Consider the following 72,089-nt stretch of genomic DNA (forward strand, 5'->3'; position numbering starts at 1 on the left):
CACAGCAAGCCTTCCAGGTCCTGAAGCAGCAAAACAACCCCAGACCATCACACTACCACCACCATATTTTACTGTTGGTATGATGTTCTTTTTCTGAAATGCTGTGTTCCTTTTACGCCAGATGTAACGGGACATTTGCCTTCCAAAAAGTTCAACTTTTGTCTCATCAGTCCACAAGGTATTTTCCCAAAAGTCTTGGCAATCATTGAGATGTTTCTTAGCAAAATTGAGACGAGCCCTAATGTTCTTTTTGCTTAACAGTGGTTTGCGTCTTGGAAATCTGCCATGCAGGCCGTTTTTGCCCAGTCTCTTTCTTATGGTGGAGTCGTGAACACTGACCTTAATTGAGGCAAGTGAGGCCTGCAGTTCTTTAGACGTTGTCCTGGGGTCTTTTGTGACCTCTCGGATGAGTCGTCTCTGCGCTCTTGGGGTAATTTTGGTCGGCCGGCCCCTCCTGGGACGGTTCACCACTGTTCCATGTTTTTGCCATTTGTGGATAATGGCTCTCACTGTGGTTTGCTGGAGTCCCAAAGCTTTAGAAATGGCTTTATAACCTTTACCAGACTGATAGATCTCAATTACTTCTGTTCTCATTTGTTCCTGAATTTCTTTGGATCTTGGCATGATGTCTAGCTTTTGAGGTGCTTTTGGTCTACTTCTCTGTGTCAGGCAGCTCCTATTTAAGTGATTTCTTGATTGAAACAGGTGTGGCAGTAATCAGGCCTGGGGGTGGCTACGGAAATTGAACTCAGGTGTGATACACCAGAGTTAGGTTATTTTTTAACAAGGGGGCAATTACTTTTTCACACAGGGCCATGTAGGTTTGGATTTTTTTTCTCCCTAAATAATAAAAACCATCATTTAAAAACTGCATTTTGTGTTTACTTGTGTTATATTTGACTAATGGTTAAATGTGTTTGATGATCAGAAACATTTTGTGTGACAAACATGCAAAAGAATAAGAAATCAGGAAGGGGGCAAATAGTTTTTCACACCACTGTATGCCCTGAACTAATTTTCTGTCATAACTGAATTCAGCTCCATGCTGCTCTGATGCCTGCAGCACGCGTTGTCGAAGATCCATTATCCTATATACAAAATGTTCGGGTGTTTCCCTATCTTGCTGCTTTGTATTGCTCAGTTCCTGAAACAGTTCTGTGCTGCTTTTATCCCTAATGTGTAACCTAAGAAATCGTTTGAGCTCATCTAATGTGAGATCATCTCTACTCATAAGAAACTTTTTGAAGATACCAGGTTTACCTACTTTTAGTACAGACATAACAACTTCAAACTCAGTAAATCCCTCATGTAACCCTACATCTATTTGTTTGCAAAGGTTACTGTATGACATTTTAGAACCCCCATCATAGATTTGGCCACCATGGACTTTGAACTCCCTGCGAAGCAGAAAAGCAGCAACCTCAGTAAGTCTTACTACTTGATCTGAAGTGATATAAGAGAGGCATCCTTTCCCCAAGTCCTCAGAGTTCCTCCTATTTTCAAAGTTTATGCCAAGATGTTTAGCTTGGCTCAAATGAGTATCCTGATCCTGTCCTGTGGTGATGACACCAATACAATCCTTACTCTTAGCAGGGGTGAAATCCTTTCCGGTTAGGAGTTGTGAAATCATATCCTGGAGGTGAAGTAGGTGTGACATGCCTTCGTCCTCCAAATTTCTTAACTTATCACCCTTAACATAATCAAAAATTAAATAATAAAGTTCTTGTTCACCTAGTTGTGAGAGTTCTACAGTTTCATTCCCTTCTTCATCTTCTATAATTGCAGCCAGAATGCTGAGTTGATTGTGATCCAGTAGTATTAATTTCCTGTGGATATCCCAGATCAGCATCTTGCGTGGTCCGGATGTTGCCATCTCCCTTCTCTACCTGAAGCTGGGCTCTCTGGATGACACACTGAAAAGAGTCTCTCTGAAGCTTCACAACAGGAATTCCCAGGTGTATTGATGACTGTCTCCACGGCAGGGTGCTGATCCCGGACAAGCCCCCAATTGTTACCGACCTCAGGCCTAGGGGAACCTGGGCCAGGTACAAGTCACTGTTGCTACAGGGTGTAACCACAGCAATATGGTGTAAAGCATAAAAGAAACAGACAGCAGTCCCAAGTCTCAGACCATACTTCTCTGTTCTCTTCTTCCTTTATTCTCCTTTTCCCAGAAATATATATATACTTCAATTTCTGCATAGATGAACATGGTAATCAGTGAAAACAATGGTGCAAGCCAATTTACTCTGTATAACAAATAGTGTAAACACATTTACTTTGAGTACTTGATTAGAAACCAATGTCCCCAGAACTCGTTAATTTTCAAAGGAAGCAGGCAGTTCTGTATCCCCACATTGTGTGTAGATAAGATACTAAATCAAAGCAGTCTGACTATTCAAAGCAGGTGACTCTTTAGCAAGACAAGTAAATATTTATGTCCTGAAGATAGCCATCAACAATAACCTGTAGCAGAATTTTCCAGAAATTCTGCCTTTTCTTTAAAACACTGGTTTATAGCCCATGCCACTAAGCAACACACCAAAATGTCATTTTTTTTAGAATACTGAATTTTAGCCCATTACACAAACATACAAACTATAAAAACCTGGACACAAATAGATGAACATACACAGGCTTGGTCTGCAATAGAAATAAAATCCTGCAGTACTTCTTTATATTCCTCGCTTTTTGCCCCAACAAATGAAAGTTATCGCCAATATACTAATAACCCAATTGTGCTTTACTCACTCAGAATATGAAACCAATGTAGAAAGCATTTTAAGATAGAGAAGCTTTTATCTGTGGCACCTCTGCACGAGAACCACCTTTTTCAACCCTCAAAAACATATGCAGTTTTTAATATCTGGAAAACATTTGGGATTAAATCACTTAAGAGATCTGTACATAGACAACGTCTTTGCATCCTACGAACAATTACATTCCAAATTTAACTTTCCAGCTACACATTTCTTTCACTATCTTCAAATTAGAAACGTTGTTAAACAGAACCTCAGGGTTCCCACGCGTCCTGGAAAACCTGAAAATTTTGAGGATTATTTTCCAGTCATTGAAATGACCTGGAAACTGATCGAAATGGCCAAATGTCCTGGAAATAATCTTTCTTGTCCTGGAATTTTATTTCTGTTTTCGCTTTTTAATTTTTCTGTTTGAAACAGCTTGCTGTTCGTAAGTCTAGATATGATGACAGCTGAACTAGGTCGTGGCCTCTGCTGCGCAATGTCTCCACCTACTGAGACATGTATAGGCAATTATATTTATAAATGATTCTTTGACTGGTGGCTCATTTGATGGAGTATTGCCAAAGCCCCTCTTGCAGCATTGCAGAAATGCCAGGATGCGATATGTCCAATACCTTGATGATGAAAAAAAGAAGAAAAAGGAAACTGAAAATGACAAGCAAAGAGAAGAGCTCCGCTCTGAAATCACAAAAGTGGCAGCAAAGAGACAGAAAATAATCACTAGCATTGAGGCAATGCAAGAAGAAGCAGATGCAATGGCAGAGAAGGCCTTAGAGAAAACAGGACTTTACACTGCTCACAAAATCTAATGCCTATCGTAAAAGTGTTGCTGAAAAAAAGAAAGAGGTCATCGGTCTGGATGCAGTTTTATCAGACCTCAAAGAGCAACACCAGCATTGTTTCTAAACCTAGGCCTACACCAGATGCCTTTTTCATAGGTTACACTACAGTGACTTATAGATTGTTTTTTTTTTCCAGTATACTGGAGTTCAGGCTCTTATCCTTTGTTCCTAGTATTCTTTCTAGTTTAACCAAGTTTTCAACTCAGGAATTGATGGCAAGGCTATCATGATTTAAAATGGATGTATTTTGCTTCTTTTCCCACAAAGATAAGTTCTTTATTATAATCTTTGTCGTTGACTTATGCAAATTCTACAGCTGCTGTATTCCCAGTAAAGCTACCAGTTGAAAGTTAACTCTGACTTTGTTTTGTCGCGTGCCAATTGTTGCATATATTAGTGTTATAGGTATCATACACATGATATAGGCAATAAATTGGCTTTATGCAGTTTTGTTTAATACAAACATTGTACATAAATTTATTTGATACAAACAATGACATAATATGTAATATGCAAGTAACTTTTACTGAAATTAGGTCACTATGGTAGCCTATTTCATGGTGTGATCAACAGCTCTATACTGAACATTATGGAATTGCTCAGTATACAGTATGTCAGTGTTTGGATAGTTTTCCACAATCCAAGAGGCATTTATTTCTTTAAAAGAGTTTTGCAGTTTAAAACAGTGTGTAACAAAAAGAGGTCAAACAACTCCATTATACATCAATGCATTAATTGGTGTTGCCTTTATGTAATTTAGCATATCGGTGACACTAAGTCCCTGCATAATCAAAGAGAAATTAAAATGCCGTTAAGCCTGCGACTAAAGTGTATGACTGTATGACCAGATCCTGTCATGAATTTCCGGAAAAAAGCTCCTGGAAATGTCCTGGAAAATGATTCCTTAAAAAGAGTGGGAACCCTGATTACCTGCCCGATTTTCTTCATCTCCCACCTCCCTCTATGCTGGAAAAAATATTATTCAGTTTTAAGGACTTAGACAGCATCTCTGCAATATATAAAACCATTTTGCAGTCCGTCCCTTTCAAAGATCCAAGAGGACAGTTGTAAAAGAATCTCTCACTCAGCATATCAGAAAAGGAGTGGAAGGTAGCAATGCAGAGAATTCACTCGAGCTCCATATGTACAAAACATACAATTACTCAACTCAAAATTATATATTGAGCACATCTGTCTCATTTAAAATTGTCCAAAATGTTTCCAGGGCAAGATCCAACCAGCGAACGCTGCAATCAAGTTCCAGCCTCGCTGGGTCACATGTTTTGGGCCTGCACCAAATTAACATCATTCTGGACAAAAATCTTTAAATGCCTTTCAGACAGTCTTGGTGTCCCAATCCCTCCTAACCCACTAACAGCTGTGTTTGGTGTTCTTCCAGAGGGGCTTAAAGTGGAGAAGGACAAACAAACTGTGATGGCCTTCACTACACTATTGGAACGCAGACTTATTTTGCTCAACTGGAAGAATCCTAACTCTCCTCTTTGAAGTCAGTGGGTAACTGATGTTTTATATTATTTGAAATTGGAAAAAATCAAATTCTCAATTAGAGGATCTGTGCAGAACTTTTTCAAAACCTGGCAGGATCTAATCAATATTTTAGAATGAGCTGGTAAAGCACAGAGGAAGCAGATTCTTTCCCCATTTTTTTTCTACTCCATTTATCTTTATTTACTTATTAACTAATCTATTTACTTATTTTTACTAGCTTTAAGTTTTACTTTGCTGGCCATGCTCTCTTTCTCAGGGGTGGGGGTTGATTTGTTTTCAATCCTATTTTTGTAAAAATTGATCTATTTGTATGGAATGTTGTGTGATTACAATAAAATTAAAACAAAATTGGTTTACTATGTTCCATAAAGTAATTAAAAGTTAAGTTTTAATTGTGTTTAATCAAATTTTGTTTGTTATTAGTTAGCTGGGTTAAAATGAAATGAAATGAATGCAGGACTTTGTGGGCGCTCATGATCATCGTTGTGCCAGTTGTGAGACTGCACTGGGCACAGCCTTGTGCTAACAGTTGAATTTTATCCAAACTAATGATTGTCTCCTGGAGCTCTGAATGATTGTGTTTCATTGCACAGTACTGATTACCCACAATAACAGCCAGAAGGAAGATGGAGCTAAACGAGTTACTGATGTTGTACCTGCGATACGAAAGGTCAAGAGCAGAGATGATGACATAATCAAATTAAGGTGAAGGTGGAAGGTGTCCACGTATGCTTGTTGATAAATGGAACTGAGTGATGTCCTCAGGGCGACAGCATGAAAGTAATCAAATTATTCTCAGGATTCAGAACTCTGCTGCTTTCGTTCGTCTTTTTGTTGGCATTGCAGTAGTCTCATCAAGTCTCGTCGTATGATTTAGATTACATTAGTTTAGAAAGAATAGGTGGGCTTCTCTACAAGATCTAATCAAAGATACAAAAATTATAAGGGGTCTGAAAATGTTCAAGTCAGTGTGAAAATTGACCAAATGCCAAATTGGTTTTCCAGAGCAGATTCGGATTAGCCATACTTTTTTTCCCGCAGTCCATATGTAATGCTTGAACAAAACCTAAAACAATTAAAAAAAAAAAAAAATACTGTTTTTCAAATTTCATGTCTTGTGTGGAGTCTTTCCTTCATTATAAACCAGGTTTGGATGCTCTGAAGCACTTCGCGTGACTTTAAGTGGTTGGCTGCCATGACATCACCTATTGTGCAGTGTATCAGTATCATCACTGTTCTGAAAATAAGGAGGACATTCTAATAAATGTAATGTGAAGAGTGTCAGGAGTGATTTGTGACAGACGGGTGTCAGCAAGAGTGAAAGGGAAGGTCTACAGGACGGTAGTGAGACCAGCTATGTTATATGGGCTGGAGACGGTGGCACTGACCAGAAAACAGGAAACATAGCTGGAGGTAGCAGAGTTAAAGATGTTAAGATTTGCATTGGGTGTGATGAGGATGGATAGGATTAGAAATGAGTACATTAGAGGGTCAGCTCTAGAGAGGTGAGATTGTGTTGGTTTGGACATGTGCAGAGGAGAAATGCTGGGTATATTGGGAGAAGGATGCTAAGGATAGAGCTGCCAGGTAAGGGGAAAAGAGGAAGGTTTATGGATGTAGTGAGAGAGGACATGCAGGTGATGGGTGTAACAGAACAAGATGCAGAGGACAGAGAGATATGGAAGAAGACGATCCGCTGTGGCAACCCCTAACGGGAGCAACCAAAAGAAGAAGAAGAAAGAATAAATATATTATGAAATGTGACAATTGCTAGTTTCTTCATTTTGTTTAGTGACACTGCACTCTCATTTTCACCCATTAAAGCTGAGAGGTGGGCTCTAGCAGGTACTGTGTTTTCATTGGTGACTTGTCAACAGAGTGGCAGTAAACCTCCGGCCATCAAGGGTTAGCGTTATTTTCATCAGACACTTTCAATGCAGACTCCTGAGGATGAATTCAGGGCTTCTGGAATTTAAGTAGCCACCTTTTTCTTGCACTCATGTCCACCGTGGAGTCACAATTCTGAGCTGCGCTTTCCTTGCCTTGGGAATCCTGAGGCTCCACGAGAGGCGGGTCTCTCAAAATGACTCAACCAATCACTGAGCCCTCGTGCGTCAATGGGTGAAAATGACAGTTGTCATTTCAAGGCGTATTTCATGTTGCGCATGGCGTCAATGAAATAAGTAAACGAAGAAATAATTACACAAGTCAGTCAGTCAGTCATTTTCTAACCCACTTAGTCCAGATCAGGGTTGCAGTACATAAAGAAAAAAATATTCTATTAGACATTTAAAGGGCAAGTTTGATGTTTTTCAAGTTAAAGTCATTTCTTTATAATCATATATATTAATTTGTCACATACAATTGCATTCCAAAGTGAAGCATTTTTTTTTATAAATTTAAAAAATTATTTGTCTGTTCTTGCAGCCTATAACATGGCTAATGGGGACGGGTCCATACGTTAATGAAAAAGCGTTAAAACTTACCAACTATGTCCAGTTTGAAGCAGAATAGATTACACTTTAAGAAACACTTATGAACTCTTGTGAAAATGAAAGGAAACTAGAAATAATGATTTTATCACAAATACTTGGAACTAGTTTTCTTGAGGGAAGAATATGAGTACAGATCACTTGTTTACCCACAGTTTCCATCGTGGGCACAGTTATGACTACCTGACATAAGCCATATTCTGCTTATAATCTATAATCTATAATTTATAATCTATAATTGATGGGCGCTGAGCAGGCTCCTGTCAATCATGGAGAATCCACTGCATCCACTAAACAGTATCATCTCCAGACAGAGGAGCAACTTCAGCGACAGACTGCTGTCAATGTCCTGCTCCACTGACAGACTGAGGAGATTGTTACTCCCCCACACTATGTGACTGTTCAATTCCACCTGGGGGAGTAAACGTTAACACTATACAAAGTTATTGTCTGTTATAACTGCATTGTTATCACTCTTTAATATTGTTTTTTATCAGTATGCTGCTGCTGGAATATGTGAATTTCCCCTTGGGATTAATAAAGTATCTATCTATCTATCTATCTATCTATCTATCTATCTATCTATCTATCTATCTATCTATCTATCTATCTATCTATCTATCTATCTATCTATCTATCTATCTATCTATCTAAGTAAGCCGGACCTTGGCCATTTAATGCTTTATATGTTAAAAGGAGGATTTTGAAATCTGCCCTAAATTTAACCAGGAGCCAGTGTAAGGATTTGAGAATTGGAGTTATGTGATCGTATTTTCTTGTTCTTGTAATAATTCTTGCAGCAGTCTGTACCATAGTGACATAGAGTCCGCTTTTCAGCATGTTGCTATTCACAGGAGTTTGCATGTTCTCCCCGTGTCTGCGTGAGTTTCTTCCGGGTGCTCCGGTTTCCTCCCACAGTCCAAAGACATGCAGGTTAGGTGTATTGGCGATTCTAAATTGTCCCTGGTGTGTGCCCTGCAGTGGGCTGGCGTCCTGCCCGGGGTTTGTTTCCTGCCTTGCGCCCTGTGTTGGCTGGGATTGGCTCCGGCAGACCCCCGTGACCCAGTAGTTAGGATATAGTGGGTTGGATAATGGATGGATATATTTGCTATTTTTTTAAAGAGAGAAAAAGTGGGACCAATAGGATAAGAAAAGTGCCACATTAAAAAGAGAATAAAGTCCACATCCCATCAGAAACCCCCCCCCCCCCCCCCACCCCTTTCAGAGATGGCTTTAAAAAAATTAGTAGCCGATCCTGATTAAAACAAAATAAGCAATTTTTAATAAGTACAACTCCTTTTTTTAACGATATTGCGGATGAAGAAGAGAAGTTAATACAAGCATCTGAAAGATCTAAAAGAAGTACATTATAAAACAAGTTCCTCCGAGTATGTATTAGACATTGGTCTTGCTTTTTCTCAGTGCAAAGCCAGGAAGATCTTAGCAGCTAAAGAACTCACTAAAATAAATTTATCATTAGAGGATAAAAACCGGGAGTGGTCTCCCCAAGACTTTCACGTATACTCAGATATGGGGATGGATATTTGAGGAGTGAACCGCAAGACAATGATTATATTTTTATATTATGTACATTAAAGAACCATCAACAACAAATCAAATCAAATTAATAATATATTTAACAATTATTATAAAAGTAAAGTTGAATAAATCGGACTCTGCAGCTGCATGAATAAAAGGTAAAGTACCACTTCTGGCTAACAGAAATAGCTAAAAAGTTGATAGAAATCTACGTTTTGTACCTAACACTTGTATGCAAAATTTGGTTGACCTAAGTGAAAGTGCACTCAAGTTATTGTGCTTACATGCACACACACACGCACACAACACACACACACAGACATAATTCCAAAAATGGTATTTTTGGACTCAGGGAGGTTTAAAACGTTGAGATTCATCAAAATCTCAAAATGGAATTTTTAGAGGATTCCAAAACTTCGTATATGAGAAAGTCAGTAAGATCTAAAACATTGAGATTCATCAGAATCTGGACTTCAAATTTTTGGACGATTACAATACTTTCCTTTGTATCCGAGAAAGTAAGAAGGAGTACAATGAAAAATCAAGAAGAAGATTAAAAGCTATGGAGAATAATAAAAACATCCAAAACGAGCGAAAGAGAGGTGGATATGGAGGCCCACAAAGATGGAGTAGAAGGGCAGGACCAGAACAGTGACAAAAAGGAGCAAGGCGCTTTGAAAGAGCACAAATTACAAACTTGGGTCGGTGGCTAAACCCATTAAACATCATTTTAAAGGACTTATATAAATCCTATGAACAATTTCACACTAAATAAAGTAGTGATTCGATTTTTTTTGAGTGGTTTTTGGCCTCTGTAAAGGCCAAGTGAAGGCTTTTTGCTGGCATCCTGGAGATGCGTGTACAGCCCAGAGGCAGGTTTTAATTGAAAACTTGTGGCTGGAACAAAAGTGATAAAAGAATGAGCTAAGATGGTCTGAGGTGATAGAAATATGCAGCATATCGTAAAGGCCAACCTGAGCTGCAGGTAAAAGAAAAAAGTGCAGGAAAGAGGTGAGAAAAGATCATGGAATAAATGAAACCAGACTCCTCAAGGAGATCACTGAGTGTATGAATACCCAGAGCAGACCAGCGCGGATATGAGATGGGACACCTACCAATATTAAGAGTTTTATTATCAAAGATAGGAGTCTAAAAACACCATTTCTTCACAAACACAATCGTGTCTTGTCTTTCTTAAATATCCAAAGTGCATACAGTCATATGAAAAAGTTTGAGAACCCCTCTTAATTCTTTGGATTTTTGTTTATCATTGGCTGAACTTTCAAAGTAGCAACTTCCTTTTAATATATGACATGCCTTATGGAAACAGTAGTATTTCAGCAGTGACAGTAAGTTTATTGGACTAACAGAAAATATGCAATATGCATCATAACAAAATTAGACAGGTGCATAAATTTGGGCACCCCAACAGAGATATTACATCAATACTTAGTTGAGCCTCCTTTTGCAAATATAACAGCCTCTAGACGTCTCCTATAGCCTTTGATGAGTGTCTGGATTCTAGATGGAGGTATTTTTGATCATTCTTCCATGCAAAATCTCTCCATTTCAGTTAAATTTGATGGCTGCCAAGCATGGACAGCCCACTTCAAATCATCCCATAGACTTTCAATGATATTCAAGTCAGGGGACTGTGACGGCCATTCCAGAAAATTGTACTTCTCCCTCTGCATGAATGCCTTTGTAGATTTCAAACTGCATTTTGGGTCATTGTCTTGTTGGAATATCCAACCCCTGCGTAACTTCAACTTTGTGACTGATGCTTGAACATTATCCTGAAGAATTTGTTGATATTGGGTTGAATTCATCCGACCCTCAACTTTAACAAGGGCCCCAGTCCCTGAACTAGCCACACAGCCCACAGCATGATGGAACCTCCACCAAATTTGACAGTAGGTAGCAGATGTTTTTCTTGGAATGCGGTGTTCTTCTTCCACCATGCAAAGCACTTTTTGTTATGACCAAATAACTCGTCTCATCAATCCAAAGCACTTTGTTCCAAAATGAATCTGACTGTCTAAATGAACATTTGCACACAACAAGCGACTCTGTTTGTGCCGTGAGTGCAGAAAGGGCTTCTTTCTCATCACCCTGCCATACAGATGTTCTTTGTGCAAATTGTGCTGAATTGTAGAACAACATACAGATACACCATCTGCAGCAAGATGTTCTTGCAGGTCTTTGAAGGTGATGTGTGGGTTCTTTGTAACCATTCTCACAATCCTGCGCATATGCTGCCCCTGTATTTTTCTTGGCCTGCCAGACCTGCTGGGTTTAACAGCAATTGTGCCTGTGGCCTTCCATTTCCTGATTCCATTCCTTACAGTTGAAACTGACAGTTTAAACCTCTGAGATAGCTTTTTGTATCCTTCCCCTAAACCATGATACTGAACAGTCTTTGTTTTCAGATCTTTTGACAGTTGCTTTGAGGATCCCATGCTGTCACTCTTCAGAGGAGAGTCAAAGGGAAGCACAACTTGCAGTTGACCACCTTAAATACCTTTTCTCATGATTGTACACACCTGTATATGAAGTTCAAGGCTTAAAGAGCTCATCCAACCAATTTGGTGTTGCAAGTAATCAGTATTGAGCAGTTACATGCATTCAAATCAGCAAAATTACAAGGGGACCCACATTTTTGCACAGCCAGTTTTTCACATTTGAATTTTTTTCATACAACTAAATACTGCTTCACTAAAAATCTTTGTCTGAAAACACCCCAGTACTTAGTTGTTCCTAGGAAATGATAGACATACCACTGTTATCTTTTTTGTTGAAAGTAAATTATTATGGAGGCTGAGGGGGATTCCCAAACTTTTTTCATATGACTGTATGAAATAATAAAACTTCATTTGTCAGAGCTTGGTGCCATTTGGTTCCAACTAAAAGAAGAGGGAGATAAATAAACTAATGAGATGAGGGACGCAAAACGAATATCCAACGGTAAAGCTCGAAGTTGGGAAGGGAGACACCTCGGTCAGCCCTGTCAGAGGTGCGTAATTCTGTTTGAATAGAGTAATGGCTGGAAGATATTGAGAGCAGCAATCAATAATAATAATAATAATAATAATAATAATATTGGGCAGCAAAGTGGTGCAGTGATAGCGCTGCTTTCTCGCAGTGACAGAGACTGGGATTCACGTGAGCTTGGAGTTTGCATGTTCTCCCCAGATGCTTTGTTTTACTTCCAAAGTCCAAACTCATGCAGGTTAGCTCAACTGGCTTTGCTGTACTGACCCGTGAATGTGTGTGTTCACCTTGCAATGGACTGGCATCCCGTCCAGGGAGTGTTCCTGCCTTACGCCCTGTGCCTGCCAGGTCAGGCTCCAGCTGCCCTGTGATGCTGCCCTGGATAAGCTGGCTAGGAAGATGAATGAACGGATTTATTCATGACGTGCCTGCTCAATATTCTCTGTTAATGAAGCACAAGTGTGTACTATAAGTCTTGTGGCAGTAGGCAATCTTTAGCGACATAAAGAAGATAACCTTCCATATAGTGGAAAGACAAAAGCAATCTTTAGTGTGCCTATTTCACGTATTACTACCTACCAAGATGGCAATTCACCTCTGTGTATCACCATTCAATAATTCAATAACAGTCGCTTGGCGATGGCTTTCTGATGTGAATCCGTGCGGAGGAAGACAAATGGCATAGTTGGCAGCGTGAACTGCACAGCTGCTCACCTTTTAAAATTGTTGAATCTCACTGCAATGGCTTGCTTGTTGCTTTTTTACCTCGGCTTTGTAATATATGTGTAATCTGAAAATGCGGATCAATACTCAAAAACATATTTGGCTTGAAAAATAAACGTACTTGGTAAGTTTTAAGATTTTTTCTACCACCTATGGACTTGTCTACCTTTTAGTCCCATTGTAAGCTGCTAGAAAACACAAGGTCATTTTAAAATTTATAAAAAAAAATGCTTCACTTTAGAACACGATTTTATTTGGCAAAAGTAATATATACTATGATTGTGAAGAAATAACTTTACCTTGAAAAATACCAGACTCATCCTTTAATTATGTTCACATTTAATTTTTTTTTATTATTTATTTATTGTCACATTTCACAATACATTTATTCATTGTGTATGTATTTAGTTTTGACTGGAATATTCCTCCATAAGAAAAGTAAAAAATAAAAAATGACAAAACCAAATTATTATTATGATAAAAATATGATTTCAGAAGTTTTAGATGTTGTTGATCCCATATTGCACTTCTTTTAAACTTATTTGTCCGTTTAACTCTTATGTTTATTTCTCTGTGCACTGCCAATGTATAAAGGGAGGAAATCTAACGTCATATGTTAATTTGATGTCGAGTATAACGGCACAGCTAACGTCTCACTTCACGTATTTCAAGTCCACTTGTGTCATTTTAATTTGTGAATTTCAGCTGTGTATGTGGATGGTTGGGAACACAAAATCAGAGCAGAACGGTCTGGCTGATGTCTACCAAAGATAGTCAAATAATAATTAATGGAATGTCTGTGTAGAATGTCAGCAATGCTCACATTTATTACTACAATATAACCGATGGGCTCATTTCTTCCCTGACAAAAAAGAAAAAAACAACCAAGCCACAGTATAAGGTAAGATAATGTAAGATGATTAAATTGGCAGGTCCTGGCATTGCAGTGCCACACCCACTGTCACCTTTAATAGGGTGAAAACAGTCAAACAGTGTGAAAATTCAAATGTCATCCCATTGGTTTTGAGTGGAAAATTCTGGAATAGTTTACAGATAGAAATTCACCAGGCTAACACGGTGGAGCACTTTAAAAAAACTGCTAAAAACTCATTATTTTAACATGGCTTTCTCATAGCTTCATTTTAATTTAACTCTTATATCCTGTATATGCATTTAATTATTTTTTTATTTCCTGGCTCCAAAATCCGTACTAACCCCTGCTTTCTCTGCTGTTCTTTTTCCGGTTTTCTGTGGTGGCGTTCTGTGCCACCACCACCTGATCAAAGCGCCATGATGTCCTTACACTGATGGATTGAAGGCCAGAGGTCCACATGACCATCATCATTTAATTCTTCCACGTGAAGCCTGAAAACCACGAGGACTGATTGAGATCATTTATGTTTGCTAGAATGCCTAGTGGGGGCTGGGTGGTCTTGTGGCCTCGAACCCCTGCAGATTTTGTTATTTTTTAATTTTTTTTTCTTCAGCCCTCTGGACTTATTTTTTTTCTGACCTTACTTTATTATTTAGTATTGCCTAATGTTTCTTTTATATTTTATAAACTTTTCTTTCTTCATCTTGTAAAGCACTTTGAGCTACATCATTTGTATGAAACTTTGCTATATAATTAAATGTTGTTGTTGGCCGAAATCAACTGGACCAAAACATCCTTACTTTGCTCTAAGATGGACAATGCTGTGAATGAGTTTGCATTAAAGTGTCAGTGGATGAAACATGAAATGTTAGAAGTTCCTCTCCTGAACACCGTAGTCTCAAGAGTGACCATGGCTGACCTGTGACAAACACTAGGCCAGAGGAGACTCTGTAATGAAGGTGACAACTTGACCTACAACAAAGAGAGACTTGACTAATTTAAAATCAAAGCTTTGTGTAATATGAAGGTGCTCATATTTTGGCTGTTGTGTTTTCTGTTTGTATTTTGAACATTTACAAAAACGTGTTATAATATTGATTCCCAACCTGACCACTGACATTGTGGAGTTTGCATGTTCTCTCCATGCATGTCTGCCATTTTTTCTTGTCTTCCATCTAAAGGCACAAGTGTTGGGTGTTTAATGTTATGGTCATGGTGTCTGTCGGTGTGCGTGACTAAGTCCTGTGATGGACAGGCCACCCTGTCCTGGGTGTGTTCTCTTATGTGGCCGGTACTTCCAGGATCACCAGATGGCCAGCACTCGTAACACTGCTGGCCATCAATGTAAGGTCTCCATCGCCACAGTGGCATTGCCGGTGCTCACCTCACATCTTTCATGGCACCTTCTTGAATGTCCTCAACTGCAAAGCGGCTCATTTCCCATCAAAAGCTGCTCTTTCTGCGTTGGCATCATATCAACAACTGGGTACACCACCACATGCGTTTAAAACAACTGGTGCCGCACCGCTTATTAGTCAGCCTCCTGGTCACCGCCGTCCTCACTGGGGTACGTGGACTCCTCCACCTCGGGTAGACACTCTGCTCCCACAGGGGGTTGTGACCTCAGATAAAGACCACGGCACTAACAAAGTAGGGGACAATGTTCATTTTCATTGTAACAACACAATCACAGAAGTAACGGATAAGAGACTCAGGAGGAAGGAATCTGAACTTTCCCAAAGACACGAACAGATGGACTTAAGTTTAGTAACAGGGAACTAGTGACCTTTAAATATCTAAACTGTTTGTGAGTGTAGCCAGGAAAAAAAACAGAGTGAACCCCAAAGGTTATAAAATGCTGAACTATTTTAATGTCATGTTTGGAATAAAAAACACAAGGAGGAAGCTAAGATGTGACCTGATAATGTCTGAGACTTGTCTCTTCTGGGACAAAACAACTGACAGTCAATTTGTTTTTTTATGGTACAAATGAGGAATGACACGAACTCCCATTAACTTCCATCCTTGCAGCTTAAGTTCCTTTCTTTTTTGTCATGACGTTGGCCACATAGACTTCTATTCACTCGATTCACTAAAACGAGCGAGAAAACTTCATTTATTCTGCAAAATTTCTATAAATCGATAAACCTTTTGTGTTGATGCAGAAAAATGTTTTGAAGGACTGAGAATATCAAACGCTCGGAAAATACAGTATGCGAGTTATCAACAGAAGAACGAGAACTGCTCTTTAAGTCTGTTCGTTAGCACAGACCTTATGAGGAAAAAAACAATTATACGCCCCCCATTATAAGGAAACGCCGAACAAATCATTCATGATCACAAAATGCATTGCAGTCTTGAAAGTAAAACGCCTTTTCAGATTGACTGCACGACGCCACCTTTTCAATGATCGCACCCCTGGTACATTAGCGAGATGGCCGCGCTTGTTCCCGACTACAGTTTCTTAATTCCCAAAGTGACGGATGATCGGCACACTCTAAATAGGTGATGGCGAACCTTTTGGGCTCGGCGTGTCAAACCTTCTGAAAATGCCTAATCTCACTCTGCTGGCGTGTCGCCCCCGCTAAACAAAAGAAAAACATTTTTAATTTATTTTGTATAACCCAGTCATGTGTGGTGCTATGCATTAGAAAAGTAAAAGAAAAATCAGTGATTTACAATAGACAATATTATATGTGCACTGATAATTGGGCTTAAAATACTGCACTAAAAATGACCCTACTTTTAATAATAATTTTGAATTGAACTGAAAAAATATGCAACACTTTGCATTTGATGTGGCATCAATTAATGGCCTTTTTGTTGCCGAGTTTTAATGGAGAAGTCTGAAATTGAAGGTAGGTACTTTGTGCACTTCAAACCCAAGCAAGCAGCACTAACTTCATCTGCCAGTCGCTTTCTTTTGGTTTTAATGTTGTTTAACGCCGAGAATAAGGTCTCGCAAAATTATAACACGAAAAATGAGTCCGTTTTAGGAGGGATTAAGAGGGAAAATTGAGAGAAATGTAAAAACTGCACACGCTCAGAAATGCAGACTCTATGGAGACACAAGAATGAAATATTATTTGAGGTTAATATCTTTCTTACCGGCACGGTGGCGCAGTGGGTAGCGCTGCTGCCTCGCAGTTGGGAGATCTGGGGACCTGGGTTCGATTCCCGGGTCCTCCCTGTGTGGAGTTTGCATGTTCTCCCCGTGTCTGCATGGGTTTCCTCCGGGCGCTCCGGTTTCCTCCCACAGTCCAAAGACATGCAGGTTAGGTGGATTGGTGATTCTAAATTGGCCCTAGTGTGTGCTTGGTGTGTGGGTGTGTTTGTGTGTGTCCTGCGGTGGGTTGGCACCCTGCCCAGGATTGTTTCCTGCCTTGTGCCCTGTGTTGGCTGGGACTGGCTCCAGCAGACCCCCGTGACCCTGTGTTCGGATTCAGCGGGTTGGAAAATGGATGGATGGATGGATCTTTCTTACCTCTGCAGCAGTGTTGTTTAGGAAGCTCTGAACCGCAAAATTGAAAAAATGGGATAACCCTTATCTCGTACGTATCCTGTATGTACACGAACGTAGTGCGTATATGATATTTTAACTTACATACGGGGTACGTACGAGATAAGGGTTATCCCTCTTTTCATTGTGCAGTTCAGAGATTGTGTAGTTGTTAAACTGGCTCCTGGCACAAAATAATTCAATGCACTTCAGAGGAGCAACGAATGTAAAAATACATTTCACACAGATGCTAATAGTGCGCTCATTTTGGAGATTGCAGTTGCAGATATCGCACTTGTGCCATGAAAATCAGCTTCCAGTGCACCGGTTAAAAGTCAACTGCCGTGATGACAAATGATGTGCTGATGCGGATGGTGAGAATCCATTTAAACTCTGGGTGGTGCAGGGTCTTATATATTTTGATTATTTCTTATATCTTTGTTCGTTCTTTCTTTGGTAACTCGGGATTTAGTGAAAACCCCAAACGCCATAGGTTCGCCGTCACTGCTCTAAGATCTTCTTCCCCTTGCAAACGTGCCCCTTGTACTTTGTCTTGATATCAATCAGTGCTGAGAAATGGGACTTGCAAAGCCAAACTCAATATAATTTTAGCAAAAGTTAGTTTATTTTCACATCACGATGATGACACTTCCACTTTTTAAAAAAAAAAGTTTTTTTTTTCTCCAGTGCAGCTAGATAACTTCACAGGGACTGTGATACGAGGCTTCACAATCACTTTTATTGGCTCATAGCGTTGTGGGAGTGACTGGCATAAACGTAACATTTGCGTGCTTATGCTTTGTGATTGGTGCAGGAGGCCTTGGCATGAGTTAAAGAGGTCACGCTTCTTATTTACTGTATTCCCCTTTAAAAGCTGACGCGCAGGGCGGTATCTTGTCGGGTTTTGATTGGCTCGTCTGAGAACGGGAATTGTGGGTTATGTTGACGCTGCCCGCCGCTACATGCACGCGTGGTCACGCTATCCGAATGTTTATAATACGCTGTTCTAGCGTTTCTTTAGTAAAGGGCATCGTTTTTGTACTGTAGTCGGATGCCTCGTGGAGATTGTTTAGAATAAGTGAAACGGAGAAGAAAGGAGAAGAGACTAACTAGACCGGCAGTACACTAAATATGTATGAATTACTTAGCAAATGTTTGTAGTTCTTTTGCGGACCCCCTTGCAATGTATCACGGACCACACTTCGAAAAACACTGCATTAGCGTGTTTTCCAATTATAAACTATTAATAAATGTTTGCATCTAAAATGTTTACATAAACTTTTCCAACCAATCTTATGCATTATAGCAGCTAGCTGTCCCATTGAGTCAAACGGCAACGGACAACATTCACACCAGTTTCATTCAACATTATTTATAAGATGAATAATCAGACCAAGGAACAAATCTGTTTCATGTCCCAGATTATGTTTTGTTCTGTGTTGCAATTTAACGTATTCGCTTTTTATTCAACAAAATGCTGTTATTATTCGTGCTGGACTTTTAATGTGTGAATGAAGAGCACAGGCAGACGGGAGGTTCCCAGCCCGTAAGGGAACACGCATTGTGATTCAGAGGTAAGCTGCCTCACGGCAAATGCAATAGATGAAGCGTCGAATGTCCCTTTGGTGGCTCGTCAGTTTTTCAGTCCTTGCTTTCCTTATTAAGTGGATTAAAACAGACAATACAAAGGACAGTGTCACGTAAATCACTTTAGAAAGTGTAAGCACTGGCAGTTCAATGGCTCGTAAAGTCAGTCCTAGGAGGTTCAATGTGGCCGCCGCTCCACCCGATTTCTTTGTGGTCTGCCGATTATCCCCGTCTTTAATTAATGCAGTTGAGTAGTATCTTTCCTTATTTTTTTACTATATGAAGGCAGAAATAGGGTACAGATAACTGGGAAAAGTAGAGGTTAGAAACCTGACTAATGGGCATCACATCATTCATTACACACAGTATTAAGTTTTATTTCAGGTATTTTCTTTCTTAAGGGAGCTGTGATCGTGGCCATTGATGCTGTTTGTGTGGTCCCCATTTTCATGGGCTTTCTCCAGGTATGCTTGTTTTTTGTTACATAGGACTGTGAGTATGCAATATGGCAGTGTTTCCCAACCTCGGTCCTGGGGGCCCACTGTGGCTGCAGGTTTTTGTTCCAACCAGATTCCTAATCAGTGATAACACTGATCTCATTTAATTAGCTGGGATTATTTTTCTTTTATCCTACATTCAGAAAAGCACAGCAGCATGATTTTTACATTTATAAGACATTTAGAAATATTTCTGCTTTTGCTATAGATTTAAATGCTTGATTCTCTTTTTTTGATTTCATCATATTTTGCCCTTTCTCTGTGCAGTTTACCCTTTGTTGTAACTTATTAATGAGAATTAAAAATTAGCAGAGCAGACACCCCGGCAAATAACACTTTATAAGCAAAGGCCGCAACTACTTTAGCATCAGTTTCACTAATTAGTAAATAATGGATTGGTTCATTTTAATATATATATTTAACCAAACTTAGTTTTCTAATTTCTATATTGTTCCCAAAACACAGAACTTGGGGGGTGGGGCATATATCAGAGGCATAGCTAGGGTTTTCAGCACAACGGGGACAACTGTACATTTCGTATCCCCTCCTGTTTGCCTAAATGCAATGGGGAAGGGAAAGAAATTTTTTAAAAATGTATTTAAAATAATAGTATATTAAGAAAAAAATTTCATATTTTTTATTTTAAATAGTTTTACATTTTTAAATATTTAAATTTTTTAAATCACTTTTATGCGAATATTTTCAGGGTTTCGCTAAATTTATACAGATAGAACGAAGTAAAATAATTAAGACAACAATGGTAGTTCGAAAATATAATTATTCTAAAATATTATTCTAATATTGCAAAAACTTAAACATTACATTGGATATAATAATATAATAACCTGAAAATGAAGTTGGTATAAAGTAAAAAAAAATAGTTTGATATATAATGCTTTAAATGTAATTATTAACTTCAAAGAGAAATTTTCCTAGCCTTTGCTGATGCAAATTTATCGATTTCTGCATTTAAAAATGATTTTAAAGAAAGTATATAGCAAATTATAAAGCAAAATAATTATATATTTATAAAAACTGCATTACTTACAATTTATTCGTACGAAAATATGATGGGTAAACGTCTAGACTTTTGCAGCCATCTACTAGAATACTTCACCACAGCCCAATCAATTTTCTATCAAACACATAAACACAAATCACTTGGCACACAGAAATGGCGTTTGCAACAACTTAGACAATGATACACTAATGCCTCATGTCAGTCGCACAACCTGTTTAATAACGTCAAAAATGTTTCTGGGTGGGAGTCAAGCATGTTAGAGTAGTGGAGGGGATAAATTTTTGTCTTTTGTTAAGATTTTTATTTACTTTTTAGTGCATTTAAGAATGGAAAACATTTCATTCTAAAATTTCGTAACATCAGTTTGGCGCCCCCTGCATGCTGCGCCCGGGGACAGATGTCCCCCTCTTGCCCAAGCTATGCCACTTGGGTATATTTTAGTGATTGGTCATTTAAATACACAGGGTCCCTTTAATAGGTTTTCTACTCCTTCAAGTCTTGATCCCAGTGTGCTTAGGTGGCCTCAATGTTAATCTGGATTGGCAGATGAATGTGTTAAATGGTGGTGCTTTGAAGGAGCTGGAGGAAGTGGTCCGAGTGGTTTGGGAGAACCGAGATGTCAGGTGGAATTGGCTGGCAATAAGGAGGTGCAGTTCCAAATACCACTCCAAGTGGAAAGAGTGAAACTTGCCTTTATATCTTTCAGCAAAGTGAGTCCAGGTCAGAAAATTGGCATAACACTCTGACGTATCAGTAGAATGAAACTGTTCACTTGTTCTCAGGACTCTTAATGTCACAGCTATCTTACTTGAAACATTTACGCCACTTTCAACAATTTATCACTGCTTTTAGACTGCATTTGATCAATGGAATAAGGACTAATTATTGTGTTCAGTGCTGTTAGTTGATTTAAATATATGTAGAGGGGGAAATAACGTGGATAAACTTTTTTAAGTGGAGGTTGGAGTACGCGAGTGGGGTAAATATGTGTATGATTGCATTTTTTGTCTTTCATTCTTTAACATATGTTTACTGATGTATGCATTATCTAATTTAACTAAGAGTGTTGTTTTGTGGGTGAAATTTGAAAGTTTTAAGGCTTGACTTTGGCTTTCTGAACCTGATTTAAATAAAAAAGTCTGAATTAGCATAAACCACCCAAGTTCAGAGTGTTCATAAGAAATGTAATAATTTACTTAATGAGGTACAAGTATATAATTAAGTGTCAAATGTTTGAAGTATTAAAGTCTAAATATTCTGAACTTTTAAGAGTCGGTTGATGTGACATGCCCAATGTCAAGTCTTTCTGGTTATTTTTGCTGAAGACGCCTATTGTTTTACTCTTAATCATAAGGGTGTAATTTCCTGCACAAAATATGGTCCAAAATGGCCTAATAATTAGGGTTTTTTTTTTGGGTCTTGAGGGCAAAAAGTAAGGGGAACTCCAAAAAGGTCATTGTTTTACAGAAAACGATTTGATTAAAACTGACGAACAGTACTCCTGGGTATTAATGACATTCTACACAAGAGCTTCTAGTTCAGTCATATTCTCATCTGTGAGCTCATTGTCAAGTGGCAACTGTAATACACATTTTCAAAGAAAATCCTTATGAAATTCTCTAAGTGAAGCAAACTTTAATTGAATACTGCTTTATCAACACATTATGTGTAAAAAGAAGAGCAATATTTCCAGTTATATAAGTGCCCAATTACAGAAAGAAATTAATAAAATGCTTAGAACCAAAAGCACTTGTTAAGAGTGTCCCCCCTGCAGCAAGCCTGGAAATCTGATTTTTGTAATGTAATGGCTCATAATAACATAGTCAATAAAGGGTTGCTAACATGCCTCTCTTGATAAACACGGTTTATATTTCAGTCATCTAAAGCAAAACAAATCCATCGTCATTCAAAGGTGAAAACTCACACGGTGACTGCTGTATATCTTTGTCACTGCTGCTGTTCTTTAGGCATAAAAAATTACCTCTTTCAGAGTCAGTGGTTGGACTTTGGTTTTCCAAACATGGGGGAATATAAAAAGACTGTGGTGGTTCTTTAATGTTATGTTTGTCAGATTTAGTACAGCATTCTAGTGAATCGCCATCCTGGTACAGATTCCTTTTGATAGGTTCATTTTTGACACAGCTACTGCATTCCTTGACATGGCAGATGATATTTGAAGAAACTCTGCACATGACTGATCGTGTCAGTTTCTTGGGTGAATTAGAATGGCTTACGCCAACTAAAGTTGAGTCTTTTAAGGGTCTGCTTCGATGGCAGTCATGAGGTACGCATTCAGGCGGCAGTGTCTCCTCAATGGGATATTTCATGGTTTCTCCTCCTTGATCTTCAATTTTCATTTGGGAAAACAAATGTGGAAGGACCTCATCATAGTTTGTGTGGCCTTGTACTGGGTCCTTCTCCACATGTGACACTGAACCGACCAGTGGAAGTGTAGCAGTCAGCACTTCTGGATCCTTTGGATTTTTCAAATCAGTAGGGGTGGTCACAATTTTTCTTTCTTCTTGAGGTCGTACGTCACTAATATGATTGGGATAGGTAAATGAAAACTCAGAGAACACTGCATTTGTGTTCGGTTCAGTTGATTCAGGCAGACTACATCGTTCACCTGGTGCAGCAGACACATCGGACCATATGACAGTGTTCTTCACTTTTTTAACTTCTCCGAAAATTGGCTTCTGGTGAATAGCAAGGTCAGGATATTCACTATATATATCAGCAATTGATTTGTCTTCACTCATTGAACATGGATTTAGGTTACTCAGCTCTGAGTTAGACATTTTTCCAGAGTTCAGATTCTCACTGGATCTTGGCATGAGTTTGTCATTCTGTTCTAAAACATCAGGTTCTAGAAAGGCACGATCTGTCGTGTGTGCCTCTGTAAATGACGATGAGGTTTCTTTAGGACGTTCACATGTAAAAGACTGCTGATAATCTTCATAGCCAAGAGAATTAGAAGCCCTTGTTTGAAGAAGTTGTAAGCATTCTGCATCTTTCATTTGATCCATAGCTTCCACCAAACATTCACATTCTTGCCTAGCCAGGAATAATTCAAATCCAATCTTCTTTATTTTTTCATTATCAATATCCCGACACAGTTGGAATTCAGTGTCTGTGTGGGTTTTGTAGCCCATACTGTCCAAAATACCATGGATGACATTTCTTGGAAGCACTGGCTGAATGAAATACACAAAGGGCCCAGTAAAGGTCTGAAGAGAAAAAAAAGAATTTAGAATTAGCTTCCAATGAAAGTTTATAGTTATTACTTGAGATATATAAATGGCTTACAGTAAACCCTGCATTATCACAGTTTAAAAAATGTAGCAATAAAAATGCTGGATAAAAGGTGGTGAAGAATTTGTGAATGACTAGAGCTATGCAGATGGTTGAACCCAGTCACTGATCTAGCCAGGACAACCTCTTCACTTAGCAGCTCAGTGCTCATAGTCAACATTCAGCCTCTCCAGTCTTTTTTCTCTCTTTTTGCTCCCTCAAACCCCTTTGTACAAAACTTCCACCAGTCTGTCAGAACTCAGTCTTCCTCTGGGATGTGGCAGGATCAGCTCTCTCTTTGCGGAAATACTGCTTGTTTATACATCTCAATTGCCCGTCATTCAGCACAAATGACAAAATTGGGTTGGCTGTAGTTGTAGATAGATATTGGAAAATGAAAAATATGCAGTGGATTCAAAAAGTACTGAAACCAATACACTTTCGGCACACTTTATTGTGTTGTAGATTTAATTTTAAATGGATACATTTGCCATCTTTGCCCAAAAGTCTACAAATCAGTAACTCATATGACAAAGTGAAAACATACTTTCAGAGTGATTTGCAAATTTATCAAAAACTGAAATCTGTCAATCATGGAAATTCTCAGACCCTTGCATCAGTACTTCATAGTAGCCTCATTGGCAGTAATTAAAGTTTCTAATCTTCTTACGCAAGTCTCTACAACCTTTGCACACCTGCACTTGGGCAATTTATCTCATTCTTCCTAACAGATCCTTTCAGGCTCCGTTAGACCGGATGGGAAGTTTCTTTAAACTGCCTTCATCAGGTCTCCGCACAGATGTTCTGTGAGTTTTAAGTCTGGCTTTGGCTGGGCCACTCCAGAGACTTGTTCTGAAGGCATTCCAACGATGTCTTGGCTGTATGCTTCAAGTCCTTGTCGTGCTGAAAGGTGAACTGTTGCCCTAGTCTGAAGTTGCATGCACTCTGGAGCAGGGTTTCCTCAATAACCTCTCTGTCTTTGGCTGCATTCAACCTTTCCTTAATTCCACACACAATTCCAAACTTCCTTTCCATGCCACTGAGAAGCACCCCATACTATAATGCTGCCACCATCATGCATCACCCTAGGGATGGTATTAGGCAGGTGATGAGCAATGCCTAGTACTTAGAGTTCTGCCCAGAGAGTTCAATTTTAGTCTTATCAGACCACAACATCTTTCTCTTCATGCTCTCAAAGTCATTTAAATGCCATTTGTCAAAGTCTAAGAAGGCTGTCACATGCCTTTTACTCAAGATTGGCTTCTGTCTAGCCACTCAGTGGTAAATGCTACTGAGATAGTGGTCCTTTCCAACAGGTTTTTCCATCTCAGCAGAGGACATCTGAAGGTCTGCTAGAGTGACTGTTGGTTTCTTGGTCACCTCCCTGTGACAAAGGCCCTTTTTTCCCTGTTACTCAGTTTGACAGGACAGTAAACTCTATGAAGAGACCTGGTGGTTCCAAACCTCTTCCTTTTCACAATTATTAAATTGTCTGTGCTCTTGAAAACACTGAAAGCTTTAAAAATCCTTTTATACTCCTGTCCTCTTCTGTGCCTCACCACAATTTCCTCGGGGAAGTCCACAGAGAGTTTATTAAACTAAGCTTGGTTTTTGTTCTGACATACAAGTGTGGGGTGTTCGACCTTATATGAACAGGTGTGTGTGTCCTTCTGAATGATGTCCAACCAAATCAGTCTGCCACAGGTTATCCCCAATCTATACACCTCTCAAGAATAACTAAAACAAATAGGATGCACCTGACCAGAATTTGGAGTGTCACAGCAAAGGGACTAAATGCTTGTATGAATGAGAGATTTCAGTTTTTGATTTTTAATATATTCTAAAAATGTTTTCAAGTTGTCATTATGGGTTATCAATGTATCTATTTAAAATTAAATCTACAACACCATATACAGAAAGTGAAGGGGTATAAATAATTTCTGAATCCACTGTAGATAAATCTTGCATTTCCATTCCAACTACATGTGTGGCTTCACTCAATGCTCTACAGTCTCAGGATAAAGTGTTTTTTTTTTTGTATTTAGAATATACAACTAGGAAAATCCCTTCTGGAGAATGTTCTGGGTTTTTTTTTTTTACATTGTAGTTAAATTCTAGTTTTTTTTTTCAGGTTTTGCTTGTAATTTGCTGATATGAATCATGACTCTGCAATATATACCGATGCCTCCTGTATCCTCCCAATGGCAGCAAGAAATGCTTTTTTATTATCAACATACGCCATTACTCAATAATCTTAATTCCACTTTAGAAACATAGTTAGAAAAATCCCTTCCTATGGGGCTGTTCATTCAAAGAAGGTAACAGTTTGTGATATGGAAAGAAACAGCCCAGAAGAGATCCCAAAGGGCTAAGCTGCCTTACTTGTATGTGAAGCCTGACCTTTTCAAAACAAGATACAGGCCCCTCCTTTTCCAAGATTTGGGATAGCATGAGCGAAACATACACTTTAAATTTATGTTATTAATAATTGACATGAAAAAATATGCATGAGCCAAATGTTAAATATCTCTTTTGATATCTGGCTATCTCTGTGAGCATATGAATTAATGTTTCAGAATAAATCCACTTCTTTTACAGCATCCCGTCATAAGTGCTATGATAGTTTGCTTTTAGGCGTTTTATTTATTGGTCAGGTGTTTCTTGCTGCGCTAATTGTGCACACATTAAAATGTTCTGAATTTGTACTGTTAGACTGAGGTCACTCTTTCTTGTTATGTTAGACTCATTATTTTGGTGTCTGTCGTAGGAGTGAGTTGCTCTGAAACAACATCAGAATTAAAGACCCATGCAGAGAGGAAATTTAAACAGAGCCATGGGACAGAAACTAAACATAAAAAAAATCAACATGAAACATCTTGGGGGGTAAAAAATGAAACTACCACTGTATTTAAAAACCAACACCCAGGTCAGCAAAGAAACCAAGTGCAACTACTGACTGAACAGTGATCTAAAAGAACATAATATACTATATTTCATTAAATCAAACATAAACATCTTTGGGAGGTGGGAGGAAGATTGTAGTATCCAAGGGAAAAACTCAGGCAGATGTGGTTAAAATGATCAAATTCCACAGTGTCAACATCTGGGCACAGTGTTCAAACTCAGGATGCTTTGTCCATAAAGCAGCAGTGCTGATCACTGTGCCAGCATACTTGCCTCTCTAAAACAATTGCTGCTAAAATCACTACCACCCTACACAGCACACAAGTAAATTTTTGACAATGTACCTTTCTCCTAAAACAGCAGAATTGTAAAGGCCACTGCACAAGATACAGTACAAACCAAAATTAGAAAGGTGAGATGACAAAAACATTATGGACCAATGGAGTAAAGATAAACCACTAGGAAAGTGAGGAAGTGAAAAAAGGAATGAACTAAAAATACTCCAAGCCGCAGCACTTTATCATTCAAGCATAGTGGATGGAGTGTCATGGCTTGCCCATGCATGGATGCTTCTAAAACAGACAAATCTTTATTGATGACCACTAATCAATGACTGATTTCATAAGTGTGCACTGGTATCATGTCACCTTATGTACAATTGGACAGCTTTATCACGCAGCAATACAATGACCCAAAACATGCAAGTAACACAACCAAGTAGTGTATGAGGAGAAAAAAGCTGAATATCTTAGACTGGTCAAACCACTCTCCTGATGGAAATTCAGCCGGGCAACAACTTATTTTACTTACAAACCCCTAAATTAAACATTATCAAAAATATTAACAGTAAAGGCCTAGTAAAGTATCTTAAAAAAGTAAACCAAAGTTTGGTGTTGTCAGCGCTTTGCTTAATGTCGTTATTTTGTGAAAAGGATTTACAACCAAAGTTGTCTGCTACTTTGACTTGATTTGTCTCAGTGCATATGCTTGCTTGAAATACAGTAGTGGTGTTTTCTTTGGGTTTATGTCACTGAACTCTGGGAAGTGTCATGAGTTCACTGTCAAAAAGCTTGTCCAAATTGATGTACACAAATATAATAATTGTCATGAGGGAGTTATGCCAGTCAATTAAACTGTGATTATTCTACCTCACAGGCAGTATTGGTTCTTTATTTTTGGTTTTGCAGCAGCTAATGAAACAAAAAAAAGGAAGCGGAGGTTCTGCTTTCAAAGTGAACACTCACTGGTATTTCTAAAGAGTTTCTGACATGCAAATTAGTTTCTACCTACTGAGCTATATATAGCTTTTCAAAACCATTTAGTACTGATGACTTATTCTGTATCTAACATGAAGTATAATGCATCTTCACATACAGTTACAAATTACTGTAATTGTCAAAAAATGTAATCATACTAAGATATGAATATATGTAATGTTACTTCAGACATTCAAATAAATATATATTGCATATATTCCTGGATTTTCCTCAGTCTGGATGTTGCATAGAGTGTTTTTTTTCTAAACACATTAAATTATTTTTAACCATCAAGTCTAAAGTCTTTATACTACAACAGGTTCAAAATTGCTCACACTGTTCGGAGTATTTTGTGCTAATCATTGTTTTAACTTGAACTTAGAGGGTGTAGAGGCATTTTTTTTTTTTTTGTTCTTTATTTCGCCTTATACAATTTCTTGTATTAGGTGGGTTGGCACCCTGCCCAGGCTTGGTTCCCTGCCTTGTGCCCTGTGTTGGCTGGGATTGGCTCCAGCAGACCCCTGTGACCCTGTGTTCGGATTCAGCGGGTTGGAAAATGGATGGATGGATTAGGAATTTGTTAGTTTTCGCATATCCCATGGGGTCAGAGCGCAGGGTCAGCCATTGTACAGCGCCCCTGGAGCAATTGAAGGTTAAGGGCCTTGCTCAAGGGCCCAGCAGAGTAGGATCTCTTTTGGCAGTGACGGGGATTTGAACCGGCAACCTTCGGGATACCAGCGCAGATCCTTAGCCTCAGAGCCACCACTCAACAGGAACATTCCTTGCATGAAGTTTTTATGATTCTCTAAAATGTTTAGGAGAAAAAATTTGTAGCTGATTTTTGTGGTGCATCGTATAATTGTTTTCTTCTGTTGAAACACTGGCATGTTAAATTATAGTATCCATATTACTAACCGAGAATGGTAAACCGGATATGGACGCAGGTACATGGCATGCCCATGGACGCAGGAGACATAGTGCGCAGATGCCGACAGCGGGCGAAGTCAGACCCACCGAGAACGAAGGAGTCACAGCTCAAAAACGAAGGAGCTCAACTAACGTAAATAAGAAATGAGGCAACGCGCCCATAGGTAACGACACAACCACACAAAAAATGAGGATTCCGCGCTGCACCCCAGAGTCAAACAGAAGAGGCTACGGAGGCCCCACAGGTCCACAAAGATAGTACGGAAGGCGCGTGAAAGTACGAAAGGCGCATGCGCCTACAACGCGCTTCTGAACTAAACGGCCACACTACACAGCATGGTCCACGCGCTTCTAACACACCTACGGAGGCCCCACAGGTCCACAAAGATGCGAGCCCGCATGGATAAAAACAATAGACGTGGGCGCCTACAACGCGCGTCTGAAAACGCGGAAGCAAAACTGTCTCGGCTCCAAAACCAAACAGCTCGACTAATGGAGCTACAAAAACGAGCCCGCATGGACAAATACAATGTACACAGGCGCCTACAACGCGCGTCTGAAACTGCGGAAGCAAAGCAGGCACGGGTTCAAAACGAACGATCACAACTGACGGAGATACATACAATTAATGAACGTAGGCGCCTACAACGCGCCTCTCAAACAGCAGAGTGAATAGATAAACGGCAAAGAAAGGAACGACAGACGGCCGATAAACAATTCCGCCAATTAGCTGACAACGCATTCTTTAATGAGTCCACTATTAGTGGACATTCATTAGGATTAATGAATATACTTCCTTTGTTCGTCATCTACACCTTTACACTCCAATATATCTCATACATTCATCAATGTATTTCGGGTTACCCAACACCGGGGGTAGGCGAGCGAAGCGAGCAGGGGGCAGAGCCCCCTTGTACGTTTAGGATCAGAAAGGCAGTGGAAGACAGCAGACCAACATCCTGCTAGCTTACAGTGAAACAGGCCACATTAGCCCAAACTATTTCTGTCCATTCATTATTTTCTTTCTTTTTCTGCACCCACTAATTCTAGTCCTGTGTTGCGGGATTCTAGCTCCACATCATTAAGTGCAAGGCTGGAACCAGCACTAAATAGGGGTCCAGTTGATCACATATAGGCCATCACCAAAACTCATCAGTGTGACCGACACATCTTAAGATGTGAAAAGAAACCAAAATACAGATGTTCGACAGGTTCAGGCATAACTCTACAATTAATAGTCTGGGAGCTAAACTTGGTGATTTCTGATTAACAGCTAACAAAATGTAGAATATTTAAAATGCATGTTGGACTGACAGATCTGGGGCCTCATGTATAAACGGTGCGTACGCACAGAAATGTTGCGTACGAACCTATCCACGCTCAAATCGCGATGTATAAAACCTAAACTTGGCGTAAAGCCACGCACATTTCCACGGTAACTCATTCCTTGGCGTACGCAATTTATCCGCCCGGTTTTGCAGACTGGCGGCACCCAGCGTCAAAGCAGTGCTACTGTTCCTGTGTGGTCGCCCTTTCTTAGATCCACATCCACGGCGGCGGCTTTATCAAATACACTGAAATTAACCGCATATCGTTCATAAATTTAATGCATCTGATTGTAATTAACCTGTAACAATATAATGGTCCACAGAATGGTCAAACTACTGTTCCTGTGTGCTCATCCTTTCTTTCTTAGCTCCACATTCCTGACGCGGCTTTATAAATACACTGAAATTAACTGCATATTGTTTATTAGTGTAATGCATCTGATTGTAATTAACCTGCTGCAATATAATGGGCCAGGGAATAGCCATAGTATTCCAAATACCAGAACTGCTTTAGCGTTGTTACGCTCACTGCATCTTGTTCTTCTTTTTGCTGTTCCCGTTAAGGGTTGCCACTGCGGATCATCTTTTTCCATATTACTCTCACTGCACCACTCGGAGTATTTATATCACTGTATCTGAGTGTGAATCACAGCAGCAGATGATCGGAAAGAGAATTATCGGTATACAGTTTCAAGTACACACTACCTCAACCACGGCAAAAAGCGTCAAACCCTTTCCTGTACGGACCTCGCGTTTCAGAAACAGTTTCATCCCAAGAACTATAAACGCACTCAATCACCTCACTGTAAACTTGCACTACAGTTATAATATTGCACAACCTGCGCTACTTTATAAAGCACGTATGATGACAATATCATTTTTAAGATGAAATGCAGCAAAATATGTTGCTTATAGTATACAGATAAAACTTTAACTTCATTTAAATAATCTGCATTGTTAATAATTAAACATGTGAGGACACGGTGCCACAGCGTATAGCTAGTTCACGGATAGCTCCTGCCTTGTGCTGTATTATTGCTGGTGCTGACGCGACACTGGAAGGATAGACGAATAGAATAATTAAACATGTACTACGAAGATATTTCAATGTTCCTTAAAAGTTTTGAAGAATCGGCGTTCTAAGCTTACAAATGGCTTAACGTCTATTACAGAGCTGATTGTGTGGCGATTGGAGAAAGAAAAGTATGGACAGGAATTGGAGGTTAGTACGTTTGAAAGAGACAGTACTTCAGTAATAAATTATTTCATCGAAGGTCACACATGGTGCAGCAAGCCTCTTGCGTAAGATATGAACAATCACTGCGCCACCGTGTTCCCATGTTTAATAACATGCTTTCATTCCTATCATCATGAAAATGATATCACGTATACATCTCAGTATTTTAATTATTCAGAGAGCTGTAATATCTCGAATGTAATGCATTCTGTGTCCTGTCGGAGAAAGAGAAAGAACGGAAGCACGTAGTGATTCACACACATAGAGCACATAGAAGATCAAACACAGAAAAAAGCATTTAACATGCTACTTGAGAAACTAGTAAAATAAACGATTTTAAGATGAAGTTTATGGTGTTCTACTTTAATGGCAAAATAAACTACGTGATTAAAGTGGAAATTTCAAGATTAAAGTTGACATTTCGTGCTTTTTTCCCACTGTGTGCCTATGTTTTTTGTCTGTACCCTAATACGCTTTCATATGACACTCAGACGGTGGGCTACGACTCGCCTTTTCACGGCGACTTTGATATGTGATTTCTTTTTTATTTCAGGCACTGTGCGACTTTGTGAATTTGATCTTTCGAGTTTTTCCGACACTCTGTCACTCGATCAACTTTCTTTTGTTGTTTATATCACTGTTTAAACCAACTCCACTTTGCCTCCACTTGGTATTCGCTGAAATTCTTATATTTTCTCCCGTGCTTTTCCCATTGTCTTTTCACAGAAGGCTATTTATATTGATTTGCATATTCAAAGAGGCGTAATTCTGGGAGGAGTTGGGGCGGGACAGAAGGCGCGTGCACGTGCGTTACTTTTCACGCAAATCGGGATTTATGTAGTGGAAGAACGTGAAAGTATGCGTGCGCACAGATTCCTGCATCGGGATTTTTCTGTGCGTACGCACAATCCTGCTTTTGTGCTTACGCCATGTTATAGTGCGAGTTCTACGCACGGCGTTATACATGAGGCCCCTGATGTTTTAAAAACTATACATTTGAATAATTTAGAACAAATCATACAAACTGTATATACCACTACAGTTTGCTAAAACACTACATTTCTATTTAAATACTGAGGTAATTGTTAAAGTATTATTAAATATAGTGAATAAAAAGGGATTGCATAATATTTTGAGATGTATTACAAGCTCTTATGCACTCTTAAGCCGTGTGTTAAAATGGAAGAGCAATGAGTTGTAATACTCCACAAAAAAATTTTAAAAAAATGAAAAAAGTATTAGACTTGTTGATCTGTGGTGGGTTGGCACCCTGCCCGGGATTGGTTCCTGCCTTGTGCCCTATGTTGGCTGGGATTGGCTCCAGCAGACCCCCGTGACCCTGTGTTCGGATTCAGCGGGTTGGAAAATGGATGGACTTGTTGATTGTATTAATCACGTGTTCCTACATCCCAGAATTCACCTGCTTACTTATGAAGGAATTCTGATGTAAATCACCATTCAGCACTTCTAAATGCAAACACTTGCTGGCACATTTTACTAGTCAGTTACTTTATTCCTTTGTTGCTATGTTCATGACTAGCTGTATTGCCCAATTTCAGTTTTTATTTTAACCATTAATGTCCTACTGAATAGTTTAGGGTCTTCAATATTTGTATCCTTGAATTATGCAAATTACAGACAGTAACTGCACCTTAAAAAATGATGTTTCAGGCATGTCTTTATTTTATTTGGATCTGCTGATGATGTGTGCTGAAAGAGGTATGATACACACAAGTGATTTTATTTTTTGACCTTCTGAATGAGTAGCTGGTGTTCTTTGGGTACTGCTCTTGTTTGACAGAAGCAGACAGCCAGCGACAAACTGTGGTACAGTTTATGTTCTTGATGTTATGTGCACAAATCCCATTCTCCATGAAAATAAAATTTGATTTAGGAGGGTGCAACTTTCTCTTCCATGGAACTAGCTGTTTAGTAGTCCCTAAGCATATGAATGAAGAGTGCAGGGCTGCAACTTTCTTTTTTAGGTTTAGAAATGCCACCGCCCAGATTATTACTGACCAAGCAAGACAAAAGGTACTACATAAATTTTCAGCAGGTTTGTCAGCTCCCTGTTCCACAAAAAAAAAAAGTTAAGGGTTTATTTTTTACATCTGTATTCAGAAAAACTAAATAAGAATGTAAATGTATGGGGAGTGTCATCTAATGTATGGTATGTTGCTGTAATCATCTTTATTAAAACAAGACACTGTGCTGGCTGAAATGAATCAGTAGAATTGTTCCCTCTGTATTCTCATTTTTTAATTAAAGATTTCTACCAAAAAAAGTCTAAAACTCATTGCTTAAAGAGAGATGAAAATAAAATGAAAAAACAGTTAAAATTGTTATTACAATAAGTTTAGTAGTACTCTACACTGGTGATGTATACATTATTAACATCAACCTTTAATATAAATACAAAGGCATATTGGAAACTTGCAAAAAAGTCTGGGTGGAGCACTATGTAATCAAGTATTAAAACGATGATATACAGTAATTATGTGAGGGGAAAAAATAAAATTAAGCAAAATGTTACTTGTACTCATTATACCTTGTTTACCTTAAAAAATGACATTCTGTAGGCATATCAGAATATAAACAACAAACATTCTGTATAACTTTTGTTAATAACATAGTACACAGCATAAAATGATGAGGTTTTAATTGTATTATGGATTGTAATTTAACTTTCATTAAAACTCTGTAAAATGTAGTGATTTTCAAACATACAGTACGCAAATATAACAAATAATTAAATGGGTGGTGTAGTGGTCAGCGCAGCTGCCTCAAGGTTCAAATCTTGTATTCCAGTCATCATATGTGTGCAGCCTGCATGTTGTTCTGTGTTTGACTGGGTTTCCTCCCACATTGACATGGGCAGAGGAGAGATGCTGGGTATATTGGGAGAAGGATGCTAAGGATAGAGCTGCCAGTGAAGAGGAAAAGAGGAAGGCCTAAGCGAAGGTTTATGGATGTGGTGAGAGAGGACAGGCAGGTGATGGGTGTAACAGAACAAGATGCAGAGGACAGGGAGATATGGAAGAGGATGACCCGCTGTGGCAACACCTAACGGGAGCAGCCGAAAAAAGAAGATTGCCAATGACATGTAGGCTAAGTTGAGTGGCTACTCTAATTTGGCTGTAGTGTGCCCAAGCCCTGTGATGGATAATCAGTCTGTCCAAAATGGTACCTGCGCAAATTCTGTTCTCCCTGTAATTCAGAAATAGATTATGTGGTTTTGAGAGTGTATGTAGTGTAAATTTACAAGCCAAAGAACATTACCAATTATTTAAAATACAAATGTATATTTTTGTAGAATTATTTTAAAATGCCCAATAATACTTTTATTAAATGTGTTTTGTGTTCATTTGTATATGTACTGTATACCCTTGTGCTACACACCATGGTGATACAATGGTTGGCAATGCTGTGCCACAGCTCTGGAGTTGTGGGTTTCAATCTTACCTGGCTGCTTGCTATGTGGAGTCTGCACTTTCTCCCAATGTCTGCTTTTATTTTACATCATATATTCTGGCTTTTATCCCACATGCCAACAATGTGTGTTAAATTTGCCCTAGTATACAGGAATGTGGCTATCTGTGTGTAACTGTGCCCTGCGATAAACTGGTGCTCTGTCCAGAGTCAACTCCTTATTTACCCAATAATTACAATATGTTTAGACCCAAGCAAGTTTGAACAGGATTATTGGAATTCAATGATGAATTTGGTGAAAGAAAAATTATTAAATAGTAAGAAACACAAGCAAGAAAAAAGACTACATCTTTTTACTTGCTACATAATTATTTCAAGTTATGTCCCTTTTTTCTAAAAGATTACTACTTGATCTGAATGAGAAACACATCCCCACTCCTTAAGAAATAATTTTCTTGGCTCTTTCCTACATTTAATTTTTTATAATGAAATACATACTTTAATCGATAATAACCTCTGTTTCCAAGTTATCTTTTCACTTTCCCCAAGTCCTAACTGCAATCATTGCCTGACTTTTTCAGCCATAGTCTTCCTGTGAGCCTAAATTCTGTTCTGAATTATCATTCTCTTAGCAATTGTATATTTCCACTCAGATGCACACGTATCATAGGGGGAAAATTAGCAGGTAATACAGGCAGCCGCCTTGTCAGTCGTAGCCTTAACAGTACAGTACATTGACTGCTCTAACCCACCGTATTGAATACTGCCTGCTCGAATCCCCCGTTTATCAAGTCACTGTCTGTGCTAAGTCCTCATATAGTACATTCGCTGACTGCGCAAACCTCCGCATCTCCGCTTTCTGTTGAAGAAACGTGGGCTTAAGTGTTAAGAGTAAGGTATACATGTCATACTGCCGACATGTGAGCTGAATGTTTTCTAAATATGTTTCAGAGCGTTATTGCATTTTCACGGTACATCACCTTAAGCGATCGGAACTCCTTCCTCCACGGAAAGAGCAGCAGGTTGACGCAGTAACTCTCCAGCACTTCCATAGCCTTGACAAGCGCCTGACACACTGCCCGGCAGCCCTTGCCACTCGCTTGTACGCACTCGTGGACGTGCTGGTAGAAGGACAGGACGCCGAACCTCTTTTGCGGACTGGGCTCGGACTTCAGGAACTGCTTCGCCTTCAAGATCAAACTCCGCTCGTGGCACACTTGACTTTTGCTTCCCAGCCACGTTTTCTCGCAGTAGTCCAGATACTCCTCGCAGACGTCTTCTTTAGTTACCGCCTGCGCCGTGTCGCTCTCGGGCCCCTGCATGTTTCATTAAGCTGACAAAAGTTTTTGTTTTTCTGGCAAATGCGATTTGGGCCTCAAAGTTGACAAGGAAGTCGTCTTCAGGTTTGCTGATGGACTTGTAACTCCTGACACAACACGGCGAGCGATGCACTGATTGGCTCGTCTGGGGCGCCCTGCGAAGTGTCGCCTCCGTTGAGGTTTCGTTGAAAGCGAAAGCGAAAGGCGTGACGACCATTTGAAAACCGTCCGCCCCGCCTGCAGGTGAGGCTGGGATAAAAGATTCCGAAAAATAACCGGCACAAATGACCAGTCGTTTGTTTGACATTTGCTACGTCTTTCGAAGCTAGCGTGAAAAGTGTGTGTACAAAGTAATGGTATGGTTGGGGCCATTTGTTATTGAGTGTGCCCCCAGAAAGGCTACGCAAGTGATCTGTAGATCAAGGAAGCTGCCAATAGAAATAAGGGTAGAACACTGTTAAGGCAGGTAAGGGTGATTACCCTGAAAAGCTGAAAAATAAGTTTAACCAATGATCCTGCATTGGTGTGGAAAGATCTGTAGGATATCACCAGTACAGGAAACCATCCCTCCCACAGTCAGCTAGCTGACGACCTGAATGTGTCTTAATGCAGGTTTGATAAGCCCAAGGTCACCACACTCTTACTCCAGCCCTCCCAGTATACAAACAAATACAAACGTCTCCCCCCACACCTCCTACCAGTCAAGAGACAAAACACCAAAAAGGCAGCAGGTCCGGACAGTGTCTCACACTTCAGTCTTTACACAGATTTTCAGCAAATCATTAGTGCTGTGTAATGTTTCCTTATACTTCAAGCAAACCACAATTATACCAATCTAAAAACAAACCCCGTATGACAGGACTGAATGACTACAGACCTGTTGCTTTGAGATCTGCGGTCATGAAAATCTTTGAGAGACTGGTGTTAGCTCACTTGAAGGACATTACCGCTCCCTTGTTGGAACCCCTTCAGTTTGCCTACAGAGCATACAAGTTAGTTGATGATGCAGTCAGTATGGGTCTGCATTACATCCTGCAGCATCTTGACAACCCAGGGACCTATGCAAGGATTCTGTTTGTGGACTTCAGCTAAGCATTTAATGCAATCACCCTTGAACTCAACCAATCTAAACAACTCAGCTTTCTGTCCCTGCCTCCACCTGTCCTTGGATTACCAACTTCTATACAAATAGGAAACAACAGGTGAAACTGAGAAAATAGCATGTATAGCTGCTCTGCAATCTCTCCTATGGAGGGATGTGTGTTTTCCACACTGCTCTTCTCCCTCTATTAATGACTGTACCTCTGAGGACCCATCTGTCAAACTCCTCACATATGTGGACACCACAACCATCATTTAACTCATCAGAAAAGGTGATGAGTCTGCATACAGAAGGAATGATGAGCAGTGCACCCCTTTCTTATGGTCAGAACATTTTGGAGCTAAACACACCCAAAACTGTGGAGATGCCAGTGGAATTCAGGAGGGTCCCCCAAGATTACCTCCCCTCTCCATACTTAACAATGATATGTGTGTTATGGAAGCCTACATGTTTCTGGGATCTATAGTCACCTGGGGCCTCATGTATAATGCCGTGCATAGAACTCACACTATAACATGGCGAAAGCACAAAAGCGGGAATGTGCGTACGCACAGAAAAATCCAGATGCAGGAATCTGTACGTACGCAAACTTCCACGTTCTTCCGCTACATAAATCCCGATTAGCGTGAAAAGTAACACACATGCACGCGCCTTCTGTCCCGCCCCAACTCCTCCCAGAATTACGCCTGTTTGAATATACAAATCAATATAAATAGCCTTCTGTGAAAAGACAATGGGAAAAGCATGGGGAAAAATATAAGAATTTCAGCGAATACCAAGTGGAGGCAAAGGAAAAACGTATTATTTGTTGGTTTAAACAGTGGTATAATCAACAAAATGAAGTTGATCAAATGACATAGTGTCGGAGAAACTCAAAAGCTCAAGTTCACAAAGTCGCACAATGCCCGAAATAAAAAAGAAATCACATATCAAAGTCGCCGTGAAAAGCGAGTCGTAGCCCACCGTCTGAGTGTCATATGAAAGCTTATTAGGGTACAGACAAAAAAAGTAGGCACACATTGGGGAAAAAAGCACGAAATGTCAACTTTAATCTCGAAATTTCCACTTTAATCACGTAGTTTATTTTGCCATTAAAGTAGAACATCATAAACTTCATCTTAAAATCATTTAATTTACTAGTTTCTCAAATCCCATTGTAACTAAAGTAGCACGTTAAATGCTTTGTTCTGTATTTGATCTTCTATGTGCTCTGTGTGTGTGAATCACTACCTGCTTCTTAAACGGGCTTTCTCTTTCTCCGACAGGACACATAATCCATTACATTTGTGATATTACAGCTCTCTAAATAATTAAAATACAGTACTGAGATGCATGCGTGATATCTTTCTCATGATGATAGGAGTTAAAACATGTTATTAAACATGGGAACATGGTGACGCAGTGCTTGTTCATGTCTCACGCAAGAGGCTTGCTGCGCCATGCGCGACCTTCAATGAAATAATTTATTACAGAAGTACTGTCTTTTTCAAACGTACTAACCTCCAATTCCTTTCCTTACTTTTCTTTCTCCAAATACCCAATCGCCACACAATCAGCTCTGTAATAGACGTGAAGCCATCTGTAAGCTTAGAACGCCGATTCTTCAAAACTTTTAAGGAACATTGAAATATCTTCGTAGTACATGTTTAATTATTCTATCCGTCTATCCTTCCAGTGTCGCGTCAGCACCAGCAAGAATACAACACAATGCAGGAACAATCCCTGAACTAGCTAGCGCTGCAGCACCGTGTCCTCACATGTTTAATTATTAACAATACAGATTATTTAAATGAAGTTAAAGTTTTATCTGTATAATATAATCAACATATTTTGCTGCATTTCATCTTAAAAATGATATTGTCATCATATGTAAATACACGCTTTATAAAGTGGCGCAGGTTGTGCAATATTATAACTGTAGTGCAAGTTTACAGTGAGGTAATTGTACTTATAAGTACAAACAGTTCTACAAGGAGCACTTGATGGACTAATTGAGTGTGTTTATAGTACTTGGGATGAAACGTTTTCTAAACAGCGAAGTCCGTACAGGGAAGTCTCTGAAACGTTTTGCCGTGGCTGAGGCAGCGTCTGCTTCATGCTGTATACCGATAATTCTCTTTCCAATCAGCTGCTGCTGTGATTCCCCACTCAGATACAGTGATATAAATACTCCGAGTGGTGCAGTGAGAGTAATATGGAAAAAGATGATCTGCTGTGGCAACCCTTAACGGGAGCAGCTGAAAGAAGAAGAAGATGCAGTGAGCATAACAACGCTAAAGCAATTATGGTATTTGGAATACTATGGCTATTCCCTGGACCATTATATTGCTGCAGGTTAATTACAATCAGATGTATTACACTAATAAACAATATGCAGTTAGTTTCAGTGTATTTATAAAGCCGCGTCAGGAATGTGGGTCTAAGAAAGAAAGGGTAACCACACAGGAACAGTAGCACTGTTTTGACGCTGGGTGCCGCCAGTCTGCAAAACCGAGCGGAGAAATTGCGTACACCAGGGTATGAGGTACCGTGGCTTTACACCAAGTTTAGGTTTTATACATCGCGATTTGAGTGTGGAAACGTTCGTACGCAACATTTCTGTGCGTACGCACCGTTTATACATAAGGCCTCTGGGACTTGACACAGGAAACCATCATGGATTCCATCATAACAAAGACACAGCAATGGATGAACTTCCTGCAATAGATAGGTAAGGGAGATCAGTTTACCACAGGAACTGTTGATTCAGTTCTACACAACAGACAATGAGTCTGTGCTAAGCTCTTCCATGACAGTTTACCACAGGAACTGTTGATTCAGTTCTACACAACAGACAATGAGTCTGTGCTAAGCTCATCCATGACAGTTTACCACAGGAACTGTTGATTCAGTTCTACACAACAGACAATGAGTCTGTGCTAAGCTCATCCATGACAGTGTGGTTTGGATCAGCAATTAAACATGATAAGTACAAGATACAGCGAATAGACAGGTCTGCTGAAAAGATCACTGGCGTCTTTCCACCTATCAGGGCCTGTGCTATTTCAGAGTCATGAAGCAGGCAGGGAAAATCATCGCTGACCCTTCAAATCCAGGCATAACCTATTTGAACTTCTCTCATCTTCCAAGTATGATAGACTAAACTATGAGGAGATATAAGAATAGTTTCTTTCCACAGGCCATCAAGCTCACAAATGGTTAATTCACCTGTCTTTGCTCAGTCTGGGCAACCCCCACCCCCCATAATGCAATATTCATACTTGCAGCTAATGTGTAATTCAGAATTTATTTCAGTATTTCTTGCACTGCTTTGCACTTTGTATGCATATATCTTTGTCTTATAAAAGCAAAATATCCTTTCCATTGTATTACTCCCAAGGAAGATTAAGAACGGGGTTGTAGATTTGAAATGGCAAATGGCAGGTGGTCTGTGGCTTGCAAAGCTGATCGGTTTTCCAGGTTGTGGTCGAAATTTAACATCTTATTAAAGAAAGAAATGTCCTCTAACAGGACAATTCAGTAATCAGGCAGGAGAAAAGCTGTTCATTGTATCTTTTAATTACTCCTCAGCAAAATGCCTTGGAGGGAGCATTCTTCAAAAGCAGTCCATTACAGCGTGGTCAGAATGATGAGAATGGTCAGAGAAACAAAGGATAGAGGTTCATTTTATAAACTGTTGAATTTACATACAGTGTCAATCAATACACACATTTTACTCTGGTTGGTTCATTGGTTTACACCCAAATGATTTATATAAAATAAAAGTTTATTATATTATATTCTGGTTCTTCTTATACCTTTTGAGATGAGACACCACCCTTGAAATTTCTGTGCATATAACAATCATCCATTCTCGTTTATAGGACAGCTACTGATTTCTTAGTCATCCTTCAGTACATTTTGTATACTATATCTACCTTTCTTCTGGTACATTCTTCATTACTCTATGCTATTTCATTAAGATGAATGCTATGCTATTTCTTTAAGATGAATTCCATGTTACCCTAAAATTATTCTTCTACATTCCCCCCTTTGAGACTTCATAAAGTCTCACTAAAACTGTAAGGAATAATTTACTATTATAACCCTGTTCCTAATCTGTATAAAACGTATGTACTGTATACTAAATATGTCCCCCCTTAGAGGCTAAAAGAAAGTAAAAGATTCCTGGCTAGCTGCATTTGGGGAATAACAGAAATCAGTGCAAATCATTAATACCTAAAGATAAATCACATAGATCAATAATAGCTAATAAAAGCAATAATAATGAACAGAGAAAATCAAGTCAAATAACAACATGTATCATAACCTCATAACTTCCATGTAGAATGATAAAAACATTGTCAACAACTATCTGATTTCCTTCTTATCCAACAAACATTAGCTATCTTGGTTCCCAGAAGAGTACCTAGTCCTATATTTTTCGTCAGTGTTGTTGGTGGTGATACAGACAACCCAAGTATTTACCTGGACGACTGCTCCTTGTAGTGCCAAGATCTCGGCTGAAGTCGAGGGGAGACAGAGCTTTTTCAGTTGTTGCTCCTAGGCTTTGGAATGACTTACCTCTGCACATCAGGTCTTCATCCTCAATCGAGGTTTTTAAGTCAGCTTAAGACCTTCTTGTTTTCTTCTGTTTTACATTGTGTATGATTGGATTGTGGTGGATGTTACAATTGGTTGTTTTATTAATCTGCTTTTGCATGATTGTTTGTATTATGTTTATTTTAATGTTTTTTTGTACAGCACTTTGGCACAACCTCTGTTGTTTTAAATGTGCTTTTATAAATAAATAATTTCTAATCTAATCTTAAAAAAACACCCAAAGTCCCTAGTTTATGGTGCCAATGATATGTACAACAATAACCAGAGATAGAATTCTTATATAAACAACCATGCTCACATCCTTGAGCTCTCATTCAACAAATTTACATCCTGCTGTGGCCTTAAATTAGATGAGCTCCTTTGCTGCATAAAACAGCTATCTTGTTAAATGTAGGTATCAATCCTCCCTTCAGAAGATGTCAGCACTACTCTCATTAATGCAAGCCATTGGCTCATGTCAAGGTCACGTTAAAATTGCAAGGGTTGTACCCAAGCTTCTTATTGATGTTAAAGTCTTCTGCCACCAGCTGGGATCCTTGGTTTATATCTGGGCTTTCCAGTTTCACAAACTGCTCACTCACCACTCCATGCATAAGACACTCCATCTCTGTTGTGCTGAATTATTACTTTGTTTTGCTAACTTCTATATTACTTAGGCACAAAAAGCCATAATAATTATTTGTCCTGTATTGCCACCTACTATTTCTGTTTATATAGCCCTAATTACCCTAGTTCCTAAAAACACTTAGCACTGTCTCACAAACTAATTTTCCCTTATACCATGTTGTACAAACTTTAAAGTTTTTTTACTATACCCTGCCTCTAATTTAGCACATTTAAACCTTAAAACCCAATATCATAAAATGTGTGTTCTAATGTTACATCCAATCCTAATGCAAAGTTCCTAATACATTAATATTCACATTTGTTCCATCTTTCTGTATCAATTACTATTACACAATAAAATTCACATCCTTCATGAAAAAACAACAATTTAAACTTTATATTCACCTTATATCAATAGATTTAGACATTTTGTCCTGAGTGTCTCTATTCCCAAAACACTTGACTCAACAAATTTCTCTTTATGTTAAACTCTATTATTCATTCAATTATTAAAACCAATAACCAAGAAAGTCTAAATTGGACTGACCGTATTAAAATTTGATTAACAGTCCAAATTACATACAAACATTGTTCCTTAAAACTTTTTTTTAAGTATCAATAGACTCAGATGTACTGGAAACATCTGTCTAAAAATATTTTCTCTTTACTCTTAAGTGCTGACCATGATATGCTAATCACATTTTCTAAACTTGTTCAGTTATACTACCCCAATTGCTATACAGGTTAAACAATTTAAATAATAATTCTGCAGTATTTCCATTAATAAAATAGATACAAATTCAATAAATATATATTGCTTATGAAAAGGAGTTCATTTGCTTTGTTGTGCTTGCAGATAATTAGCCTTTCCTCCTATACCATCCATAACTCCATGGTTCATATCTTCCTTAAAGATGTTGCTGCAGAAAAGACAGATTAGGTTGTGCTTCCAACTCTTAGGGCAAGAAGAATTCAAGTACTTGGTCAACAACTGTCATAAAATTGAAAACAAGTGGACAAATTGTAAGGCATATCAAGCACAGTTAATGTGGGCTCTGACAAAGAACATACTGTATAACCTTGCACAGTAAAAGTGTGAATCAGATCTTGGGGTCCAATACCCCAAAGCAAAGGATATCAATATCCTGGAACTCTTCATCTAATGAATGAGGCTCTGGTCTGGATGCCATGCAGGCTGCCCTCTACGATTCTGGACCCACAATTATCTTTTGATGTCAATTGTCACCAGCACAGTTGACTTGTTAGCAGCAGTAACCCGTGATCCCTTGGACTGGAATTTGAGTATGTTGTCCAGTAGTCAGTTGGTTGACGGCCTGGTCCACCGCTTGATCCCCTCTCTGGTATGGCTTGTTTCTCCGTGGGAGTCAGATGATTAATTTGTCTGCAGACCTTTAACACAGCTCAGTCTCCAGATTCAAATTCAAGTGCTGCCATACGAAATGTGCTAGGAAAAACAGGTTCTACCTGCAGGTGCAACGACTTAAAAGTTTTGTTCCCTATTATTCAGCATTGCAATACTTCATCTGTAATTTGTAAGTGACTTATGGATCCCAAAAATAGTGTCTCATGAGATATTAGGCCTGTTTCATTGGGGGTACCACTTATCAAAAATAATGCTAGCAGTAAAACAGTCATTTTATCTACTCTCTGCTCGTCTGTTAGCCAATTTGTTTTTAATGGTCAAAAATGAATTCTGCAGCTGGTAAGCACAATGCAGAAGTTTCCACTCATTGTAGCCATTATGTTCAAAAAATAGATCCATCAATAAAAAAAAAAATCTGTATAGTTGTATCTAGTTTGGACATTGTTGTGGACCCCACTCAAAAGCATATTCATCATAACAAGTAAATCACCACAAGATAGAATAAAGTCAGTCTTAATATATATAATCTTCCTTCCAAAAGCTTCTTTCGGCCACCAGCCATTACTCTGTTTCCTAAATTCAAGACCTGTCTTCTGTTCTACATATTTATTGTCAGCCTCTGACTTCCCAGCCCTACAACCCCAATTTACACATGCAATCTCTCAATCACAATAGCTACACAATTTATTTTCTTTCAGTTCGCTGCACACTAAGACGTCTGTTTACTTACACATTATGCCTGGCACAAAAAAAAAAATACGGACTCATTTATTTTCACAGAACATACAAAGTCTGCATAAACCTTCCTTGTTCTTACTAGTTAACATTTTCCACATACCGCGTAGGATAAATTGTTTACTCTTAATTATTATACAATGATTTTATTCTACCTTTAGCTCTATCTTCTTGTGAGGTTCTCCATCCCACTGGTTGCAACTCTATTACCTCAGGGAGGACTTTAACCTCCTTTCTTTTTTACTGAGGCGGGGAACGCTGCCCCCCTTGTTACGTGCCTGGGACTTGAACCCAGGACTTCTATGTGCCTGGGACTTGAACTCAGGACTTTTCTATCCATTTAACAGCATTACTGTCTACTGGGATCTTTTGCCAAACCCAGAGAGAGATCTGGGCAACTCCCCCAGACAATACCCACTATACTTCCTTAGGACGGCAACCCACAATAATCCGCCACGCGATGAGGAGTGATCTCGCCACTATTCTTTAATGCTCTCTCTAGTCGGCAAAAGGCTGTTAACCTAACTACAATAACTATCCTAATTCTCAGAAAAAACACTCCTAATCTAATGGCATGACATCTAACCCAGCCCCTTATCCCCAAAAGAATGAATGAACATGCCTCCTCCTACCATTTCAGGTCCGACGATCATGTCCTCCAGAGGGGAGTCCCGCACAGACGGGAACAAGTCCATTCCAATTTCGCATCGCCCGCTTCACATCTTTTGAGATTCTGATGGGAGTTCCCTCTGGGGTACGAAACGCCTTAACGTTGGGCTCCAAAAACTGTGGTCGAAATTTGACATCTTATTAAAGAAAGAAACATCCTCTAATTGGACCATTCAGTAATCAGGCAGGAGAAAAGCTGTTCATTGTATCTTTTAATTAATCCTCGGCAAAATGCCTTAGAGGGAGCATTCTTCAAAATCAGTCTGTTACAGCGTGGTCCGAATGATCAGAATGGTCAGAGAAACAAAGGATAGAGGTTCATTTTATAAGCTGTTGAATTTACATAGGTAGAGCAGCTGCCTCGCAGTTAGGAGGCCCAGGTTCGCTTCCCGGGTCCTCCCTGTGTGGAGTTTGCATGTTCTCCCCGTGTCTGCGTGGGTTTCCTCCCGGTCCTCTGGTTTCCTCCCACTAGGTGCATTGGCGATCCGAAATTGTCCCTAGTGTGTGCTTGGTGTGTGGGTGGGTGTGCCCTGCGGTGGGCTGGCGACCTGCCTGGGGTTTGTTTCCTGCCTTGCGCCCTGTGTTGGCTGGGATTGGCTCCAGCAGACCCCTGTGACCCTGTAGTTAGGATATAGTGGGTTGGATAATGGATGGATGGATGACTTTACATGCAGTGTCAATCAATGCATACATTTTACTCTGGTTGGTTCATTGGTTTACACCCAAATGATTATAAAATAAAAGTCTATTATATTATATTCTGGTTCTGCTTATACCTTTTGAGATGAGACAACACCCTTGAAATTTCTGTGCATATAACAACTGTCCATTCTTCTTTATAGGACAGCTGCTGATTTCTTAGTCATCTCTTAGTCATCCTTCAGCACATTTTGTATATTACTTCAACCTTTCTTCTGGTACATTCTTTATTTACCTGACCATCTCAGTATTTTTTCTAAACCAATTCATAAATTTCAGTGTACATTTTGTTGTTCACGTGACCTTTATTTGTTTTCCCACATTTATTAACCTTTTATGCAATTTCTTTAAGATGAATGCCATGTTACCCTAAAATTATTCTTCCACAGGGTTGATGCCCTTTGCTAGTGGCCTGGAAATTAAGTCATCAGTCTGTTTGTGTTGCAAAACTGGTTCAGAGATGCCACCAACCTGGACTTGTCAAGCAACAGTAATGGCTACTTTCATTACAACAGAAGTTAGCTTGAAAGTGCAGCAGGACATCTTTTGTATTATTTATAAAACTCTGGTTAGGTATTCTCTTAAGGCAATACTTTCACAGGCTGTGTTTATGTGTTTGTCCCAGCACTCATCCTTGCACCCCTTTATCTGCCTCTTTCTATTACTTACTGTTTGGACTCCTAAAGCTCATGACATTTGTGTTTGTTTAACACTTAAGAGTTGGTGTGTTGTTCACATTTCTACTATTGCCCTCTACACATGTCACCATAAATTTCCATTAAAGTTCAATCAAATAATAGCAATAGTCACTTGGTCACCTTCAGTCAAATAAATTGTCACCCTGCAAGTACTACCCTGCAAGTCTTGTAACAATCCTAATTACTAGTTTACAAAATGTCAGTATCTGTGTGTTAAATTAAACACTCTTCTGATCCAATATGCCACCAATGTGACTCAAAAAGCCAATACAAATATCTTTATTAAACAAATTTCTTCCAAAGCAGGCCTTTTATTAGAATAATTTCCTTTCATTTTTTCTGCCTCTCATCCTCTTCCTCCTCACGCCAAGTCAGCTTTGCCAGTTGTAGACAGTAGTGAAAATTAATTTTCAGTGCATCACTGTGGCCCACATAGTTAATAAGCTTTTCACTTCTATATGTATTATTCTTGCATTCTTTCATATACTATATCAGGTGTGTATATGTGTATATTTATATAAAAATAAAATCGTAAGCCATTTGGATGTCTGTTTGCTAATCACCAAAAAATGTCTGAATAGATTTTCATGAAATATGCCTTGCTGTTGTTCTGACTTTAAATATAGGCTATATGTCGTATCAGGGAAAGAGGTTATACTGTATTTCAAGAGAGAGAAACTCCAAAGCCAGCAACTACAATTCCCATCATGCAGCAGGGGAGCACTATGGCTGATGGAGGATATCGTCATTAGCATGCATAACGTTTGCTCCTAGCCAAAGTGCAATCTCTAAGACCACAGGTACAATGTCTTCTTAACTAATCTGGATAGCAGTTTATTGTGTCAATGGATTACCGTTTTCTTTCTAAGAATATGTCTTTTTGTGTATACCTATTTTGAATGTTACATATTTTCAAAGTCAAAGCGAACTTTATTGTCATCTCAACCATATACAAGTATACAGACAGACGAAATTGTGAAGCTCAGGGTCCACAGTGTAACAACATGAAGTGCAAATAAAAATTAAAATTAAAACACAAACAAGACAAGACATTGTGCAAAGACAAGACAAAGAAGTAGCAGCAATATGACGTGTTTCTTATTATATTTTTATTATTTATTTTATTATATATTTATTATATTATTTTATAAGGGTAAATCAAAAAGTAAAGGCAATTTGAAAAATACGTGGTAACTACAATGGATAGGAGCTGACACAATACAACATGTTCTTGATGGCTTATGGGTAGTTTGAACGCGCACACCAGGGCTGGTTAGGAACACCTGCATGTGCTGTGTGCTTTTTGTCATTCACAAGAGTGCTGATCAAAACTGAGCAGACTTAGCTCTTGTAAATAACTTTACTTGAATGTGCCAGAGCTGTAAGCCAACACTTTCAAAACTTGTTAATCTTTTTTTCTGTAGCTTACATGACATTAGTACAGTATTGCTTAAATGCAAATCGGAGTTCATTTACTATACTGGATACCTGCTTTCTCCCTTGTAAATTATGTTGCTTTTTGGCAATCTATGAAACACAAGCTGATTATTCGATTATGTGTGATATAGTTGTGCAAACAGTAATAAGTGATTACATATTCTGCAGATTAATTTAATATTTAGGTCTGGTGAGGCTGCAGTGGGCTGGCGCCCTGCCCGAGGTTTGTTTCCTGCCTTGCGCCCTGTGTTGGCTGGGATTGGCTCCAGCAGACCCCCGTGACCCGTTAGTTAGGATATAGCGGGTTGGATAATAGATGGATGGTCTGGTGAGGCTCAGTGGTTTTGGCTGCTGCATCATAGCTCAGGAGTATCTTGAGTCATTTTTGGTGTGGATTTTTCATGTTCTGCCTATGTCTGTGTGCCATGGTCTCTGGATATGTCTGTTTTCCTCTCACAGTTCAAAAACAAGTATACTAGATTGAGCAATTGGTCAAATAAAATTAGTTCAGTGATGATTTTGCTTGTTCTTTGAATGTGGAGTAGGTAGGAATAATGCTGATGGGAGACTTGAATAATCAAAAGGACTTAGAAGGCTCACCTGTTCAAATGACCAAGTTTTTATGTTTTATTGTAACACTTGATCCTGTTTCCTAATATGTGGCATTAGAAGGTTCGCATAAAATTCACATTATGGCTTCCCTTATATAGAGGTATTACATTTTCATGGGTTTTTGACATTTGTAGTTCTCTTTATATCTGCAGACTACGTGTGGAGTCAGTATGTAAAGATTTAATACAAATTAAGTTCATGTTCAGGCCCAGGGTATAGTTGTTAGGTTACATTTGTTCAGTAAACCGTTAAATAATGCAAAGTCTGCTAGTGTTGTGGGTGAAAATGGTAGTAGTCTCTGTGACATGAAAACCAATATCTTCATCTTGAGTTTTTATCAGGGACCCAGAAATAATGAATACTTTTTAAAAGTTTATATAAAAATGTAATTAAGTAATAAAATGCTAATAGGCTATATTATCTCATTTAAATGTTAGTTTGTTTTTGGGGGATGATAATATGCCTACCATCACAAAAAAATCTCTGCTAACAATTCTAAAACCCTTTGGCATTCTTACAATGCATTCTGATATGATGGCAGACAATTAGAATGTCTTGTAGTCCTGACATAGTGAGAAGAGACAAATGCTGACGTATGTCAAAAGATTTTAAAGTAACACCTGCTTACTCAGTGCAGCCATGTCTTGAGAAAGCTGTTTTTTTCTGTATAAATACAGTACATTATATGAATCAAAGTACACTGAACATTTTATCAGACTGTTTATTTTTTAAAAATCTCATTCCATGCAGATATTCTTACTAACAGTAGATGGCAGTAGACTCAATTAAAAAATGTAAACTGTGTTAACAATACACTGGGAAGGTATCAAGTTGTGATTGAACAAGTGCTCCTTGTGAAGCTCTGTTACTAAGAGATATTCATTTGGATCACTCCATCTTTTTTACCATGTAAGGAAAAATAGACACCTTTTGTTTTCTTTGCTTTTAAAAAACTGAATATTTACACTGTTTTTATTGATGTCAATATTTAGGTAGTTTTATAAAAGATTCATCTTGTTGGTACAAGTGCGAGGTGGCGTGGTGGCACAGTGGTTAGTGCTAGTGCCTCACAGTTCTGAGAGACTTGGTTTGAATTCCTATGCAGTCACTAGGCAGAATTTGCATGTTCTTGCTGTGCTCCTGTATGTGTGTTTCCAGGAACTCTTGAGTTTGCTGCACTTTCCAAAAATGGGGGAAAATGCTGGTGTATGAACTCACCAAATGATGGAGCAAACTCCTGCCGGGTGCTTGATACAGCCAGCATAGGCCCTGTCATCCTGAATTAAAAATGAATAGGTGGGTTAATAAGAAGTTTTTCTATTTTGGTGAAGCCAGGAATTTATATGTCAGTCCACATGGCTTTTTCATTACTAAATCCTTAAGATATTACAAGATGTAGAGCAGGGGTGTTCAACTCCGGTCCTAGTGGGCCACAGTGTCTGTAGGTTTTCATTCTCACCATCTTTTTAATTAGTGAGCCGTTTTTGCTGCTGATTACCTTGTTTTGCCTTTGTTTTAATTGACGTGACTCAGACCCCCTTGGTTGTTTCTTTTTCCTTAATGAGACACAAACCAAGCCAGCTAACCTGAAAATAAAGAAAGGTGAACGTCTCAGTCATGTTGGTCTGCTCATGTTACCAAAACATCTTGATGGTGGTCTTAGAAAAAACAGAAAAACAACAGTCAGCTGTGGCTGAATGAGAGCAGCAACAAGTCCTGATATTCAATAATGGCTTTAATTAACAGCAAGAATTGGCTTCTCATTAAGAAACTGGTTGGAGTGAAATTTTATGGAGTTTGACATTCCAATTTAGGTGGTCATCTCTTGGCTCGTTTCACATCTCATTTCTGATTGGCTGCCATTTAACGAAGAAACGAATTAATTCAGGGGACTGAATCTTTAAAAACAGGACTGTTAAAATGAAGGGAAAAGGGGTTAATTAGCAGTGAAAACTGGGCACTGATTAGGAAAAGGGTAAGTATGAAAACCTGTAGCCACTGCAGCCCTCTAGACCCAGAATTCAACACCCCTGATGTAGAGTTTTAATGCATCTCATTTCAGTTTATGAAATCTTCATTTTTTAGGTCCCTTGATAGAAAGTATAGAGAAATGAAATAACTATAGACTTTAAAAGAAATAATAATAATATTAATACATTTTGTTTATATGGCACCTTTGCCCTGCTTGAAATGGCAGTATGGTGGGACATTAATTAGTGGCTTAACAGCTCTGGGCTTGACCCCTTGTCAGTGGGGAGTTTGCATGTTCTCTCTATGCCCATATGAATCTTCTCCCAATATCCCAAAGATAAGCAGGTTAAATTACGTGTGCTGGTTTGAGTCATTTTAGATGCAGGCATGAATGAAGCATGTGTGGGAGAAACCCCTCGAGGAAGACAGGAGTAGTTCAATCAATTAGATTTTTATTCAGTAACAGATGAGACATGGATTCTACGTTGCAAGACAGAAGAGCAAAGTTCCATTTTTCAATTGGCTTTTTATAATTTCTTCTTCCTCCCCCTTCCCCTTACTTAATCAAAAAGCATAATATCATTTACTTAAGTATTTTATTTTATAACACTAATGGGCCATCTGTTCTTATTTTTTTCACTTGTCAGATAGACCCTAAAGAAGGAAAGGTCATCTTTCCTGTGTCAAATACAGTAGACGTATTCCTAAAGAAACTGGAAATTGTCTGAGGTTAGCTTACTGCACCCTGTCTTATGACAGACGTCTGTATGAATAACCTGCCATTATAGTAAAACGGCTTTGTCAGCTATTAACCCTAAGTAGCTTGCAAGCAGTTCATTTTTCTTTCACACATGTGATAGACTGTGTGTGACACCAGAATAAAAGATAATGTGGTAAGTATAGGCGGTTGACCTTATTAAAGTGACACATTTGCTTTCTACAGTTTGAAACTACAAATATAATTTTCATAATGAGATACCATCAATTTTTACAGGATCTTGTTTTAAATATATTTGTATGTAAACTTCTGAATGGTTATTAAGATTATTACATTTTTAACAATAGTGAAGTTGACAGAAGTGGGCATTTAAAAACTCACACTAGAATAAGTGCCTGGACAAGGAGCCATTGAAGTCATTAGGACCTTTCTTATCATTTATAGTTAAGCGAAGCTTGGCAGTGGATACAGGAGTTTTGTTCTACTTCTTGGAGACTTTGCATTTCATCTGTTTGACCTTTAAGTTTATCTACAAAGACTGATTATTAGTGAACATGTGGCCAGCAATTTCAGAAGTAAATGGAGAGTAATTGCCCTCAGAAAACAGATAGGATAGGAAGCTGTTTTTTGCCCTTAGCTTACATATTATGGTTTTGTTGTAAGTGACTATCTATGGGCAGGCTGTGAATCCAAAAGATAATTTATTGTGTTTCAAGGCATTGGCAAGCAACAATTATTTTCACGTCATTCCTTGTGGTAAATTTTAACTTCATATGGTGGTGACTTAAGATTTGTCAATCACTGAGTTACTTCTACATTTCTGAAAATGTAAAATGGATGAACATAATAATGTGATTCAGTTACTGAAGATGTTGAGGAGGTTCAGTTCTTTTTTGTTAACAACATGTACTGTACCTGCTGGCCTCGCCACCTCATCTTTGACGTTGAACTTTTTTCCATATCATCACATTGGAGTTTTTTTTCACCTTTTTTCTGTCCAAGTTGTCATTAAGTGTTTTATCCATCTATTTTATTTTTGCCATGACCCAAATTTCTGTTAACGGTGTCAAAGACAGGTGGAATTTATCCTAGCAATGTTTAGAGCATACCAGCCAATCCTGTCCAGGAGGACACTTCATTACAAGCCTTACCCAAGCACACCTCACCTCTCGTTCACATCGGATCACTTTAGAGTCCCCAGTCAGTTTAATAGCATGGCTTCAGACCGGGGGGACATTCACACACCACCCAGAAGGCACCCTGAGTACTGAAATGCTAATCGCTATGCTGTCATGTCACCCACCATGTGACATATGCTGCTGTGTATTTAGGCTTCATGCACTCAAATTGCTCCCCCATTCATTCTTCCAATGTCTTATTAATTATTTTATTTTTTTAAATCATTTTTTACAAGCAATATATTATAACAAAACCCAACTCAATCAAATAAAAAAGTAACAGCAAATAGAAACCTGAATTAGAAGCCACCAAATTGACACAAAATGCAAAATGTACAGTACATATGAGTTAAGGGTTAATATATATTAAATAAAAAGGTTGTGGCGGTGGCCGGCTGCTGAACCCGGCCGGAATGCCCAAAATAGAGAAGGATGGGGGAAGGCAGCTACTATGAGACACTGCCTTCCCCAAAACACCAGATGGCGAGTTCCCTGAAGCAAAGTGGTGCCCCGGATTCCTGTAGGGCATCATGGAATCTGTAGTTCGGCATCACAGCCCTGCTGGGTACCGTTGGAGCCTCCAGGAGATGCTGCAGGAAGATCTGGGGATTTGTATTTCCCATATAGCCTGCAAGTACTCCCAAGTCACGGGGTCGGAAGCCCCAAAGTACTTCTGGGTTGAAGAAAAGCCTCAAGTCCTCCATCTGACCCAGAAGTGCTGGCAAGTCACAGGGACAGAAGAACAGATGCACTTCCAGGTTAAGGACTATATAAAGGACTACTGAAGACCCAGCAAGCGAGCCGGCGTTGGGAAGTAGAGGACAGAGCTTGCTGGGAGGAGTGGAGGAGAGATTTGTGTTAATTATTGAGATTACTAGTCATTTAGGCTGTTACAATAACGGGCGCTAGAACAGTAGTGCATAAACATTAGTAGGAACAGTCTAAATTAAATGGCAAGGGACTTTGACCTCATTCTTTTTGTTGGTCGTATTTTTCTTTCTTTCAGCCTTTCTTTTGATGATGTTTACTTGCTGAGCTGACCGTTCTTCGTGGGCTGCCGCCGTGCATTGTGTGTCTTTAATTTTCTGTGACAGTAATACTGTCTTGTACAGCTCTATTCAATAAGGGCGCGCACAAAAAGGCGAGCTTCAAAAGGGCGACCTCAATTGAGCGCAGCGAATAAAGGCGTTCGTAGATAATTTAGTTCAAATGGCTCTGGAATATGTGAAGAGCAACAGGTGCAGATCTTTATTTACGCGCACCTTTATTTGCTGCGCCCAATTGAGGACGCCCTTTTGAGGCTCGCCTTTTTGTGCGCGCCCTTATTGAAGGATGTCTGTGCACGGCCTTATTGAAGGATACCGTCTTGTACGTCCGCAATATACCTTTAATTTTCTCTGGCGGTAATACAGGCGTGCACGTCGGTAATATACCTTTAATCTCCTCTGACAGTAATACTGGCTTGTATGTGGCTGTAATATGCGTCACTGTATTGTGTACCTTTAATTTCCTCTCGCAGTAATACTGGTTTGTATTTCCGTAAAACGCCTCTAACTTTCTCTGACAGTAATATCGCGTATCGCACCGTGCCCCGCGCATGCGCACTTCATCAGAAGACACCCACACACGGACACCTGGACGCACATAGGGATTTTATATATATAGATTGTTGTTTATTTACTTGTTTATGGTGGCGGTAGTGCTTAAAAGGCACGTTGAAGAAGGAGAAATAATTAAAATTCTGATTGAGTAGATCATTTGGATTTTTTTCTGCCTCCTCAATGTTTGCCTTTCCTCCCGTTTTAGTGTCATCTGTGAATTTCACAAGTTTACTGACTATACTGGTGTTAATGTCATTAATGTAAATCAGAAAAAGCAACGCTCTAAGGGCAAACTCCTTGGTTTGGCCTAAAAGGAACATAAAGGAGATACTGTATGTAAAAACACGTTATAAAAAAGCTTTTGTTGTGGTTAACTGGAAAAGCTTCCTACCATGAACTTGTGTAGGTGGCAAAAACGTTTTTCCTTGTTGCATTTTTGGTGCTATTCTCCATTTTGGTTACCATACTGAGAATGCACCCAGGTATAACATTGTTTTTTTTTATGCAGGTCTTGTGTACTTTAAGGACATTAAAGCATTACACATTAAACTATTGAGCTTATAACTTTACAGTATTTCTGTTCATTTTATAATTGTTCTCCAATAATGCTGATAAAGACTGCAATGTGGCGGTTTACTTACTCCAGAGCTCCAAATATCCTTTCCCTGTAGGTGTCCTTCAGTTACATAATATAATATTGGCATAGACATGCTTTACAAATGTCACGTCACTGAGATAAATTAAGAGGGTTTCTTTTAATGTCTAGACTGGAGTCTTTATGAGGTTTCATGGTTACCAATTTACCACCCTTGGACTTGTGACAATTAGAAGAGAAAAAGACATTTAGGGAAGGCAGTCAAGTTACAGCCCAGCAAATGTAATTTATCTTGCTCTGTCTTGGATTTTATGAAAGATAATATTTTATTTGATTCATCACAGATATGCAAGTGCATGTATTCTCTCTCCAGCATCAAATTTGCATTTGCCAAATAAAAATGAGTGGCTTGTAAAGTTCAACACTTAGCTTTGAATGGGTGAGTTGCTTAGAGTTTAGAGTTCAGAGCAAATCTGCTTTACTTGCACCCTGTGTGACGTACTAAAAGGTATGAACGGCAGAAAAAGTGTAGCATCTGCCAAGTAGACCCTTCTTAAAAAATCCAAAAAACTTCACTTCATGGAGCTCAGTGCTGTTTACAAGGGGTTGCCATCTTTGGTTTTGGAGGCAAGAAGAATAATGCAGGTTGAATTACGAGATTCTCGTGAGCATTTATTGCTGCACCACAAGAAGTGTCCCAACTGGTGACTGCTCTTTTGGAAATGAGAGCACAACCACGTTGGACGGGAAGGCCATTTAGAGGCTTATGACTTGCCACTGAGCCGTTAATAAAACATTACTAAAATGTCACCGGTGCTGTAGTAAAGGGTTCCCCCCTCTAGGCAGAGACTGTACTCCTGGCTAAGGTCAGGTTGGCAGGCAGGACGGCAGAAATGAACCCAGATGAGCTCTTTTAAAAACAATGTCTACTCCCAAGCAGTGCTGGAGGCACCCTGAATGTCCACTTGCTATCATTTAAAGAGAGGGGGCACAAATGAAATATGAGTAATATGTAACATATAAAGTATGATGTTTTCATATTGCTGTACATTCTACTATTGTATATACTGTACCATCCAGCCTAGATTACTCACAATTTCAAGAAGTCTCATGTGTCAAATTAACCTAACCTGTATGTCTCTAGGACTTGAGGAAATACCGGAATACTCGGGGAATAATTCATGGAGACAAGGAGATAAATGTGTAGACTTCACACTCACTGCAACCAGAGTGGGCTTTGGGCCGAGTTTCATGGAGCTGTGAAGCAGCAGCACTAACCAATTATATGGTGATTCTTCTTCTTTCGGCTGCTCCCATTAGGGGTTGCCACAGCAGATCATCTTCTTCCATATTGTCCTGTCTTCTGCATCTTGTTCTGTTACACCATCACCTGCATGTCCTCTCTCACCACATCCATAAACCTTCTCTTAGACCTTCCTCTTTTTCTCTTCCCTGGCAGCTCTATCCTTAGCATTCTTCTCCCAATATACCCAGCATCTCTCCTCTGCACATGTCCAAACCAACACAATCTCGCCTCTCTGACTTTGTCTCCCAACTGTCCCACTTGAGCTGACTCTCTTATGTACTCATTTCTAATCCTGTCCATCCTCATCCCACCCAATGCAAATCTTAGCATCTTTAACTCTGCCACCTCCAGCTGTGTCTCCTGCTTTCTGGTCAGTGCCACCGTCTCCAACCCATATAACATAGCTGGTCTCACTGCCGTCCTGTAGACCTTCCCTTTCAGTCTTGCTGATACCCGTCTGTCACAAATTTTAACTTACTAAATACCTCCATTTTGGAAGTATCAGATCTGGTTACTTTTAATTCAAATATTATGTTGTATGTTGTGATGTATTATGGGCAAAGTCAACAGCCTTTTGTGGCACAATATAAAATAAACGTCAATAGTAATTTGTGTACTTGACATAACTGTTTTTGAGCGCTAATGAAGTATTCTATGCCATATTATTGAGTAACACAATTTTATTATGACAATTCTGCAGTAGGACATAAGCACAGTTAGAGCACATAGTCACTGATTAGTGTACAAGTGCTTCATTTTACAGCAGTCTACATAAATTCTGCATCTATTTTTAAACCTGACTTGAAATGTTGTCGGAGTAGTGGAGTTGTCAGGACAAGTTACATGCCATGCTCTGAAATGGCAATTTGAAACTCTCTTAACCACATAAAAGATACAGTAATTTATTTCCAGTTTTGTGTGCCTGTTTAAAATTGGTGACATCATTTTTCAGTAGTATTTCTCTTGTGTCTACTGTCAAAGAAAAACATTTGAAAGTTAATACCCTGCGGGGTTTGTTAAGAAAAAGTCAAACACGGGAATATTTTCTTCTGCCAGCTCCATCTCTCATATTTCCCAAGGTAACTTAATGTTCCTCAATAACTGTGTTATACTAATGATCAGGGTGCTCAGAGAACATTTACATGCAAATGGAGGACACTGCTGCTCAGTGGTGTCTGTACTGCTGTGTTGTGAATGTTGAACTAGCGTGATTTGGTAGAGGATGTCTAAGTAAATGTAATAATGCTGCTCAACATCGGTATCCTGCAGGATCAGAAGGTGCATAAAGCAGGAGTTTTGTCCTGATGCATTGTTTTGGTGGGTATTTGGCTGTGTGGCTTTAAGTCAGGCGCTGTGATGTAGTGGCGAAGGCACTGGACATAAAAGCACAAGGCTGATGTTTCAGTCTCTACCTTTACCTAAGTGTATGACTCACAGCAAACCACTTGCAACTGTTAAACACACCAGTATGCAGCTCTAAGCTATGGTGACTTTGTAAGTTGCCTCGGACAGTGATATTATCTAAATACACAATAATAATATGGAGGGCTTCTTGTTTTTAATTGGATTCAATGGATGCCTTCTTTATGTTTTATCACTAAATTGATGGTTTATTTCTGTTGTCTGATAGATAGATAGATAGATAGATAGATAGATAGATAGATAGATAGATAGATAGATAGATAGATAGATAGATAGATAGATAGATAGATAGATAGATAGATAGATAGATAGATAGATAGATACTTTATTATTCCCCAAGGGGGAATTCACATTTCTGTGCACCATATGTATCTCTATTGCAGTTGCACTTCTTCATCTCTTCTACTTTTGTACCCTGATCTCTAACAACTAAACACATATACTGTATATGCCTGAGTGAAAAATGCAGGATTGGTATAAATTAAGATTTTAGATTTGTGAACTAATAATGTCTCAAGTAAATTATTTGGAAACTTAACCTAGTAAAATATCAAAGCCCACTCTGGTTGCAGTGAGTGTGAAGTCTGTGAGTACAGTCTCTGCCTAGAGTGGGGAACCCTTTACTACAGCACCGGTGACATTTTAGTAATGTTTTATTAACGGCTCAGTGGCAAGTCATAAGCCTCTAAATGGCCTTCCCGTCCAACGTGGTTGTGCTCTCATTTCCAAAAGAGCAGTCACCAGTTGGGACACTTCTTGTGGTGCAGCAATAAATGCTCACGAGAATCTCTTAATTCAACCTGCATTATTCTTCTTGCCTCCAAAACCAAAGATGGCAACCCCTTGTAAACAGCACTGAGTTCCATGAAGTGAAGTTTTTTGGATTTTTTAAGAAGGGTCTACTTGGCAGATGCTACACTTTTTCTGCCGTTCATACCTTTTAGTACGTCACACAGGGTGCAAGTAAAGCAGATCTGCTCTGAACTCTAAACTCTAAGCAACTCACCCATTCAAAGCTAAGTGTTGAACTTTACAAGCCACTCATTTTTATTTGGCAAATGCAAATTTGATGCTGGAGAGAGAATACATGCACTTGCATATCTGTGATGAATCAAATAAAATATTATCTTTCATAAAATCCAAGACAGAGCAAGATAAATTACATTTGCTGGGCTGTAACTTGACTGCCTTCGCTAAACGTCTTTTTCTCTTCTAATTGTCACGAGTCCAAGGGTGGTAAATTGGTAACCATGAAACCTCATAAAGACTCCAGTCTAGACATTAAAAGAAACCCTCTTAATTTATCTCAGTGACGTGACATTTGCAAAGCATGTCTATGCCAATATTATATTATGTAACTGAAGGACACCTACAGGGAAAAGATATTTGGAGCTCTGGAGTAAGTAAACCGCCACATTGCAGTCTTTTTCAGCATTATTGGAGAACAATTATAAAATGAACAAAAATACTGTAAAGTTATAAGCTCAATAGTTTAATGTATAATGCTTTAATGTCCTTAAAGTACACAAGACCTGCATAAAAAAATTTAAAAAAAAACAATAGAGAATAGCAACAAAAATGCAACAAGGAAAAACATTTTCACACCCACAGAAGTTCATGGTGGGAAGCTTTTCCAGTTAACCACAACATGTTTTCACAGATTCCCTTTAGGCTACTTTCAGGACAAATCAAGGAGTTTGTCCATAGAGTGTTACTTTTTCTGATTTACATTAATAACATTAACTCCAGTATAGTCAGTAGAAATTTACAGATGACATTAAAATGGGAGGAATGGCAGACACTGAGGAGGCAGAAAAAAAAATCCATAAGATCTCCTGGATAATAATGTATTTTTTGTATAATGCAGATGCCATGACAAAACCACAAAACATGGAAACGCTTGGTGATTTAATGCAGATTTAAAAGGGCTAAACTTCACTCATATGAATGCATTTTAATTGGACAATGATTAATAAGACATCACAAAAACTACAGTTTGCCAGTAAATTCTACTGCAAATAACTCAACAATGATAATGTTCAATTTACTAAAAGTTATTAACACCATTTTAGGTGTATTTTTTTAAATAACACCTCTCTATTTAATATATAGTAACCCTTAACTCATATCTGTACTTTGTATTTTGTGTCAGTTTGGTGACTTATAATTCAGGTTTCTGCTTTCTTTGGCTTCCACTTGGTGAATTGAACTACAGGTAAAATTCCGTAACAACGAATATCTTTACAACGAAATTTTCATTACAATGAAGTATTTGTATGGCCCCGACAGTTTCCCCATATGACACAAGTCTATAGAAATCGCGTTACTATGAAGTACATTCAGCAGATACTTTCATTACAACAAAGTGACCTTGAAATGCCTGAATAAATCATCCACAGTGCGGTTAGTTCTGTGGTCACAGCTCAGTTGTACACAACGATCCCCAAACACAAACATTGAACATATTTTTTTCTTTCTTCAAACTTTCCTTGTACTGTTTTTTTTTTTTTTGCTGTTTTTGTTTTCTGTGGTTTTCAGTGATACTTTTTGTTTATTGCTCATCAACATCTGAAAAACATCCACTGGAATTTAACTCATTGTCACCCTCCTGTAGAAATGGCAGACACGATAACAGTTTATATTAGAAAAGAAAAAAAACATTTAATTTTTGCAGCTCTTGATTGCGGCAAAAGGAAAAAAGACGTTGCCAGTGAATTTGGAATTTCACCATCAACACTGTCAAGTTTCATGAAAGACCAAGCAAAAAGAGAAGAAAAATTTCGGGTTGCAAACGTATGCGAACTGCTGCATTTGAAGATGTCGAAAAAGCAGTTTTTATGTGGTTCAGTGATGCTCGTTCAAGAAACATTCCTATTAATGCGGCACTCATTCAAGAAAATGTGAGGTTTCTAAACTCTCTTAGGACCTCCCTCAACTGGACAACATCCGAAGAGCGTCCCGAAGTGCGATCATCGTGTCTGTGGAAGACAGTTTATCCATTGCTGGAGCAACAGCAGGCTCGCAGCTCTGCTGTAGCTCTTCACCGAAGCAAACAGAAAAGATCTCGATGGGTTATCCAAGGAACATTCTAAATGCAGGTAACATGATTACTTGGCCACTAACCTGGCCACAACCCTGCTTGACTGCTGTGTCTGTGTGTAGGATAGTGGCAGATAAATAACTCTGCTGTTCCTGTTTCAAGCTGAATAAAGATGGTTTTGCTAAAGTACTGAGACTAAGCCTTGTGTTTTAGGGTGTAAGACAGGGACTTATAGCAGGACCACAATCTTTTAGGATTTGCTTCTGTGGCGCTTTACTGAAGCGCTGTGAGCCTGCTGTTGCCCCAACAATGGACAAACAATCTTCCAGAGACGCTGCAATCGCACTTAAGAATGCACTTCAGCATGTCATCCTGTTTTGGGTTCCAAAAGAGTTCAGAAACCTCACAATATGAAGAAGAAGAAAACGATGATTCGGCTTCTGATTGATAACTGTGCTGCCCACAACATGCTTCCACATCGAGATAATGTTTGTGTTGAATTCCTCCCACCCTATTACACAGCAGTGCTTCAGCCATTGAATTTGGGCATCATTCGCACCCTGAAAGTGTATTATCACAAGGATATGCTGAGAAAAATTCTCATCAGCATAACTTGTAGACAGAAGGAGATTAAAATTAACACGAAAGAAGCTATTGAAATGATTGCAAACGTCTGGACACAAGTTAAAGAAAGTACTGTAGTGACAAATGCAGAATCTCATTACTATGAAATTTTCATTACAACAAAATATTTTTTAGGTCCCTGGCAGTTCGTTGTAACGGAATTTTACCTGTACTGTATTTCACACAACATGTGTGTAACATCATATTTGTATGTTAGATGCTTCTTTTATTTATTTATTTAATATTGTTTAGTTAGAATTGTTGTTGAACCGGTATGTGTTTCAAGGGTAGATGTTTTACTTCTTTCTATGTTCTCTGCAGAGAGTTCAGAAAAAAATTTAGCAATGAAAGATTTTGTCATGAAATAACTATTTTGGCTTTGGTGATAACTATGATCATCTTCAATAAGCACAAAAATCTCAACTATTCAGTGCAAAATAAAGCCAGTGAAGATGCAGCTTCCAGTTCTGTGAAGTATGCTCATCAAGCATATGAATTTCCAGCACTGTTTCAATCCTGCAGGTTCCTTACTCACCAGCAGAGGGCATGGAGGTCAAAGCAGATCCAGTAGTGTACTGTATTATCAACACACAAACAGAAAATGAAGACATTTCTGTGAACAAATGTATATATCCTGCCACCCTTCAGCCTTTCATTACAAGTACAAAAATATTACAAATTAAGCTATAGGCTGAAGAAAAAGACATTTTGACTTTCAAATGGCTGGTATACAGCTACTTTGTCATTCACAAATACAGTGGAACCTCGGTTCATGAACGTCTCGGAACACGTACAAATCGGTTTATGACCAAAAAGTTCACCAAACTTTTGCATCTGTTCACGACCACACACTCGGTATACGAACAAGCCAGGTTCCCTTTCGGTTTGTACATATTCAGTCTCTCCCTTTGCATTTCCTGTGCAGCGAGCAAGAGAGAGAGCGAGAGAGCGCGACACACATGCACACACACACGAGCGCGTGAGAGAGAGACAGACACGCACACACACAGGAGCACGTGAGAGAGAGGCGCGCGCACACACACAGGAGCGAGCTAGAGAGACACACACACACACACGAGAGAGAGCCAGCCAGCCAGCCAGCCAGCCAGCCAGCGAGCGAGGGAGGGAGGCATAAGGTAGAGAAGGCTTGTTTTTGTTTTCAGTTCTGTTTACAGCGTTCAGTTCGTAGCCTGCATTGTTGCAATGTTATTTTTCTTGGTGGTTTATTAAATTACGGATTTTTCAAATGTTAATTTTTTCCCCTGTGCTTAAAACTCATTAAAAAAAAAGTGTTTTTAGCAAGCAGTTCCTAGCACTATAGCGGGAACTATTGCAGTGTTAGTTTTCTCTGTTGTTTTAGGTTTTCTCAGTGTTATTCAATGTTTTTACATTTAGTTTACTATTACACTGTGCATTCAGTGGTATAATTAACTATATTTGTGCTTAAAAATTAAAAAATATATATATTTACATACAGTTCGTACGGTCTGGAACGGATTAATTGTATTTACAGACAATCCTATGGGGGAAATTGCTTCGGTTCACGACCAAATCGGTTTACGACCAGAGTTTTGGAATGAATTATGGTCATGAACCGAGGTTCCACTGTATGCTTTGAATAAGGTAATATGAAGGCATCTCTGGATTTGTCCATTGAAATGTGGAAGCAGGTGTTTATCTGCTTCACTTTTCCCATTCTGCGGTGTTGATATAGATTCTGCCAGTGGTCAACAGCCTTAATGGGTTGAGTTGCTCTCTATCCACTTTTCTGTCTCTCCTTTCTGGTGTAAATACATTATGTCTCTCTATTATAATAAAAAAAAAATCCTGGGACAATACGTGACTTTCTCAGAGAGATACTATCATGTCCTGTGAGACGAAACTTTTTGCCAAGAGATTTAACCATGCCCGGGGCCGGAAATAAAAAACAAAGAGTAGATGACAAAGTAGAACGTCATAAAGAATTCAAAAATGTTGGTGCGGTACACATGCAGAGCAGGTTAGAGATAATGGAAGTACGAAAATTTGAAAGTCTCAAAAAAATGATAGTAAAGATCGCATTAGCGCAAACAAACAGAAATTATTACTCGGTGAAATAACAGAACAGTGAAAAGCTATTGAATATCTTGTTTGGATTTAAACTTTAAGTTGGAGACTTGTAGATCATCTAATTCATGTTGCCATCAGGGAAAAGTAGTGTTTCTTCCCAATGAAGAGGCATATCTGCGAAAATTAAAAGATTTGTGGTTTGGTGAAAGTGAAATCCACATACATGAGTGGCAGAGATGTGAAGTGGCTGGTGAGTAGCACAGGCCAGGGGGGTTGGCGAATGAAGCGAGCAGGGGGCATAGCCCCCTAGTTTCCATCTAATTAAACTTTTTCCTTGAGTTACTGTGTGTTCCATTATGGCAACTGTAACATTGCTCTTAGGTAAATACATTTTCACAAATGTTTTAGTCTTTAATTTTTACAGACAAGAAAGTCTTATACTGTAGAGATATTGTAGTTATTTAGGCTTAAATGAATGTTTATATTAGACAGACCACCCTGGAAACATCATAACATAAGAAATGTTTTGATGAGAACAGGCCATTCAGCCAAGACTCTCCCAGTGTTTCCAAAATTTTGAGTGTTTGTAATTAAATATCTCCAAAGTGTTTATTTCAACTAAACTTCTTGCTGGTAATATTACTTAGTGGATAATAGTTTGGACTTTAAGCGAAAAACATTCTGGTTTGCTCTTGGGATTTCACTCTGGCTCCCCAAATGGAGTGAGGTGGCTCCTTTTACGATGGTCTTGGGAGTATTCCAGGTGGCTCATTAATCAGACCTGGAATCATTCCCAGGTGTGGTGAGAGTCAAATGTAGGGCTCTGCAGCTCCCCCTGGTGGCCCCCATGGAACCCAACAGAGCTATGCCAAACTCCAACTCCCAGCATGCCCTGCGGGAATCCATGGTGCCACAGCCACCCAGGAGAGCAGCCCTCTAGTGTCCCGGGGAAGGTATTTGGAGGTAAGTACCGTGACTCACCTCGGAATGTGTTGCCATTGTCCCCCCTTTGTCCTGCAGTTAGGGGTTCTTCAAATGATATTAAGCTTATGTTCACCCCCAAGCTCTTACAGATGTGTAGATCAAGTGGAGCTGATAGAAGATTTCATGTAGCGTGCAAACTGCCCTGTGATAATCTGGGGGTCCCACAAGGCTCCTTTGCTGGCTGAACACTGATATCTTGCTCTGGTACTGTAGGATATACAATTAATTATAATGCAGAATGCTATGAATATCATAAATAAAATAATTGCATCATACATGGATACAACATCTACAAACAAAAGATACTCCACTGCTGACCAGCATCTTGCAGAATGGCCTTTTTTTCTAAAATGCAAGCTTGTCTATGCAGGAGAGCAGAAGCTGCCAACTCATTCACTGTTACAGTGCTAATGCTCACTTATACAGCAGCTGAAATGACACTATGTGGAACATTTTCATTGCTCTATTTAAGTAAATTCAGAACTTAAGAGCAGATAACTTTTTATTTATTTTAGAACTGAGTTAAGTGTAATCACTCAAAAACTTGGACTTGTCCAAAGGAATAGTTGAGGTGCCAAATGGTGACCCTATTTAATTCAGCGAAACAACAAAATAAGTGCATGATGGCACAGCACAAAAGCAGGCACTCAATGGCTGTCTCAAAAACTTAAATAAACTAATGTAAGGGTTGCGCTCTGAGCAGGTCCAGTCGGGAGCTCTGTCCTGTAGCAGGCTTGGGTCCAAATACGATGTCTCCTTCTGGGGATGTCCTTTTTTACAAGTCTCCTACTGGAAGGGGTGGGTGCCTCTTTGAGCACCGTGGGCGGGTCATGTGCCCTAATTGGCCGTGTTCTCGGAGCTGTGGAGGGAAGAGACAAAACATCAACAGTGCCCCGTCTCATCCCAGAGTAGTATCGCATATCTTAGCTGAGCTATGAAGGTGATCCTCAGGTGCCCATGCATGACACAGGCTAAACATGACATCATTAATGCCTTAGATATCAGAGCTGCAGCTAAAATTAGTTAGGAGCAGACAGCAGAAGTATGACATGCTGAGGGAAAAGCTTGACAATGACCTTCATCTGAATTTGTATTTTTCTTAAGATAACAATGAAGATTCTTATGAGATCGAAATGAGCAAGTATTAAATGTGGAGCAAGATATAGTCAGGGGCAGGCAAGAGCTTAAAACCAGAAGCCCATCCTAGCACTAAGGCCTACTTAGAATTTAAACTAGCTATGCTAGCGAGAATTTGAGGTTGTTGCTCATCCACTGAGGGATGAAGGAAAAATGAATTTGCAGCCCTATTTATACATCATGTCAGATGACATAACGCCCTAACCGTTGTGATCACTTGATTAAAGAATACAAGACATTGTCTAAATAGAACTTTCTCAGTTCTTACTGTATTTAAAAATAAACAATTGGAAATGATCCCTGGTGATTCAAAACTCAAAACAAACCCAAAGACACGTATGACAATGTATATGATGACCATTTTAGCATATTTTCTCATAAACTCAGTAATGGAATCTCAACCACCCCCCCAAATTTTGATTTGAGACTTTCTGGGGATCTGAAGGGTTAATTGGGTGGTCTTTTACACAGTGTTTCATATTGTGGGATCTCTGGGTCAGTCCTGAAGCTTTGTTTGCTTTTATGACACTTTCAACCCCATTAGTTTTACCACAATGTTTAAAACGTTTCTTCAAACTTCAAACTTATTTGTGAATATTCTTGTTTTTAATTAAGAAAAAAAGTGTCTGTCTTTAGGCAAGGATTACCAAATGGAATTATTTTCTACACCTATTCTGAGGAATTACTCTTGTTTGTTGTAAGAATAAAAGGAGAGTCTAAAAATGATGTTTGTCTGACTAATGATGGGGCGCCTTGACTTGCACTGCTTATCTCACATTTAGCTAAGCTGCCTTTCTGGTTTCCAGTAGGTGTGTTTTGTAAGAAGCTGGTTGTGCTGTCGACAGGCCCCTGTTTCGGTAAAAGTCCGATGGAGACTCTCTTCTCATTTGCATGGTGAGGTGTTGTTTCATTGATTCGTTTGCTGCCTATTAATACTATTAAAAAATTCTCAAATGCATTGTTGAACATCTTTAATATAAAATAAAATTTATTTAGTTTGCAACTTTTTGTTTTATCTATATTTCTCTGTTAGAAGAAATATTTCTTAACATTCAAGGAAAATGTATTCTTAAATTACTTCCTTTTGTGCCCCGTGTTCTTATTGAAAGACTGACATTCACCTGATATTGTTATATCGTTTCTGTAATATGGCAGTCAAAACTGCACACATAGTGTTTGTATTGTATTAGCCTGAGAACAGCTTCTCTGTAGCCTACTTGCCATTAGCTTCTTAATCAGGTCTGTTCTCAGTTTAGCTGATGATGATGATGACGATGGATTGTCTAAGATTTCACAATTTAAGGTTAACAACCAGAAAGCAGGAGACAGAGCTGGAGGTAGCAGAGTTAAAGATGCTAAGATTTGCACTGAGTGTGACAAGGATGGACAGGATTAGAAATGAGGACATTAGAGGGTCAGCTTAAGTTGGATGGTGGGGAGACAAAGTCAGAGAAGCGAGTTTGTGTTGGTTTGGACATGTGCAGAGGAGAGATGCTGGGTATATTGGGAGAAGGATGCTAAAGATAGAGCTGCCAGGGAAGAGGAAAAGAGGAAGGCCTAAGAGAAGGTTTATGGATGTGGTGAGAGAGGACATGCAGGTGATGGGTGTAACAGAATAAGATTCAGAAGACAGGACAATATATATACATGTATATATATTTTTTTTGTTCTTTATTTCGCCTTATACACTTTTTTGTATTAGGAAGGTTTATGGATGTGGTGAGAGAGGACATGCAGGTAATGGGTGTAACAGAACAAGATGAGGAGGACAGGAAGATATGGAAGAAGATGATCTGCTGTGGCAACCCCTAATGGGAGCAGCCGAAAGAAGAAGAAGAAGAACCTAGCTTTAATCCTCTTAAGGCAAAAATGTACAAATATTTGAATATTTGTGTGTTTTACATGCATTAACATTAAATTCCTTTGTCACATACTTCTGACAATCCATAGCTTTTTGGTCTGTTTTGACTTTATGTCTTGTGGTACCCTCTGCCAAAGTCAAGAGGATCAAATTTTGTAGTTGTGACATTAGAACGGTTAAGCTTTAACATTAGTTTGACTGACGTTAGCATCTTGGGATTTTGACATACTGTAAACTGTTTAGAATGCAGAGTCATTCTCAAGAGACTGAACAAATTACCATGTCATTTTAAGCAGAAAAGCTTCTGGAGCAATTGCTTCCACCACATAACTGAGCTAGTTGATTCCATTGATGCTATGTGAACGAAAATTAGGAGTGCAAGTAAAGTAAAGAAATGTCCACAAAAGTCCAAGGAATCAGACTAATTTTAGTTAAGTTGTTTGATCTCCTGGCCTATAAATCTATCTTGATTCTACCCGGCCACTTGCTTAATTAAAGTTAATTTGAGATTTTTCACTGTACAGTAGTGCAGCTGCCTCACAGATCCAAAATTTTAGAGTTGAATATTGTGCGTTTGGATGCTCTGGCATCCCATATCCCAAATATGAATGTCTTATGTTAATTGGTGGTTTAATATTTTCCCAGTGTAGGTGTGAACATGAGTAGACCATGTCATTGATTGGCCCCAAATCTAGAATCGGTTCCTGGTTTCTACCCAGTGCTGCTGGGATAAGATCTGGCCTTCGACTGACTGGGCTGTAATAAGTAAGTCTGAGAATGTTGATATTAAGCTTTTTCATTCAGCCACCTGTGGAGAACATTAGGTATGCTACTGTACACAGATACATTTATTTGGCCAACGCCTTTATCCAAAGTGATTTAAAACATTTGAGATACAACTGATTACGTTTTTCTTTTTCCAGTTGGAGCACAGGCAGTTGAAGTGACTTGCTCAGCGTCACACAGTGTCAGTGACAGGTTTTTGAACCCACAATCTCAGAGTTTGAAGTCCAAAACCTTAACCACTGCGCCACACTGCCTGCTAACCCTAACCCTGACCTGACCTGATCCACCTCCATCCTAAACAAGCTTGATAACTTAACTGCACTCTTACATGTGTACAGGAAAACATTACTATGTAGAAGATCTGCATACTGTACACTCATGTAAATGAAACTAGGACCAACTTTTAAAAAATATTGTACAACGTGAATTAGATCCAATATGATGAGCTCCTAATTTTGTTAGATTGACCACACATCAACAACAGAATTTATTTATATAGTCCATTTTCCAAAAGAGTAACCCGAAGTGCTGTGGAAATAGTCAAAGAAAAATTATAATTAAACAAATAAATAAAAGGTAGAAATGGAAGAATCCCTAACTGAGGTGAGCATAAATAACTTCATGGAATTTGAAGTCTTTAATGATCATAGTGATCATAATGCTCTAAGGTCTGTATCAAATTTGCTAACATATGCAATGATCAGATATGCTGAGGGGAGAAGATGGAAGTAGGCCAGTTGACCTTTTTGTTCTACTGTACTGAGTTTTTACTTATTAGCCAAATAGGATGAACAGTTTGAGAACATTTGATGTACAGAATAATGATACAGAGAAAACAAAGACAAAAAAGGTTATTAATAGCTAAAATTAAAGAAGAAATCTGTTCATTATTTTTAAAATATTTTTACAATAGATGCAATATGAATAACTGATTAAAAGAGCAAATTGAAAACTGATGTTTTAACAGTTTCTAAAACAGTACTAGCCTGATGTACACTATACGGCGAAACGTTTGTGGACATTTGACCATCACACCTACAGTAGATTAGCTTTTTGTACATCCCATTCCAAAACCAAAGACATTAATATGGAGTTGACCTCACCGTTGTGGCTATAAGAGGCGCCAGTCTTCTGGGAAGGTTTTCTCCAAGATTTTGGATTGTGTCTGTGAGAACGTGTGCCCATTCAGCCATTTGTGATGTCAGGCACAGATGTTAAATGAGAAGACCTGGCTCACCAGTGGTGCTTTGTTTCAAACCAAAGGTGTTCAGTCAGGTTGAGAACAGGGCCAGGGCTCTGTGCAGGCCACTCGCGTTCCTTCACACCAGATTCATCAAATCATGTCTTTATGGACCACAGTCATGCTGGTACCTTTCCCAGACTGTTGCCACAAAGTTGGAAGTGCTCAGATGTCTAAACTCTCTTTGCATGCTACAATATTAACAGTACCCTTTAATGGAACCAAGGGGCCTAACCCAAACCCTTATCTCCATTATCTCTCCTTCACTAAACTTTGCAGTAGGCACTGTAGTCTGGAATGTAGCGTTCTCCTGGGATTCGTCCACCAGACTGCAATAAAATGACGTGTGATTCATCACCCCAGATATCATGTATCCACTGCTTCAGAGTCCATGCTTTACACCGATCCAGCTGACACATGGCATTGTGCATTATGATCTTTGGCTTGTATGCAGCTGCTCAGCCATGGAAACCCATTTCATGAAGGTCTTGTTGCACAGTTCTTGTGTCGATGTTGATTCCAGAGGCAGTTTGATAAGTGATTTTTTATGCACTTTGTGTTTCAGCACTTGGTGTCCCACTCTGGGAGTTTGCATGGACTACCACTTTGTGGCTGGGCTGCTGCTGCTCCTGGATGCTTCCACTTCACAAACACAGCACTGACAGCTGACTGGGATCTTCATATACTGGCTTGTGGCAAAGGTGGCTTCCTATGACAGTGCCATGTTTAAAGTCACTGAAGTCCTCAGTATGACCCATTCCACCCTCGATGTGTGTCAATGGAGATTGCATGGCTATGTGCTTTACTTTATACTCTTGTTAACAACAAGTGTGGCTGAAACACATGAACTCAATAATATAGCAGGCTGTCAGTTCTTTTGGCCATATAGTGCATTTTTATCGATCAAATACTCCAGAACATCAGTTCTGTTTGCTTAACGCTCAGAAAACTGAGTAAGCTAGTTTTTGAAGACCTGAAGTTGTGATTAGGAATACAAAGGGACAGAATTCTAAAATACAGAAAGGTGGGAGAGTATTTAGAGAATTACAGGCAATTCAGAGTATTTTATAATCCCTCCTAAAAGACACACAGTCAATGTAATGATGCTAATACAGTTAGGGTGGGTTCAGTTTCTCTGTTTTTGGTTAAGATTCTAGCTGCTACATTTTGAACTCGCTGCAGTTAGTTTAATATTTTTCATGGTAGTCCTGATAAGAGTTTATTACAAAAATGTAGGTGTTGAAAAACAAACAAATGTGTTAATTTTTCAGCATCTTGCATTAGAAGACCTAACTTGTGTTATGCATCTGAAATACAGTAACAAAATCCAATCTTACTAGTCTGGTTAAAATGTGATTTAAAATTTCACTCCAAGAACATATTGACGCCTTACTTCTTTACTTCTGGTTCCATTTGTAAGGACAGATGATCAAGTTTTTTTCTCACAGTTTTTACAGTAACCACTAATTAGAGCTTCTGTTTTTTTTGTGTGTTGCTGCTTATCCATTCTGTAATGGTGGTCAGATACTCAGTCAGGAGTTGAGAGCCATGGCAGTATTAGACAGGTTTAGCTGTGTACAGTCCACATAGTCTTTACATGATCTGACCTGAAGTGAAAATAATAAAGAGCCAAAAATTGATCACTGAGCTATGCCATATTTAATAGCATGTATTTCTGATGTATTGTCCCCAACACGCACAAAGAACCTTCTCCCCATTATATGCAACTAGCTGTGCTACCCGTCTAAAACAAGTTGAAATCTTAACAACCAACACAGACCTCAGCGTTAATGTGTGCGGTGCGCCATGCAATGCACGTGTCTGTTATATGCCATTTCATGTGGGATTCGTAAAAGCCGTGTTAATGTTTATGATTGGAATGACAAATGCAATGCATTTTATTACTAAAATATTTGTGATATGCCTTTTATTTAATGACAGAGACCTAGCAACTGCAAGGACACATAGACAGGCACACAGACACTTATCCTTTTATTAAGGTGGGTTAAAAGCACTTCAACGCACTACCAGAAAGGGCAAACAACTGTCTACGGTGGCTTGTTTTACAGATTGGTGCCTAGTGGTTTGGACTATTGCTCACGGCTCCTGAACCTTTGTTGAATTTCCTGCCTGCGTTGCACTTTCTTCTGTACATCTGTCCTGATGTGTTTTCTCTGGGTACCCTAGTTTGCTAATGCCTTCCACTAATGTACATTTTATGCTACAATCCTGGTTTGACTGTGCGTATGAGTGAGTACCATACTCATTCAAAGTCAAAGTCAAAGTGAACTTTATTGTCATCTCAACCATATACAAGTATACAGATAGACGAAATTGCGAAGCTCAGGGTCCACAGTGTAACAACATGACGTGCAAATAATAATTTAAAAATAGAATTAAAATTAAAACTAAAATTTAATTTAAAATTAAAACACAAACAAGACCAGACATTGTGCAAAGACAAGACAAAGAAGTAGCAGCAATATTGATGTGTAAGATATGTAATATAATAAATAAATAATAAATAATAGATATAGATAATACAGAAATTATCAGTGTATGATAATAGTTGTTTAAGACCTGTGTAAACAATGACAGGTCAGAATGTTTCACAGCAGAAGGATAACAAGAGTGTCAAAATACTTAAAGGTTGGTAGGAGATTTTCAGTTCTTCTCAACATGCACATTCATCTTTGCAGGACAGTGGCTCGCATGTATAAAAGTTCTGTTTTGGAGGTGGTTGAGGTCGTGTGGAAGATCCCAGGGGGAAAAACTCTCCTGCAGCCTGGCAAATCTGGCTTTGATGCTGCAGTATCTTCTCTTGGATGGCAGAAGTGTGAAAAGCCCACGTGAAGGGTGTAAGGGGTCCTGCACAATGCTGCAGGCCTTGCGGACACCGCGTTTGTAAAATATGTCCTGTATTGAAGGGAGAGGCACCCCAATAATGTTCTCTGCTGTCTTCACTATCCTTTTTCAGGCGCTTGCGGTCGGATATGTTGCAGTTGC

General features: G+C 39.0%; 1 protein-coding gene across 1 annotated transcript; it reads right to left on the reverse strand.

The window, feature by feature from the left end:
* Nucleotides 1–21,951: 21,951 nt before the first annotated feature.
* si:ch211-189a15.5 (uncharacterized) lies at nt 21,952–36,193 on the reverse strand. Its single transcript, XM_028809633.2, has 2 exons — nt 35,689–36,193; nt 21,952–23,563 (listed from the first exon to the last, which is right to left on the reverse strand). The coding sequence occupies exons 1-2, from the start codon at nt 36,028–36,030 to the stop codon at nt 22,217–22,219; spliced, it is 1,689 nt and encodes a 562-aa protein (XP_028665466.1). The 5' UTR covers nt 36,031–36,193; the 3' UTR covers nt 21,952–22,216.
* Nucleotides 36,194–72,089: the final 35,896 nt, after the last annotated feature.

Source organism: Erpetoichthys calabaricus, chromosome 9 (assembly GCF_900747795.2).
Source record: "Erpetoichthys calabaricus chromosome 9, fErpCal1.3, whole genome shotgun sequence".
NCBI lineage: Eukaryota > Metazoa > Chordata > Cladistia > Polypteriformes > Polypteridae > Erpetoichthys > Erpetoichthys calabaricus.

Excerpts from the sequence above, each read along its gene's own strand:
- si:ch211-189a15.5 (XM_028809633.2), bottom strand. The coding sequence starts at position 36,030 with ATGCAGGGGCCCGAGAGCGACACGGCGCAGGCGGTAACTAAAGAAGAC. Across the intron at positions 23,564-35,688 it reads AGGAGTTCCGATCGCTTAAG|ACCTTTACTGGGCCCTTTGT; the intron begins GTGATGTACCGT and ends TTTTCTCTTCAG.